Source organism: Orcinus orca, chromosome 16, assembly GCF_937001465.1.
Source record: "Orcinus orca chromosome 16, mOrcOrc1.1, whole genome shotgun sequence".
Taxonomy (NCBI): Eukaryota; Metazoa; Chordata; class Mammalia; order Artiodactyla; family Delphinidae; genus Orcinus; species Orcinus orca.
The window spans coordinates 83,776,171-83,830,205 of NC_064574.1; the positions used below are offsets into that span (position 1 = coordinate 83,776,171).

Sequence of the window (54,035 nt, forward strand, 5' to 3'; positions counted from 1 at the left end):
GCTCAGCGGCCATGGCTCACGGGCCCAGCCGCTCCGCGGCATGTGGGAGCTTCCCGGACCAGGGCACGAACCCGTGTCCCCTGCATCGGCAGACGGACTCTCAACCACTGCGCCACCAGGGAAGCCCAACAGTTTGGAGGTTTTTGTTTTTTGGTTTTTTTAAAGAAAATGGGAATACAGATTTTATAGAATTAGTCAAAGAAAGTCAGCAAATAACAAACAGCACAACAAAGGACAAAAACAAACTGAGGAGGGAAAAGGGAATCTGATTACTAGAGGTGTATATTATTTAAAATGTTCAGTTTTATGAAAAAAGAGCGGGGGCGGGGAGACATGCAAAGAAACAGAAAAGTGTGGCTCATACACAGAAAATAAAAAAGCAGTTCATGGAAATTGGTCCCGAGAAAGCCCAGATGTTGGATTTTCTAGACAAAGAGTTTAAGCCATTAAAAATATGTTCAAATAAGGAAATTACAAAACCTGTGTTGATGGGCTCATAAGATGTAATTTGTATGACAAAAATAGCACAAAGGAGGGGAAGGTGTATTGTAGGAGTGTTTTTGTGTACTGTCGAATTAGGTTGGTAGTAATTCAAGCTAGACTGTTTCAAATTAAGATTTTTTAAAATATTTATTTATTTATTTTTGGCTGTGTTGGGTCTCTTGCTGTGCACGGGCTTTCTCTAGTTGGAGCGAGCGGGGACTACTCTTTGTTGCGGTGCTCAGGCTTCTCACTGCGGTGGCTTCTCTTTGTTGCGGAGTGCAGGCTCTAGGTGCACAGGCTTCAATAGTTGTGGCACTCGGGCTCAGTAGTTGTGGCTCGCGGGCTCTAGAGTGCAGGCTCAGTAGTTGTGGTGCACGGGCTTAGTTGCTCCGTGGCATGTGGGATCTTCTCGGACTAGGGATCAAACCTGTGTCCCCTGCGTTGGCAGGCAGATTCTTAACTGCTGCACCACCAGGGAAGTCCCTAAATTAAGATGTTATTTGTAAGTTACAAATGGTCCCTGACGTACTATGGTTTGACTTACAATTTTCTGATTTTACGATGGTGTGAAATCAATACACGTTCAGCAGAATTTTGAATTTTGATCTTCTCCCTGTGTAGCAACATGTAGCATGAGACTGGGCTGTGGTGGCGAGCCACAGCTCCAGTCAGCCACACAATTGCAGTCATGATGGTAAGCAACCAATATACACTTACAACCATTCTGGACACATACAACCCTTCTGTTTTTCACTTCCAGAATAGTATTCAATCAATTACATGAGATATTCAGCACTTTATTATAAAAGAGGCTTTGTGTTAGATGATTTTGCCCAACTGTAGGCTAATGTAAGTGTTCTGAGCCCGTTTAAGGTAGGCTAGACTAAGCTATGATGTTCAGTAGGTTGGGCGTATTAAACACATTTTCGATTTGCAATAATTTCAATTTAGGATGGGTTTATCAGGAATAACCCCATCAAAAAACATCTGTATAACTCAATAGCATTTTGAGTGCCATATGTATCACTGTACTGCAACATTTTTTTAAAAAACAGCTCAGGATATAGTCGTGTTTCCTATTTCCCAAGCGGCTCCAGGGACCTAGTCCTGTTTCCTATATCGCTGGTGGCTCTGGGGATGTGGTCATGCTTACTATATCCCAGTGGCTCCTGTGATATAGATCCAGTCTGTAAAACAAGAAAAGTATATTTTAAATACTTTTAAGACTTAGTGGAGCAAAGATTATTTTGTTATTGATTTAGGTGTCAAAGTATTGTGTTTATTATGTAATGACACCATGGCTATGCTAAATACAATATCATCGACCTTACTGGACTAAACACTCATTGCAGTGTTCCCAATTCACAGGAAGCATAAGTAAGAAAAATTAGAAAGTTTTAAAGAGAATAACTTAACACCAGAATTTCTTCACAAAAATAAAAAGTTAAAATGAGGCTGCAGCTAAACTAAGTTTCTGAGTGGCCGATTTATTCGCCAGGCAAGGAAAACCACTTACTAATGGTGAGTGAATTAAATCCTAATAGAGGCAGCTGAAAAAATATGTACAGAGAAAATAAACACGTTCTAAAACTTTTAGTTTTTTTGGTCTTTGAAAAATTGAGGACATTGATAGCAACATCAATAGTCAATTTTAAAACAAGACAAGTGATTTTGAGTGATTTTCCTTGTCTTTTGATGAGTTGACAGTTGTTGCTAATATTGCTCAGTTCATTGATTTGTTTGAAAAGTCAGTGCCAAGTTTGAAATGATTGAAGAATTAGCCTCTATGAATAGCAAGGAGCAACTACAGGTTAGAATATTTTCAAAGAACATGAAGTTCAGAAGAGCCAATGAAGTTCACAGTTGACACTACTGTTTTATAACATATGATAGGTTGAAATATTTTTCAAAAAGTACCTGCTGATAAATAATGCAATTAATAACCGTAGACTTTAATTGGATTATTTGTTTGCTTGTTTTTGATATTGAGTTGTATGAGCTGTCAGTATATTTTGGAAAGTAACTTTTTTTTTTTTTTTCTGGTACGCGGGCCTCTCACCGTTGTGGCCTTTCCCGTTACGGAGCACAGGCTCCAGACGCGCAGGCTCAGTGGCCATGGCTCACGGGCGTAGCCGCTCCGACGCATGTGGGATCTTCCCAGACCGGGGCACGAACCCGTGTCCCCTGCATCGGCAGGCGGACTCTCAACCACTGCGCCACCAGGGAAGCCCGGAAAGTAACTTCTTGATGGTTGTATCTTTTGTAGATATTTTCTCCCAGTCCATGGGTTGTCTTTTCATTTTGTTTATGATGTCCTTTACTGTGCAAAAACTTTCAAGTTTGATTGTGTCCCATTTGTTGATTTTTGTTTTTGTTTCTTTTGTCTTGGGAGACTTGCTACGATTTATGTCAGAGACTGTTTTGCCTGTGTTCTCCTCTAGGAGTTTTATCGTGTCATGTCTTATTTTTAGGTCTTTAAACCATTTTGAGTTTATTTTTGTTTATGGTGTGAGGGAGTATTCCGACTTCATTGATTTACGTGAGGCTGTCCAGCTTTCCCAATACCACTTGCTGAGGAGAGTCTTTCCTCTATTGTATATTCTTGCCTCTTTTGTTGAAGATTACTTGACCATAGATGTGTGGGTTCATTTCTGGGCTCTCTAGTCTGTTCCATTGATCTATATGTCTGTTTTATGTCAATACCATGCTGTTTTGATTACTGTAGTCTTGTAGTACTGTCTGAAGTCTGGGAGGGTTATGCCTCCAGCTTTGTTCTTTTTCCTCAAGGTTACTTTGGAAATTCTGAGTCTTTTGTGGTTCCATATAAATTTTAGCAATATTTGTTCTAGTTCTGTAAAAAATGTAATGGGTATTTTGATAGCGATTGCATTAAATCTGTAGGTTGCTTTCAGTAGTATGGCCATTTAACAAGAATTAATTAATATTAATTCTTTCAATCCAAGAGATATCTTTCCATTTGTTTGAATCATCTTTAATTTCCTTTATTAATGTTTTATAGTTCTCAGCATATAAATCTTTTACCTCCTTGGTCAGGTTTATTCCTAGGTGTTCTTTGATGCAATTTTAAATGGGATTGTTTTTTACTTTCTCTTTCTGAGATCTCATTGTTAGTATCAAGAAATGCAACAGATTTCTGTGTAATAATCTTGTATCCTGCTACCTTGTGAATTCATTTATTGGTTCTAATAGTTTTTGTGTGGAGTCTTTAGGGTTTTCTATATAGAGTATCATGTCATCTTCATAAAATGGCAATTTTACCTCTTCCCTTCAAGCTCGGATACCTTTTATTTCTTTTTCTTTTCTGATTGTTGTGGCTAAGACTTCCAATACAATGTTGAATAGAAGTGGTAAGAGAGGATATCCTTGTATTGTTCCAGAATTTAGTGGGAAGGCTTTCAGCTTTTCACTGTTGAGTATTTATTGGCTCTGGGTTTGACTTATATTTTCACAAGCTTTGTACATTTGTCAGGCTAAGCCTTTTTCTGCTCTACAAATATTTTTGCCAACATCAATTGCAACACATCTTAGAAGATTTACTGCAGGTAATGAATTCTTTCAGCTTTTTTACATCCATAAATTTTTAAAAATTTGTCATCTTTTTTGAAAGGTATTTTCACTGGGTACAGATTTTTGTGTGTGTGCTTTAAAGATGTTGCTCCACTGTCTTCGGCCTTGCATTGTGTATGACAAGAAGTTGGCTGTCACTCCTATATTTATTACTCTGTGTATCATGTATCTTTTCATTTAGATATTTTTATATTTTCTTTTTGTCACTGATTTAAAGCTGTTTCATTGTTTTCTTCATATTTCTTGTGCTTGGGGTTTGTTGAGATTCTTGGATCTGTGGATTTAATTTTTATTACATTTCAAAATTTATTTAGTTCTTTTCTTTTTCTTTTCATTTTGGATAGTTTCTATGGCAGTATCTTCAAGTTCACGAGTCTCTTCTGCATTGTTTAATCTGTTAACATTGTACTTGTTACTAGGACATGGGTGTTTTCTCCTATACAATTTTCATTTTTCATCTTTTTTTATATATGCCATGTTCCTCCTAAACATGTCCTATCTTTCCTCTAGCTTCATGAACATATGGAATACAGTTACAATAACTGTTGTAACGTCCTTGTCTACTAAATCTATCATCTGTGTTGTTTCTGGATTGGTTCTGATTGATTTTTCACCTCATTATGGATCACATTTTCCTGCTTCTTTGCATACCAGGTAATTTTTTATTGCAGGTAAGGTGTTACAGAAAGATAGCTTGTCCTTATTCTCCACAGCTAAACTCTCAAGTTTTCTGGTGAATCTACAAACCACTGAAATTGTTTTCTCTGATACCACTCATCAATCCAGCTAAAGACAGATTGTTCTGACTTCCTTGCTAATTTACAGCTAATCAGTGTACCTGAAACACAAAAGTGCAAACAAGAATCACTGTTCCAAGACTGACTGTAGCATTTATTCTTTCCTTTCTGTCTCTATTTTATTTTTCAGGCCATGCCATCTGGCTTGCAGGATCTTAGTTTCCTGACCAAGGATCAAACCCAGGCCCCCAGTGGTGGAAGCTCAGAGTCCTAACCACTGGACCACTAGGGAATTCCCCTTTCTCTCTCTTTTATTAAAATTTTGGTAGGTTTTTTTTAGTTACTTAGAAGTCAACCCATGGTTTTGGTCTCCATTGTATACAAGTAAACAGCATGCAGATAGTTAACTATTTGTCTTTAAGTTTTTCTTTGATGTCAGACACAAAAGAATATGTACTTTAGAGTTCAAAGACAAGCAAAACTAATATAACGTGCTAAAAAACAGAATACTGTTTTCCTTTAGGGAAGAGGGAGGGCAGTGGTAGGCAGGGGAATGAGGAGGGTTCTTGGAATTCTGGTAATGTTCTATTTTATCACTTTGTAAAAGTTCACTCAACTCTACCATTATTATTATTTTTTTTTTTTTTGCGGTACGCGGGCCTCTCACTGTTGTGGCCTCTCCCGTCACGGAGCACAGGCTCCGGACGCGCAGGCTCAGCGGCCATGGCTCGCGGGCCCAGCCGCTCCGCGGCATGCGGGATCTTCCCGGACCAGGGCACGAACCCGTGTCCCCTGCATCGGCAGGCGGACTCTCAACCACTGCGCCACCAGGGAAGCGCTGTCTAGCACTTTTGATGCTGAACATGTGGTGATGATGGTGGTGATGGTGATGTGAGGATGAGGGTGTTTACCCCCACCAACTACACCAGTCAGTCCTTCCTGAGATCTTCAGTCTCCTGGCCACCCCTTGGTTCAAACTTTGGGGAAACGTGGAGAGAGCAGGAACTTTCCTCTCTTCTCTCCAGGGAGCTGTCTCCCAACCTGCTTTGTGCTGTTCATTCCCCCGGGTTGAAGTTTACCCCCAGCTCTTGCTGCAGACCGTCTCTTTCTCACTTGAGAGCAGTGGCTTCCTATCCCCGTTGCCCAGAAGTTTCAGAATCTCCCAGGATATCCCAGTTCAGGGTCCCAAGTTCCCCTCCAGCCCCCAGCCTTCTGAGACCATCAAGTTCCTTAGGTACCACCGTGTGGGGAGAAGATTACTAATGAGGCCGTGGGGCCTCGGATCCTGCCCAACCCTTAAGTGGGCTCTGGGAAACCTATTAAGTGACCCTTTTCTTACTGAGAGTCTCTGGGAACAGAAGCTAGAAGGTGATGGGAGAAGAGGGGGAATGAGGTGGTGGAGTCCGTGGGCTTCCACAGACTACGCTTCTACGGTCTACACTGCTACTTTATTATTTTTATTCACAGAGAAGCTGGTGTTTGATCTCTGCCTTGAAGAATGAGTAGACTTCCAGGTGGGGAAAGGACATTCTGACATGGAGAAGGATGCGTGAGGTCAGGGAGAAAGGAGTGACCGGGGCACATGCAGGTTGCTCTGAGGCTTGCCAGTAAGGTGGGGGTGAGGCCCGAAAGGTAAGCTGGGTCCATGTTGTGATGGTTGGAACTTGCACTTCTTCCAACCAGAATTCAAGCCACCTTCTCCTCCACCCAGACTGGATCTCTCCCTTCTCAGGAGTCATTGCTAAGACTCTGTTCCCTCCAGGATTGGAGGGTGGGTAAATGCACCGAGCCAACCGAGGAGCTAAGGATTGAATCCAGCTGGAATTGGGGGTCTGGATGTCTCCCCTAAATGAATCTCCACATTCTGGTCTCCTTTCTCCTGGGACGCCATAGAAGACGGCGCCTTGTGGGTGTGGGTAGCGGGGGCTGAGTGCAGAGCTCATGCTAGAATTCACCAACTCAAATCCACGTTTGCAGTAGAGAGGAAACCTGGGAGGAGGGAGTCTGAGGTCCAGAAGGTTCGGGGGACGTAGGAGATTCTCTGTCTCTCTTTGTCTCTGTCTCTCTCCATCCCTACCTCTGTTTCTCTGTTTCTCTGTGTGTGTGTGTCTGTGTCTATCTCTGACTCTCTCCATCTTTCCCTCTCTTTCTTTCTGTCTCTCTGTCATCCCAGAGCCTGGTGAACCACCTGGGCTGGGGACACTGCCGAGCAACAGGTGTCTTCACCGCCAACCCATCTGCTGCCTCAGCAGGTGCAGCCCTTCCCGTTTCTGGTCGTGCATCTCATTCTGTTCCTGCCTCTTTGCCTCTGAGTCTGCTGCTTCCTTTCTCTTCAGTCCCTTTCTGTTTCCCCTCATTTTGGGGTGGGGGGGACCGACAGGTGAGAGAGACCCAGAGAAGAGCAGGCTCCCTCACTTAAGAGCACAGACTTTGGAACCAGCCAGATCTGGGGACAAACCCTGATTCAGGGGGATGCTGGGTGATGCCTTCCGCGGGTCAGTCTCTCCAAGTCTTGGCTTCCTCACCTGTAAATGAACCGTGATGATGACGCGTACAACTCCATAGTGGGATCACAAAGATTAAATAAACTGTGCAGGCAGAGCACTGGGGACACGCCTGCCACTCGTGAGGACTTGACAAATAGCAGTGATAGCGGCCCCGCAGTGGTGGTGGTTTCGATGCGGTTCCTTGGCTCCCATCGGTGTGTAGAGGGAATGGTGTGGAGGCCTGTGGGGCAGTGCCGGTGAAGAGCGAGAGACAGAGGCAGCGTCTCTGGACCGCTTTCCAGGAGCCGGTGGTGGGAGAGCCGGGGCGAGGGGCTGGGGAATAGAGGCACAGGCGCCAGCTTGCCGGCATTCTGGGTCTTGGAATCAGAGCAGACAGGAGAGGTGCTGCTGACCTGTGGCAAGTGCCGCTGCACTGGTCCACACATGGCCTCTCCTCGCTCCACTGCTTATTCGATCTCTCCAGGTGACTCTCCATCCAGCGCAGAAGGTACCAAATACACAGGCAGCAGGAAACAAGCGAAAGGACTAAGCATGTCTTGATATTTTGGTATTTTTTCATTCAGTAACACCTTCTATAGCAGGGGGTGCTGGGCCAGACACCTGCCCCACATTATTTCTCTCCATCATTAAAACCATCCTCTGGGGTCGGGGAGGCTGCCGATGCTCTCAAAGGTTAAAAACTCTCTCCGAGCTCTCTCCGCCGGCCAGTGAAAGAGCTGAGACGAGAAGCCAGGTGTGTGCCCCTGAGCCATCCTGGCTGCACGAGGACGGAGGAACTAGACCGTTGTATCTTGGGGTGCTCTTGGGAGCCACAGAGAAAAGAGGTGACTCGGGCAGTATCACAGACAGGACCAGAAACCAAACCTCCTTACCCAGCCCCCCAACATCCCTATTATCTGAGCACTGCCCCCCAAAATTGAATGATGAGGCAGAACACATCCAAAAATGCACTGCGCACTCGTGTGAAAATAGACGCACAAACCCACGGGTGTAGCTAGAAAGGGCTGTGCTGATACGTGCACTGGCCTGAGGCCCTTCTAGGATCCGTAAATCGTCATCTGTTTCCTTTACTGATTGTAAATTAAACTGACCTCTTGCAGCTTCCTTATGGACCCCTAAAACATCAAAATATCCTTTGAAATGGCTTAGCTTGGGAGTAAAAGCATAAGCACAAACACAACTTTTGATAGAATCCTAAAATAGCAGAACTGGAAGAAACTCTCAAGGTCACCTGGCCCAACTCTCTTACGTTACAGGTAAGGAAACAGGCAGTGGTGCCTCGTGACCGGCTAGCGGATGGTCAAGGGTTTCGTGGTTCACGGCTCAGCGGCTGTTGGTGCACATTCTATAAGATGACCTCAGCGCAGGAGGAGAGGAACCATCGGGTAACTATGAAGGGACAGCTCGAGGGATGCTGGAATGTCCGCATCAGCATCGGCACCGGCTTGATCCGGCAGCTTGACGTGTGTCATGGATGTCCGCTCTGTTGTTATGCGTGTAAGTGCCTTGAAACGGTGATTGGCCCCAGCTGGATAGGGCTCCTTAGGAAAGCTCAGCTTGCATTAGCTTTCGAAGGAGTGACATTTTAAGGATCAGAGTGTACGGAGAGAGAGAAGAATGTGTCTCTTGTTAAGTGAATTAAGGGGATGGCAGGACAATTGACCTTTGATGGCTGGATGGGGAGATGAACATGATTCCAGTAGGGTGTCTTTGGGGGGGACATTGACCCTGAAGATGATTGACTGTGTGTACCCCATCTGAGACTGACGGCAACGTGGAGTTTAAATGGCCAGGAGCATTTTAGGGAAGGAGCCCACAGAAGTTGGGGCAATTGGCTGTTGTGAAGGGGTGGGGCCTCTGAGGTTCCAGGGCCAGAAACCCAGATTAGGGACATAATAGGGACACTGAGAGGAGGCATATATGTGGGAGAAATGAGGAGTGAGTAACTCCTTCACTTACAGTCGTTCTGCGAACGACAATGGCGTTGCCATAATAACCGTGGAATGAGAGGATGACACGAAGCCTGCCTGGGGGACAGGAGTCTTTCCCCGGGATGCGGGTGGCTTGTAAGTTCCGCCTTGGAGGAGGAACAGAATTTCCCATTTTTTTAGGTAGATAACGCCCGGGACTCCAGGGGATCGGACCAGCAGGATGTGAAGCTGGGCATCGTGCTGTGCTGAGGACTTTGGACTTAAGCCTGAAGGTAAGGAAGGGAGAGTTAAGCAAAGAATTGGTATCCATCCTTTGGAAGGGCTGTTCCTGTTGGTGGCATGAAAAAGTGTTTGGACGGAAGCAGCTGGGAGCAGGAGGCCCGGTAGGATCCGCTGTGCTCATTCAGGAAAGAGAAAGCAGGAGTCGTGGGAGAAACGAGCCTCTGGAGGCTGTAGGTGTGCCCAGCAGGACGTGGTGCCCTGTTGTACTTGAAGGAGCAGGAGAGGGAACTCACCTGCCCTGCCTTCCTGGTTTCCAATTTTGGCACTAGGCAAGCTCCTCCCACAGAAGGAGGGGAAGTTTGGGGTGGAAAGAACGGATTTAGTTCAAGACTGGTTGGATTGGAAGTGTTGGTGGAAATGCAGCTACGAGAAGGGAGTGGGTGTGAGAGAGATGTAGGGCATAAGTCACGGAAGAGGGTGCTGTCATTCAGGAAGGTGGCTGCTCGTCGTAACATGGAGGGGGTGGACCATCTTCCCTGGTCATTTTTTCCCCTGTAACTGAGCCCAAGAGGCACAGGCCCTGGAGTACCGTGGGTTTGTCCTGAATCCAGCCAAGAGGAAGAAATGGCAAATAAATATGACAGGAAGCAAAGGCTGGGGAGATAAGAGAGGAGCACACGAATCTATCTGCAAAGAGCTGGGAGCTGTGATCTCCCCGAGGGGTGCCAAGTGCAGGGGGAGAAGGCGGGGCCTCTGTGAGCCAGAGATGCTAGTGCTATTCTGGGTTGGCCGGCAAAAATGGGGACCCCTTCAGCCCTCTTCCGGGGTTCAGCCCCCCGCCCCGCCGTTGTCATCACTATAGGCTGGAACCCAGGAGGCCGGGCTCCTTGGTGCGGCCAGTGTGAAGGCTGGCCAGAACTTCGGGGCGGTGGACAGGCATGACGGAGACACCTGGGTCCCTGGAATGCACGGGGCACAGGAGGCTGGAAGGGAGAGTGGACAGTGGCTCCGAACATCTCAGTTCCCTGAAAGATGTTGGGCTGCAGGAGATGAGGAGTAGAAGATACTGGACTGGGGAGAAAGCGCTGAAGCCCTGGGAAGGGTGGTGGGAGGGGAAGCTACGGGTGGGCCAGGGAAGGCTGGGCGCAGGGCTCCGGGCCAAGGAGAGGCAGAGGCCCTGACGCTCCTCTCTAGGCTGTGCGTCCATCCTCCCCCAGGCCCCGACACGAGCCACTGGCCCACGTCAAACTGGACCGCCCCACAGGAGTTTGTAATCCTGGGTTTCTCCGGGCAGCCCCTGGGGCCCCGGGTGCTGCCCTTTGCCCTCCTCCTGCCACTCTGTTTGCCACGCTGGCAGGAAGCCTGCTGATCCAGGGGCTGGCCGTGGTGGACGCCGCCCTGCACCCACCACACCCACCACCTTCCTGGGGGATCTGTCTGCCAAGGAGGTGGCCTACGCGCCGGTGCTGACTCCGCGCGTGCTGGCCGGCCTCCTCCTGCCGCCTGGGGGCCGCCCCGATGGGCCTCTTTGTGGCTCCGGCTGCCTGCTGCTGGCGGCCGTGGCCCTGGGCCACTACCCGGCTGTCTGCCGCCCTCAGCTCATGACTGTGGGGCTCTGCTGGTGCCTTCTCGCCGCCTGTTGCGTTGGGGGCTCTCTCCTGGCCTTGGGCCTCACCACGGCCATCTTCCAGCTGCCCTTCCGCCGTGGGGGCTTAGTCAACCACGTCTTCCGCGACCTCCCGGCCGTGTTGGTGTTGGCCTGCGGGAACCGGGACCTGCAGGAGCACGTCCTGCTGGCAGCCTGCGTGCTGCTGGCGGCCTGCGTGCTGCTGGCGGTGCTGCCTCTGGCCCTGATCCTTTCTCCTACGCCAGGGCGGTGCTGGTCATCCTGGGGGGTTGCTGGGGCTGCGGGCCACCGCAAGGCCTTCAACACGGTGGCGTCCCATCTCACGGTGGCCTGGCCATGCTCCACGACGGCTGCGCCACGGCCATGTACGCCAGGCCACCAAGCAGCCACTCCCTGGAGGAGGACAGGCTGGTCTCATTCATCTACATCAACCTCACTTCCCCGCTCTACCCGGCCATCTACACGCTGCGGAACCGGGACGTGCAGGGGGCACTGCAGCGGGTGGTTGGCCCCAGGACACCAGGCGCCGTCCACCAGGCTGATGTCACCGAATGCTGGATGCCAGGTGGAGTCTGTTCTGAAATCTCTCCACCACCCCCAGATGGAAACCTCACATTCCAGAACCATCTGTGACTCCCCGAAGCCTACTGGACACAACCTGGGTGCAGCAGACAAGGACTCCAAAATCAGACTCCAGCCTGCTGCTTCTGCATCTAGTGACTTTTTTTTTTTTTTATGTGGACCGTTTTTAAAGTCTTTATTGAGTTTGTTACAGTATTGCTTCTGTTTTATGTTTTTGGCTTTTTGGCCGTGAGCTATGTGGGATCTTAGCTCCCCGACCAGGGATCGAACCCACACCCCCTGCACTGGAAGGTGAAGTCTTAACCACTGGACCACAAGGAAGTTCCTCTATTGACATTTTGAGCTGGAGAGTTCTCTCTGGTGGCAGGGGGATTGTCCCCGTGCATTGTAGGGCGCTTAGCTGCACCCCTTGTCTCCACCCAGAAGATGCCAGTAGCACACACCACTCCCCCATCCAAGTTGTGATGATCAAAAATGTCACCAGACATTGCCAAACATCCCCTGGGGACAGGATCACCCCTGGTTGAGAACCACTGCTCTGAATCGTAGCCACACAGAATCTTTTGAAGAGGAGTGAGTAAGGAGTCTATGGCAGCACTGTTTATAATAGACAAAAACTGGAAATTATCCAAACATTCATGAACATAGAATAGATACAAACAGCTTGTGGCATATGCATGCGATGGAATACTACACAGCAATGAAAAAGAATGAACTACTGCTACTGGCAAAAAAATAAGGACCACCCAGACGTACTACTGAGTGTGAGAAGCAAGACACAAAGAACACTTCTGGATGCTTCCATTGAAATAAAGGCTAATGACAAACTCATCTGTGGCAGTTGATGTCATCATAGTAGTTAACTGGGGGAAGGGTTTAAATTGGCAGAGGGCACAGGGAGGTTGCCTGGGTACTGGAAACGTTCTATATCTTGACTTGCGTGGTGGTTACGTGGGTGTTTGTGCAGAACTTCACAGAGATGCATCCTTAAGATCCATGTAGTTTGTTGTACATGAAATGAACTGTGGCTGGTTCAAGCTATTCACAAAGACAAGCCTTCAAGTCATCATGCCTTCACTCATGCTGCTTTTTGCCCCTGGTACACTCTGTTTCCACTTATGAAAATCTCTTGTCTTATTCAGTGATCAGTCCAGATACTGTACCTGTTGTAGACTGAAGGTGTCCCCACCCAAATTCACATGTTGAAATCTAATCACCATTATTAGTTTGTTATTAGGGGGTGGGGTCTCTAGAAGTGATTCGGTCATGAAGGTGGAGCCCTCCTGAATGGAATTAGTGCCCTTATGAAAGAGGCCTGGAAGAGCTCCCTCACCCCTTCTGCCCTGTGAGGACCCAACAAGAAAGCAGTCTGTCTACGAGCCCGGAAGAAAGTTGTCACCACACTGAAGCTGCCGGCACCTTGATCTTGGACTTCCAGCCTCCAGAACCGTGAGAGATACATTTCTGTTGTCTATAAGCCTCCAGCTCTATGGTATTCTGTTGTAGTCGCCCGAACGGGCTAAAACGGCACCCTTTCCTTCCTCCTCTCAGTTACAACAGTTGTCACTCTAAAATGTAATTTCAGCATCTGCTTCACTTCCCAATCACCTACCCACTCCCCCACTTCCCCACTCACAATTAGGCTGTGAGCCCCATAATATAGCCAGATTGCAGATCCTGTTCTTACATTTTAAGATCCATGACCCTGGCAGTTCTTAATAAACGTTTGTTGGAGGAATAAGCCCTAGACAAGCTCTGAGTTCTTTGGGGTCTCACACACTGGCTGTAGGGAGGGGACATGGCTCTCGAGTCCTGCCAAGGACAAGAATCTCTAAGACTGACTCCTCTTTGGGGTCTTAGAGCATCAGAGCTGGCTGTGAAAACCCAGCTGGACAGCTTGGACCCAACTTTCCAATGCAGGGAGGCTTAGAAGCAACGCGTTTGTGTCTTGACATAATAAACTGCATTCGGAAAACTTGATAGCTCTGCTTGAACCCCCAAGGCCACGGTCCCAGATTCCATGAGGGGGAACTTTTCCTAAAAATGCCTCCTGAAGGGTCGGTCAGAAACTAGAAGTCTTAGAGCCAGATCAGTGCTGGTAAATACCGCCTACCTAACCTCCTGGCTGGAGAAACCACACGTCTATGAAAACTGATTCGAAGGCTGGGGAGAACTGATCTGTGCAGGCAACGTGGGACACCAGAATGACTATCAGCTGCCTCAGAAATCTCGTGAGTCTGTTTCTGTTTTGCAGATAAGTTCATTTGCATTATTTTTTAGATTCCACATATAAGCGATATCACATGGTATTTGTCTTTCTCTGTCTGGCTTACTTCACTTAGTATGATAATCTCTAGATTATAGAAAACAAACTTAGGGTTACCAATGGGGAAAGCGAGGGAGGGATAAATTAGGAGTTTGGGATTAACAGATACACACTACAATATAAAATAGGCAACGAACAAGGACCTACCGTATCGCACAAGGAACTATTCTCAGTTTTTTTTTAATTTATTTTTGGCTGCGTTGGGTCTTCGTTGCTGCGCACGGGCTTTCTCTAGGTATGCGGGCTTAGTTGCTCCGCGGCATGTGGGATCTTCCCTGTCCAGGGCTTGAACCCGTGTCCCCTGCATTGACAGGCGGACTGTTAACCACTGCACCACCAGGAAAGTCCCTATACTCAATATTTTATAATAACCTATAAGGGAAAAGAATCTGAAAAAGGATAGATTCATAAGTATAACTGAATCACTTTGCTGTACACCTGAAACTAACAACATTGTAAACCAACTATACTTCAATTTAAAAAAGAAAGACAGGAGGAAGAGACCAAAAAAAAGAAAGAAATCTCATGAAAGGGGGTCTCTGTCCATCTGTCCGTGCCGTCTTAGTTCTTACCTTCTGCTTCTCCCTGAGGCCAGTGCTCGGGACCCTGAGGCACACAGGAAGCCCCCTGTCAATTCCTTCCCAAATCCTACGGCTATGAGGAAGTCCTCACTCAAGAGACACTTAGGGCTGGCAGTCTAACAGGCCTGGTAGCTGTGGTTGATTTGTTCCAGCGCATCTCCCGAGACCGGGTGAGGCCTGAGGGCCACCAGCAGTCCTGTTATCCGCACTGTACATGATTGAGAGTGATGACCACAACCAAAGAAACCTTTGCATTTGACCGCCTGGTGGGGAGCCTTGGTGGGAGCTGTCAGGTTGCTGAGCACAGGTGGCTGCACCTGCTTTGGCGTTGAGGTAAGTCAGGGTAGAGGCCCAGCCTGCGTCTGCTGATGGTGGCCCTTCATCCCCAGGTTCCTTTAAAAGGTTATGCAGGGAATTCCCTGGCAGTGGTTAGGACTCCACGCTTCCACTGCAGGGGGCACGGGTTTGATCCCTGGTCGGGGAACTAGGATCCTGCACGGCGTGGCATTTTGGGTCTTCAGCCGAATTCTGTGGTGGGAAGTAGCAGCTCCGGGCCAGATTTAGATACTTTCAAAGGCCGACTGGCCCCTTTTCTCTCCCTCCTGCTGTACAAAGTCTTTCAAAATATTTTGAGTCTTGAGACGCATCAAGTTTCAAGTTTCAGTTTATTTATGTATTGAGAGATAATTGACACATAACATCCTATTGGTTTCAGGTAGTACAACACAATGATTCGCGACCTGTGTACATTGCGAAATGATCACGGTCATGACTGTAGTGAACATCACTTCATGTAATTGCCAAATTTTATTTTCTTGTGATAAGAACTTTCAAGATTCACTCACTCAGCAACTTTCGAAGATGCAATACAGTTCCAAGTTTCAGCTTCTAATTCTCTATTACCCGCCACGCTGACAACTGACTTGGCCTTGGGGATGTTACCATAAAGGTCTGCAGTGGAATCCCGGGCAGCCGGACTCATAGGCAGCTGCTTCCCCTCAGGGTGTCCCAATCAGCCTCACTGGGATCGGGCTCACCCCCACCAGCGCAGAGGCAGCAGGATCACCGGAGCTGGGACCTCAGAGCCTAGAACCAGTGCTTTGGTGAGTCGGTGGTGGCTGAGTGCTCATGGCAGGGTGCATCTCAGCCCTCACCTGCCCCGACAGGACCTTTTGGAAACCGGGGCCAAGTCTCCTAACAGTCAGCAGCTGGGTCTGTGCCTGGAGTGGGGAAGTACACCCAAAGTCTAACACCCACTGGGGGAGTTCACCCTCCACGGGGCAGCAACCTGTGGGAGACACAGCCACAGCCCGTTTGCCAGCCAAAGGCATTTCTCCACCAGCCAATTGCAAGACTCTACCATCCTGTTCCCAACTGTGAAGACTTCGTGAAATTAACACTTGTTAAGTGGAGCACAGGGTGCAGGACGATGAGTGGGTTCAGCAACAGACCACGGAGAAATCGAAATCAGCAAGTTTATTACTCACAGGGCCTGGACCAAGCACACAGCACACTGGGAGGGGCCCCAGGGGGGGGTCAAGGCGGAGTGCAGACAGGGACTGGACTTGGCACACATCCCTTTATTAGGGTCCACGGGGGAGTGCTCTGGGGTTTCTAGGTTAGGACCAGATTGATCAATCCAAACCCAAAGAGCAGGGTTTTGGTAAGCTCACGGGGGTCCTGGCTAAGGGGTGCGTAAAGCTTACAGGCACTGGGAGGCAGGTGAGCTACTGATCACAAGGGCTGCGGGGCAGTCACTCCAGGGACTTACATCTGCTTGTGGCCGAGCGGCTGCTATAGGGCATGTCCTTGCACGAGGGGCTTGTGTCAGCTTAAGGTTCCTGCAGCCATCTGACCAAACACGATGGATGAGGCAGCAATACTAGAGAGCAGCTTAGCTAGACTCTGGACGGATATACATCGAGTACATCTAGATGTGAACTTATTTTTAGTTATTCAGCTAGGCATATATTGCATGTCTATATATGCATATATATACACATATATATTTCACACACATATGCATGTTAATGCACATCTTTTGTTAAATCTGAGCCAATACATCTTTGAATATTTACTTTTCTTCCGTTTTTTTCATTTTGTCTTTAAGGAGCTCCTGTTTGCTCTTCTGTTTTTTTGTTTTGTTTTTAGTATTTTTGGCCGTGCTTTGCAGCGTGCAGGATCTTAGTTCCCTGACCAGGGATCGAACCCGTGCCCCCTGCGGTGGAAGCTTGGAGTCTTAACCACTGGACGCCAGGGAAGTGCCTGCTCTTCTCATTTGTATGGCTCTTCCCCCATTCTTTCACATTTTCCACCTCTCTATATACTGAATTCTGTGAATTGGCTTATGGCTCTGCCTTCCTGTTCCCATTTTCTTCAGCTGAGTATAATCTGTTTGACATGTAGAATATTTTAACGTTGAGTTTTAAATTTCAGTGACTATATTTTTCATTTTTAGACACGCTATGTGGTTCTTTTTCCAAATAAGCCAGTTATCTTTCTTTGTGTCTGCTTTCATGCAGTTTTGATTTTTTTCATTTTTTCAAGACAGTCATTTTTATAGAATTTCAGATTTTTCTATCACCTTAAAAGACTTGAGGTTTTTATTTTGTTAAAATGTCTGTTGACTTTCTTCACATTTTATAATTCTAGATTATGACCTCATCTTGGGTTTGTATGTCAGAACCCTGGGAAACACAGGTTGAGGGTGTCTTTCTCCAAGAATAGTTTGTGTTTGCTTCTGTAAAGTTGCTTCAAAGACCAGGACAAATTTCTATGTTAATTGTTCAGTTTTTCAACTGGGGCACGAGTAGAGCAAATTCACAATTCTAACTCGTAAGAGGTGCAGGTCACAGCTTGTGAATCATCAGGGTAAATTCTTTCCCTACCAGAGTCCAGGGAAAGACAGGCAAGCTTCCTGAGCAAATGAGCAGGTTTTTCTCTGGTCCATCCTTTCCCTATATGTACAGGCTTTTGAAATTTCTCAATTTATGAGGTATTTCAGTGCCAAGCCTTCTGCCTATAGCTTTTAACACCCAAGCTTCTGGGTAAACAAACCTACAGGGAAGCTTACAGCATCAACTCACACACTTTTCAGTTCCCTCTGGAACTGGCACCTGGAAACCTCACTGATTTTCTTGCAAGCTGAATTATGCATTTAAAAGAATGTCACCTGTTATTGTCCATAATTTCAAGTGGTTTACAGTGGAACATTTTTCACTTTAGGTGGTCCACTATACTGCCAGAAAAGGGAGTCCCAACCTTACTCATTTAACATGACTTATAAACTAGTTGATGGAGAGAGATCAGGGGATGTCATGAAATTGCTGGTTTCCAGATCCAGGGGGGCTCTGTAATACTTGCCAGCAAACAAAAAACCAAATGGTGTGTGGTACGGTGTATGGACTTCCGGTTGAGTAGTAAATCCCAGTTATAACGTATATTAAAGACAAAAGGGTGTAATTTAGTGTGGAAACTCTTGATAGATGTCATCCTACATATTATGGTATCTGTGTCTACAAGTTCACAATTATGTTCAACTACAAATGCAGTTCAAAAATAAGTAAAATAAAATTCTGTTTATGTAGCATCTCCAGGAACATAGTCCCCGCATACCCCTGGCATTGTTCTGTGGCTTATTCAGTCTGTTACATTAATGGTTTAAATTATTCACTTACAGCTCAATAGCCACAGTTAATGTAGACACAGATACACTTCATAGTTAAGTTTAAGTTTATCCTATAAAAATAGATCTCTCTAGAGCATCATTACCCTTCTATCCTTAGTTTTAAGAGAATAAGCATTTCCTAGTTCTCCAAGTTGGTAGGAAGGTCTGCCCACAGTGGCATTGGACTTCTTGCTGAAGGATTTTCCATGTTCACAAAATCCACAGGGTTTTCATTCCTAGATGTGTTGGGAATTCCTGATGAAAACTTCTCTCTCACTTTATCCATACAGTTTCTCCCTGGTGTGAATTCTGTGGTGTCTGATGAGGTTCGCCTTCTGGGAGAACGTTTTCCCACAGTCAGAGCATTCATAGGGCTTCTTGCCCATATGGGTTCTCTTGTGTATGATGAGGCAGGAGTTTTGGGAGAAAGCCTTCCCGCATTCGCTGCACTCGTAGGGTTTCTCTCCAGTGTGAGTCCTCTGGTGAAGGATGAGGTGTGACTTCTGGAAGAAGGCTTTCCCACACTGGCTGCAGCCATAGGGCTTCTCTCCTGTGTGGATTCTGTAGTGGATAATGAGGCATGACTTCCGGGAGAAAGATTTCCCACATTCTTCGCAGCCATAGGGTTTCTCTCCCGTGTGGGATCTGTGGTGTTCGATGAGACGTGACTTGTGGGAGAAGATTTTCTCACAGTCTGAACACTTATAAGGCTTCTCTCCAGCCAGAATGGCCTCGGGTATGGAGAGGCTTGTTTCTGGGGAGAGCCTTTTACCGCATTTGCCATTTCCGCCGGGTTTCTCGTCTGTGTGGTTTCCCGGACGTTTTTTGCTGAGGCAAACCTTCTCCTCCCTCAGGCCATCCCCCTGGTCATTGCATCCAGAGGACTTCTCATCCCTGTGGACACTCTGATGGGTGATGATTTCTGATTTATGGGAGAAGCCTTTCCCACATTTGGTACATTTGTGGGGTTTCTCGTTACTGTCGGTTCTCTGATCAGCATTAAGGGCTTGGTCATGGCTTAAAGCATTTCTACATTGGTTACATTCACGTGGGTGTGCCCCAGAATGTGGAGTTTCCAGCTTAGAATAGAGAAATAAGTTCCCCTGTGCATCATATTCAAATCTCCTTCTTGCAAGGTACGCGTTAGGAGTAACGCCTGCATTACCCGGCAAGGCTGCTCCACATGACTTGCACTTAGGGACCTGTTGTCCTGAAGAAACGACGTTTGTGTTCTGACAGGTGTTTTTTTCGACTGTGTTACATGCGTTTTGCCCTTCTGTGGTCAATTTTTTCTTGTCTAGGAGTGCAGCTTGCTTCAAAAGTTTGTTTTGGTGTTCCCGTTGTCTCTCTACTTGGGTATCAACTTGCAAAACTTCTAGGGAAAAAAATAAATAAGGACACAAACGTGTTATCTTTCCAGGAGCACATCACAGAACTAAACTATTTCAGAAATGTTTGGAAGGAGGATTAACTTCGTGGTTTCAAACCTGATTGCCCAGATTAAATAATCATAATCATAATCCTACTACAAACACTTCCTACTCCCTTGGCTTCTGAAAAGAAAAAAAAAAAATGAGAACTGATAACAGATAAAACCCTGACGGTGAATATATGTAAGCTCTGCTATTATCAAGTCCGCACATTAAATTGGGAAGAAGGTGAAAACACACACAAGAGAAAAACTAGAGGATAGTGGACTCAAGGCATTGATGTGCTGATGAACCAGGTCACCAAGAGAAAAAGAAAACCCGATCTGTGTCAATTACCAATCTCCATGGTGAAAGCATTCCCCAATGTGACCAATTTGAGGATGACGTCACAGAATGCAGAGCCAGAGGATTCTGCCACCATTGGCCATCACAGGCCGGTACTAGCTCCAGCATCCCTAGGTAAGGGGAAGGCATAATAAGGAGGCCCCATCAGGAGATAAGGGTATTTAGGAATTATGAACGAAGACTAAAGACAGACCAGCGTTTTCAGGGGACTCTAGGGAGAAGGGTGTTTAGGAAATAGGAGCAAAGGACTTGGGCTGAATGAAGTGTGAGTTCCCCTCACTTTATTCCTAGGTTGCAAATAGGCTTTTCTCTCACCTGCACTTCCTGTGCCCTTCCCACCTTAACTTCCCCTCCATTCTGTATATCAAATTAATTTTCTCAAAGCATCAAGTTCTTTAACTGTTACAGGAATTCTCCTAGAGTCAGAGGTCCATTCTGCAGCGGTTTATTCTCACATGGATCTACGTGGTCTTTACGATGTCCAGTACATCGACACAAGAACCGCAGAACCGAATGCAAGCCATCCTTGCCCTGGGAAGATTCCCTGTTGTGTTCTGATTGCTCAGATGACCGTTTTTTTCATTTGGTTCCCTTAAAACCAAATCTGGCCAACAACCCAACCCTACGTGTCCCCTTCCCATAGGCCTGCAGATCAGCCCCTCCACTAAACCCATACTGACATTCCTTGGGCAAGTTGGTTTCCACAGCACTGTGGAATCTACTTGGAGAATCTTAACTGTCGAATTCTTCATCCTATGCTTAGATATTTATTTGCTTTTCCTTTACTTACATTTTAAACCACAAATACCCCGCTATTTCACCTTGGGCACTAATACCCAGTGGAACCATGAAAATTCCTGTGTTTAGAAATATTTATGTTCCCTGAGCCCCACTGCTGAATTCCTAAGAGACAAAATCAGTGCCTCGTGATCTTCCCCAGCAGAATTTTCTGGGTTGGGACCCAGCCAGGGGGCATTTTTAAAGCTCCCCCAGTGAGTCTGGGGTACCCCCCTGATTAATAACAACTGCCCTGGGCTTCCCTGGTGGCGCAGTGGTTGAGAATCCGCCTGCCAATGCAGGGGACGCGGGTTCGAGCCCTGGCCCGGGAGGATCCCACATGCTGTGGAGCAATTAAGCCTGTGAGCCACAACTACTGAGCCCACGTGCCGCAACTAATGAAGCCCACGCGCTTAGAGCTCCACAACAAGAGAGGCCACCGCAATGAGAAGCCCACACACCTCAATGAAGAGCAGCCCCTGCTCGCCGCAACTACAGAAAGGCCGCGCGTGCCAACGAAGACCCAACACAGCCAAAAATAAATAAATAAAATAATTTAAAAAAATAAAAAATAAAAAAAATAACAACTGCCCTGAACAGATGCTTGATAAAGGATCCTTGTCCTAGACAGTAGAGGGGGTTAGTCGATATATACTATGTGTGTCGTGCAGAAATAAAGATGAATAAAACAAAGGCTCAGCTCCCTGTGGGATCACACTGAGATGGGGGAAAAGCTTCAGTTATAACGTATCAGACAAAATGGGGACATGTTACATGGTCTTGAAAGAAGATGAATTTAAAGTCATATAAAAGGTAGAAAATAACTGTTTAAGGCATTGAAAGAAAAGACAACTAAAATAAAAATGAGTGACACAAAATAACACAGTTATTTTAAAATAGGACAAATCTATGAACCCCTGAAAGCATGAGAAAGCCTGTTTTATAACCATGGGGACAAGCGTAAGCCTGAAGATTCTAGAGAAAGACTGAGAAAGCAAGGTCTTAGAAGGGGGCAGTGGAATAGAATGAACGGATAAACTTTAAAAGAATATGTCTTTCTCTAAAATCCAGGGAAAGGAGAGTAATCATGCAGTGATGTGTGATGTATGCAGGTAGCAGGAATCATTTGGGCATTTCAAGGTCTTGAGTCAGATGTCCATAGCTGCTTGCAAAGATCCAAGGCTTTTAACACAGATGTGTGAAACAAAAATAATCTGAGGTTCTGCTTTGTGACCTCCTGGAATCTCATGTCCATTGTCCCCCTCCAGGCTGGTTCTCTCTCACCTGGAAAGCTCCATCTGAGGATCTCTTCCTCCTTCATCCACGGTTCTTGCCCCTGCTCCAACCTGGAGATCACAGCTGGTTTGGTGACTTGACACCCTATTCATAAGAAATAGTTACAAGGTTTATGCTGAGCCACCTCGGCCATCCAAGGAAGCAGAAGGCTCAGACTGCCTAATGAACATTTACATCTCAGCCAAAGAATAGCTGTTTCACTTGGGAGGAAAATTCACAAATAATCCAGGTGAGATGAGAACAAGGCTTACTGATGGTTGAAACCCAAGGCCAAACATTTTTAGTACTTAACAGGGTCTTACGTAACAGAGAAAAGAAAGGAGCTCAGACATAAGCGGCGGGCAGGGGGGACACAGGAAGCCTTCCTCACCCACGGAGACCAGGTGGCTGTAGTTCTCCAGCATCACATCCCGGTACAGGGTCCTCTGCGTAGGGTCCAGCTGCTGCCACTCCTTACGGGTGAAGCCCACAGCCACGTCTCTGAATGATAACGACCCCTGGAACAGCACACTCCTGATTAAACTGGAGTGCTCAGCACAGAGTATTATGGCAAAGGTGTAGAGGAGATGGATCTTACCACCTTCGGAGGTCAGGTTTCCCCATGTTAAGTTATATAGGAAGCTTAGCATGCCCCTAACTTTGTACGACATTTCGTGGGAGAGAAAAAAAAAGATCATTAGAAAATATCTCACTTCTGGATCTCTATTCACCCATTCATCCATCCATCCATTCAGTGAGCAAGCATCTACGGAAGACCAGGTACGTCACTGGTGTTCTGCATGGTCCTTGAGGTTGAAAGCTCAATGCCACATTGCTTCTGTTCTAGGGCATTTGTAGTCTGGTGGAGTGAGATGAATGTAAGAGACTGCTGTGTGGTAACAATACACTGAAGGCTATGACGGAAGTACATTTAAGTACAGAACAGACACAAAGAAGACAGCAGTCAAATTCAACATCCTGATGTCAAGTTAAGCCTCATTGGAGGTTACATGTCAGCAGAATCATGAAAAATAAATTTTTCTGATGTTTGAAGGATATTCCTATCAAGAGGCATGGCCTGAGCAAAGGCAAGGAAAATCTGGTAGGAACTGCAAATATATGACAGTAGGGAATGACAGTACAGAGTATAAGGGGAATGTGTGTATGTGTGTGTGTGTGTGTGTGTGTGTGTGTGAGAGAGAGAGAGAGAGAGAGAGAGGTCAGATCATAGGACAAACAAAGGGTTTTTCATACATGCAATGGGGACTCCATGACAGTATTTAAGAAGGGGAGTTACCAAAGACAAACTGATGTGGAAGATCACTGCATCACTGAGGTGGGAATCACTGGGAGGGAGAGAATGAATAAAATTCGGGTACAATTATAGGGAATTCTCTGGCATCCCAGTGGTTAGGACTCCGTGTTTCCACTGCAGGGGGCACGGGTTGGGGAACTAAGATCCTGCAAGTCACATGGCACAGCCAAAAAAATAATAAAAATAAAGTTCGGGTACAATTATAATCATCAACATGTGATATGGTCAAAATTAAGGTGGCAACAAGAGGAAAGCAGAGAAAGGATTCCATGTACACAGAACAGGGCTTGGCTCCCCTTCCCTTTCACCCTCCTTTTCTCTCTCTCTGAATGAATTAAGGACCAAAATTACAATTTTAATTTATACTGAGTATTATATATATATATATATAATGTTAGTGTGTAAATCATTTTAAATATTGGTTTAGAAGTTAAAAGGCTAAAGTGTAAGAATAATTATCTCAGATTTGTTAATGGAAACAATGTAAAAGGAAGTAAAATCTGTCATAACAAAGTGGAGGGGGGAGTAAAGTGCAGAGTTTCTATATGCGATTGAAGTTAAGTTGTTACCAGGTTAAAACAGACTGTTAACACTATTAAATATTCAATGCAAGCCTCATGGTAACCACAACAAAATCTACAGTAGGTACACAGAAATAAAGAGAAAAAAAAGTATATCACTACCAAAACTATCCTCAAACCACAACAAAGAGAGGAAGAGACGAACAAGAGAACTACAAAACAGAAAACAATTAGCAAAATGGCAATAGTAAGTCCTTACCTATCAATAATTACTTTAAATATAAGTGAACTAAACTCAAATTAAAACACATACTGTGGCCAAATGGATAAAAAAGCAAGACCCAACAATTTTCTGTCCACAGGAGACTCACTTTAGATATAAGGGCACATATTGGGTGAAGGGATGGAGAAAGATATTCCATGCAGATGGTAATCAAAAGAGAGCAGGTCTGGCTATACTTATATCAGACAAAATAGACTTTAAGTCAAAAACTATCACAAGAGACAAAGTCATATAATTATAAAAGGGTCCATTCAACAGGAAGATGTAACAATTATGTATGCACAGACCATCAAAGCACCTAAATATGTGAAGCAACATGGACAAATCAGAAGAGAGAAATAGACAGCAACACAATAATAGTAGCAGACTTAAATACTCCATTCTCATCCAGACAGAAAACCAACAAGGAAAGAGCAGAACTGAACAACACTATAGACCAAATAGCCCTAAAAGATATATACAGAACATTCTACCCAACAGCAGCATAATACTCATTCTTCTCAAGAGCACACAGAACGTTCTCCAGGATGGATCATATATTAGGACATAAAAGCAAATCTTAACAAATTTAAGAAGACTGAAATTATTCACAAAGCTAGAAATCAATAATAGTAATGAAAATGGGAAAAAAATTAATACATGGAAATTAAATAACCACACTCTTAAACACCATTGGGTCAAAGAAGAAATCAAAAAGGAAATTAGAAAATATCTCAAGACAAATGAAAATGAAAACATAACAAACCAAAACTTAGGAGACGTAGCAAAAGCAGCACTAAGAGGCAAGTTTACAGCAATAAACACCTACTTTTAAAAATAAGATACCAAATAAACAACCTAACTTTGCACCTTTAGAAAAAGAACAAACTAAGCCCAAATTAGCAGGGTTTTTTGAAAAGATAAAATTGAGAAACCCTTAGCTAGACTAAGGGGAAAAAAAGAGAAGACTGGAATATATAAGATCAGAAACGAAAGAGGAGACATTACAACTCATGCCACAGAAATAAAAAGGATCATAAGGACTATGATGAACAATTATACACCAACAAATTGGACAACCTAGGAGAAATGGATACATTTCTAATAAAAATACAACCTACTAATACTGAATCAAGAAGAAATAGAAGGCCTGAGCAGACCAGTAACAAATAAAGAGAATGAAGAAGTAACCAAAAAACTGTCAAACTGTCAAAAAAGAAAAGCCCAGGAACTTTATGAGTGAATTCTACCAAAAATTCAAAGAAGAATTTGTACCAATCTTTCTTAAACTCTTCCAAAAAACAGAAGAGGGAATCCTTCCAAACTCATTCTATGAGGCCAGCATCATCCTGATATCAAAACCAAAGATACCACAAGAAAACTCAGGCCAATATCCCTGATAAACACAGATGCAGAAATCCTCAACAAAAGACTAACACAGCAAATTCAACAGCACGTTCAAAGAATCATAAACCATGACCAAGTAGGATTTATCCCTGGGATGCAAGGATGGTTCAACATATGAAAACCAATCACTGTGTTTCACTACATTAACAGAATGAAGGATAAAAGTCACATAATCATCTCAACAGATGCATAAAAAGCATTTGACAAAATTCAACACCCTTTTATGATAAAAACTCTCAACAAATTAGGTATAGAAGGAACTTACCTCAACACAATAAAGGCCATTTATGAAAAGCCCACAGCTAACACCATACTCAATGGTGAAAAGCTGAAAGCTTTCCCCCTAAGTTCTGGAACAGGGCAAGGATGCCCACTCTTGCCTCTCCTATTCAACACAGTACTGGAAGTCCAGCCAGAGCAATTAGGCAAGAAAAAGAAATAAAAGGCATCCACATCAGAAATGAGGAAATAAAGGTATCTGTTTGCAGATGATGTTATCTTAGTGCAGGGTATCAGAGAGATGTCTATATTCCCATTTCATTGCAGCATTATTCACAATAACCCAAGAGATGGAAACAGCCCAAGTGTCCATCAGTGGGTGAATGGATAAAGAAAATGTGGTATATATATATATATATATATATATACATACAATGAAATATTATTCAGCCATGAGAAAGAAAATCCCACCATTTGTGACAACATAAATGGACCTGAAGGACATTATGCTAAGTGAAATAAGCCAGACAAATACCACAATGATCTCACTCTTATGAGGAATCCCAAATAGTGAAATTCATAGAATTAGAGAGTAGCATGGTGGTTACCAGGGGCTGGGAGGAGGGGGAAAATGGAAGGTTGGTCAAAGGATTCAAAGTTTCAGATATGGAAGATGAGAAACTTCTGGAGATCTACTGTGCAGCATCATGCCTGTGTTTAACAATACTGTATTGTATACCTAAAAATTTGCTAAGAGGATAGATCGTATGTTAAATGCTCCTACCTCAAAAGAAAAAAAGTTATAAAGGTGGGGGAGGGGAATTTTTGGAGGCGATGGATAAGTTTATGGCCTTAACCATGCTGATGGTTTCATGGGTGTACACTTATCTGTAAACTCATCAAATTGTGTACATTAAATATGTACAGATTGAATGTCAATCATACCACAAAGTGGTTTAAAAAAATAAAAATTTCTGGGCTTCCCTGGTGGCGCAGTGGTTGAGAGTCCGCCTGCCAATGCAGGGGACACGGGTTCGTGCCCCGGTCCGGGAGGATCCCACATGCCGCGGAGCGGCTGGGTCCGTGAGCCATGGCCACTGAGCCTGCGCGTCCAGAGCCTGTGCTCCGCAACGGGAGAGGCCACAGCAGTGGGAGGCCCGCGTACCGAAAAAAATAATAATAATTAAAAAAATAAATAAAAATTTCTAATAGTCACTTTTAAACAGTAAAAAAAAAAAAAAAGATTTTAATCTCTCTTTAACCTAATCTATCCAAAATATAATTTCAACATATCATAATTATTTTAAAATCACTGATATAGTTTTCATTCTTTTTTAATCATATCACATCTTCAAAACCTGGTGTGTATTTTCCATGTAAGGTACATCTCAATTCAGACACTATTTTCAGTTTCACTTTGCTGAAATGTAGTCCTATCAAAACAAAGTTGTGTTTCCTGAAAAAATATTTACTCTGATTCAGTTTTTAAATTGAAATGCAATTGAAAATTTCAGAACCACAGTCACATTAACCACACTTTGGATGCTCAGTATCTACCTGTGGCTACTGGCTACCGTGATGAACAATGCATGTCTAGAACACATCAATACTACTGGATTCCTTTGCTGGGAATTTGCTATTGGTAGATAAAACTACAGTTTAATCATTAAGGGCCCAGTTCTATGTCTGTCTGTCTGCCTGCATTCAGATCCCAGCTCCATCGCCTAATGGATTTTAACATCTCTAGCCTCAGTTTGTTCATCTGTAAAATGAGGGAAGGAGTTAATGGTAATATCTATCTCACAGGTTTATTCATGAAACAATATACGAAAAACACAGAGACCGGCACATAAGTGCTCAACAGATAGTTTTATAAGTTTTATTGTCATTATCTTTATCACACATAGCCATAACAGGGAGAAGCTCCCAGTGAGACTTGGTTTCCTACAAAACAAAAGTTTCCCCCAGAAGACACCAAATGAAACGTCCAGCTTCACATACAGGTCTGACAGCCTCATGTTGTGGTCAGCTCTCTCCTCTGAGGAGGCTGTGGTGTCACCACCTGGTTTTCAACCTCTCAGATTGGTCCTGTCCCAGATGTTCCTGGTATCAGATATCCAGATAGTCCTAGCTTTATTAAGCACAGACACTCCCATCAAGACAGGTCCCTACACCTGAAACTAACACAACACTGTAAGTCAACTATACTTCAATTAAAAAAAAAAAAGCGCCTGTAGATAGAGCATTCTGCAGCAAAAAAGACAGGTCCCTGAGCTCAAAACCAACACCCTGTGAATGCTTGCCTTCCTGGAGTGGACAGCTGCAACGTTTATCCACCAGGTTTCATCTTCCTCTGGGACTAACATCCTCCTTCCTCCCCACCCCAAGCACATGGTGCTCCTGGGAGCGCCCCTCTGCAGACCCAGCCCCTCAGCCCTCGAACTAAGCAGGACCAATCCCAGTCTTTCCCAAAGATCTTTCAAACTGGCCCTATGAAAGAAGACTTCGTCCCATTCTGCGGCAGAACTTGTCGATGTGAGAGCTGATGGCCACCCTATTTCCGGCCATACGGATGAAGTCGGCATGAGAAAAAGAGTCACAGAAACAGGGACAAGAGAACAAGAGAGACACCTGGTGAGATCTGGGTCCCTGGGCGGAACTCTCCCAGTCCCAGCTGCACGCCTGCTCTTCCCAGTTTGGGGTGCTGCCTAGATTTTTGTCTTTGTCCTCAACTAGCTCTAGCTGGGTTTCACGCTCTTGTAACTTCCAGGATTCTGACCAGTGCACTTCAAGTTCATGCAACCCTAGAGCCCGGGGTAAAGAGGGAGGCCCTTTAGGAACAGAGGCATGTGAGAATGACCGGCTGAGAGAACACAACGATATCATGATGTCTGAAGAAAGATAATGACGACCAGTGAGAAAGGACGCAAGGGAGGTCAAGGGCAATGGGTGAGGTCTAAGTCACGGAGAGAGAAGGGGGCAGGCGAGCTCGCACAATCTTCCCTCCTGCCCCTGCCGAAGACGGAAGCTTTGAGCTGTTTAAGCTCCATCTGTGTCAAAAATGATTATGAACAGCAGTTTGAAGAACATGCCACTCACTCATTCCTCTAGATCATTCAGTGTTTTATCTAGGTCAGTGTGAACCGTAACACAGGTGTTTATGCAGACCTGAGTGTTTGGATTCCTCCAACAACTGTAATCACAGATTTCTGCACTGGCACAACATCCATTCTTTATACTGGGAAAAAAAAAAGTCACAGGAGATCTGCTGTTGTGTTTATTTGAATGTTGCTATCATTGAGGAACCTGCCTGCTATCTCTCACGTATGAAGACCCATCACATAAATGTCTAAATATCCTAAAAAGCTTTATTCCCCCTGAGAAGGTGATATGCTTGTCCCAGACAACACAAGTCATATATGGGATGGAATCTGTCTTTTTAAAGTGCCGGGCATGTCAGGCATAAATTTAGAGAGCAGCTAATAAAACTGTGGCAGCCTCTGTACTGCCCCCACCCTGCCTTTCCCATGGCCTTGATCGTCCGCTCTCTTCCTATTTTCACGGATCCTGATTTCTGTTTGCATTGTGTTTGATTGGATTAATTCTTACAAGCATCCTGAAATCCACGGTAAAACAAGAAGCGCAGTTGAAAGCAATGCCACACTCACCTGGCACATGGTCCTTCCTTGCTGGTCTGGGAAAAGCAGACACCTGTGGAGGCAGAGATTGGGGTGGGGGGAGAAGAGGACATGAGAGGCCAAGCTTGCCTCCAGCCTCAGAGTCAACTGCTCTAACACCCCAGGCACGGGGTGGCATGGGGGCTCCTCCCAAGAACCCCGTTTATCAGGGCAAAGCCCTCACCTCGGAATGTGATGGGGACCCAACTTTGAGGCTTGAACCTGAATTATTTTTCTACTTAATGAATACACATCCCTGAGTCGCAGTAATCAATGTGCAATTTACTACCCTCCCCTGCCACTACCCAGAAATTTAATTAATAGAAATTTATTCTGAAGAAACAGTCATGAGTTCGGGCAAAGATTTAGCGGCCAAGATATTTATTACAATCTGGTAAAACTCTGAAAAAACAGAAATAACTAAATATCCAACTATAGAGGACGAGTTAAATGAATATACCACAACCAAAGAGAAATAAACATCATGTAGCTAATAAAAATAAAACCATAGAAGACAATTTATTGATCGTATACTGGCAACTGAAAAAGGTGGTTGAAAACTATTTGATCTCACACACACACACGCACACACACACACTCACACAGAATAGTCTCTGAAATGATGGAACACAAAATGCAAGTAGTAGTTAGCGTTGCACAGTTGGATAATGCCCAATTTTACATTTTTTTCTTTGTACTTAGATGAATCTTCTAAGCTCTTCTATGACAAATGGGCATTTCATATATGATCATGCCTTTAAAATTATCATTTTAAAAATATCTGTAGCCTACTAATCTTCTAACCCAAAGCTTCTATCACCATTCCTGCCCCTGCTGTTGAGGAAATTCACAGGAAAATATAAAAATGGGTTCTAGAAGGTGGAGTCCATTCAATGGCACTTAGCTAAGGCAACTGGAGGTCTATTAACCTGGGGCGCTCAGTTCTATCCGTGGATCCTGCTAAGTTTTGTTTGCTTCTCCTCTCGTAGTTGTAGTTTCTCGACAGTAAATTTTATTATTAAGACCTGTTCTGGGCTGAACTGTGCTCATCTCTGCCCAGGAAGTGGTCCCGTTCTGGCTCTGCCACTTACCAAATATGGGACAAGATCTGATGACTTCTCCTGAGCCCTCCTCCTTTCCTCATTTTCCCAGGGAACCGGAACACGAAGGTTCAGGAGCAAATTTACTGTGGCTGGAAGCATCAACTGGACCCCACACCTATCTCTCCTGAATAGACACGAGGTTGGTCCTAGGTAAGTTCCTACTCAGGACAGAGACACACTGGAGTTTGATCCAAGAATTCTGCAGAGACACTAAAACTCTAGAATTACAGAAACTCCATAAAGAATTCTGAGGGTGTCTTTTTTAAAAAAATTGGAGGCTACCTAAGTGCTTAAAAATAAGAGATTGGTTAATAAATTATGATACAATTAAAGCATGCCAAGCTATGAATCAACTTAAAATATTATAAATATTTGACATGGAATGATCTTCCAACAACACCAGCAGGTGAAAAAGGCAGGATACATAGCATATGACTCACAGATGCGTAACAGGAGGATGGATGGGATTTTTTCCCACGTGCCTGGAAATTTCAGCTAAATCCCAAACACCCCAAGTTCTAAGGAGGAGCTTCCAGACACACCCTAACAGATTCCTTCCTTTGGGGGAGGGAACTATCAAAGGAGAGCTGTCTGTTGAGCAAGTGTACCGTGGGCTTGCCTCCCGTCCTAGTCGGGGATTGCTCCCCTTGCAAGCCAAGAGGGGGTGTGCTCCAAGAAAGCTGTTCATGGGTGCTGGAGGGAGCCTGGAAAAAGGGAGAACTACAGCCCCAGGCTGGCGTATGTCCAGCTGCAGAAGCTCCCCAGAGGGGGGCTCCTTTGAATGTTTAGGGCATGCAGGAACCCAGAAACAGGAGTCAGCTCTCCAGCTGAAGAATTCAGAAGTCAGAGGCTCCCCACGGCAGCCAGGGGAGGGGAGGGCGCAGGAGCGGAAGCCAGCTGCACGTTTGCTGGATCAAGGATGGGAGGGTTCTCGGGGGAGCCAAGTGGATGGTGGGGAAGCTAAGTGGGCTTAAAGCCCTACTGCAGGGGTGCTGATGAAGCAGGCTGCTGGCAGGGTGAAGAGAGCTGGTCCTGAGGGGCAGGACCACTGAGCCAAGAGCATGGAGGTCTGCAGAGAGCCACTGCTGGTGTCCCAGGCTGGGCACCCCGACAAAGGGCCATCACATGGCCTCCTGCAGAGTTGAGGGCAGCCAGCACTAGGCAGGTGAGAGCTACAAATAACACCAAGCAGGGGAAAATCTGAGCTATTTTTTCCTCTACTCTCCCCTCCTCATACCCTGACCCTGGAGGAGAAAGGAGGGAATCCAGTGAGAAGGAAGAGTCAAGGAGCAGAGACAGAACAGATCACATGCCCTTCCCATGACGAGGCCCCAGACCTCTGGCTCCACATGGGGCAGGGAGAAGCTGGAGACTGGACATGAGAGTATGATGTTCACAGACAGCTGGCAACTGAGGGGGGCCTATTCTATTATAACCTGAAGTGACCCAACAGCTATGGGGTTCCCTGAGATAGCTTCCTGGAGGGGAAGTACAATGGGTTAATTGTGTTCCCCCAAAAGCTCTGTCGAAGGTTTAGCCCCCAGGACCTCAGAACATGACCTTACTTAGTAAGAGGGTCCTTGCAGACGATCAAGTGAAAATGAGGTCACTGGGGTGGATCTTAACGCAATATGGCTGCGTCCTTATGAAAAGGGGAAATTTAGACACAGAGACAGAGGTCAGGGTGATGCAGCAGAAACCACGGATTGCCAGCAGAGCTCCGGAAGCTCGGGGAGAGGCCTGGAGCAGGTCCTCCCTCGTGGCCTCAGAGGAACCAACCCTGCCCACACCCTGATCTCAGACTTCCAGCCTCCCGAACTGTGTGAGACTCATTTTCTGTTGTGTAAGCCACTCAGCCTGTGGTACTTGTGATGGCGGCCCCAAGAAGCTAATACAGGAAGGCGGGCCCAACAGCGTGGCTCAAAAACAGTGGTCTGTGACCCTCTACTCCATTTCCTGCTTCATCGTCATGGAATGGGTTTTCATAAACATGTAAAGAAAAAACTTCTATAGAAAACACGCAAAATGTTAGCAATGGTTACCTTCACACGGTAGGATTTGTTTTCCACATTTTCTAATTTTTTCCACAGTAAACGTGCTCATTGTTTAATACTTAAGTATGGCATAAAAATATACATATATCATCTTACTGGGTTCTCTCTCCATGACCTCCTATCAGAGTCCTGCCCCTGGAGGAGAGGAAATCCGTGAGAAGGTCTGAAGGGGTGGAGGGTGGGGAGGGGCGGGGCTTAGCGATGAGGGCCCCGCCCAGCCTCCTCCGGACAGGAGCCCTGGGGGCTAGTGCTGGCTCGGCCTCTAGTAAGCTGGGTGGCTCTGAACACCTCTCTCACGCCCATTTTCTTTCGTCTTTAACAGGAGAAGGAAAAACGAAATACTCTTAGGTTAAGGAAGCAACGTCTGGGCCTTGACTCAACTAGAAGGGGGGGTGGGGTTAGAGGTCACTAGAAGTCAGGTGCGGAGGTGACAGTGGGATGGGAGGAGCTACACATCTAGCTGGATGGACAGCAGAGAATGAGAGTAAACGTGAATGAGTGGAGAGGAATTGGTGGTTGGGGGGTTCACCCTCAGAGCCATGGGGGTCCCTTCCCTGCTAGTTCATGCTTCTCACGCCCTAAAGCAAGAGACCACCCCCTCTCCTCCTACCAAACCTTCCCCTAAATCAAGTCCTAGATGATCCCCTAAGGCAATGACATCACCCCAATTCTGCCTGCAAAGCGGGTCCCGGGCTGTTGTAGGGGCACTTTTCGGGGGCCTGCCCCAGATTGTGAGCCTCCAACTTCAGCCCTAAGCTACGGAGCAGGATGAGAGAGGGATCCCCCTTGCCAAGGAGATGGCTGCTCCCCGGGTCACCTTCCTTACGCCTGGGATTTGAGGACCGGGACCTATTCTGATCGACACAGCTCTGCTCTCCTGCTGAGGACTTACCGTCAGCTGGAGGCTCAGCTCCGGCCTCGGAGACTCTGCAGGTAGAAGCGGGTAGAAAGAAGCTTGAATATGCAGACAGGACAGAGCCGCCCTGGCTACAGTCCGATTCTAAGCCTTTGCAAAGACACTAAGAAAACCTGCAAATAAATAGACGACATAGTGAGACTCGGGTCAAAATATCGGCAGGACACTTTACCTCTGAGTTGGAAACGGATGGGGGTCAGAGGGGGAGTCTGGAAGAACGAAAGCCCAAGAAGGAGCCGGTGCATCGTCTCTGGCTTTGAAGACAGACGTGAGTGTGAGAAGATGCTGAGACAGGCCCTCAGCCGACAGTGGGCAGGGACGCAGGGGCCTCCGACCTAAACCGCCAGAAACTCACTTCCCCTGACCCCGAACTCCTGGAGCGGACTCTCCCCCGGAGCGCCGGAGAAGAGGCCGCCCCGTCCAGTGCCTTGATTTTGGCCTTAGAGACCCGAGCAGAGAGCGTGGCCATCCCACTGGGACGTCTGGCCTCCGAGCTGTGAGCTGCTTTAAACAACTAAATGTGTGGTGATTTGTTTGTTATACAGATATAGAGGAAGAACACAGACAGGGCGGAGCTGGAGACCACGTGGAGACTCCCTGGGTAGTGAAGGCCTACAGGAGGGGAGTGGCTGCCATTGCTGGAAACGCGAGAAGCCCCATCCTTCCCGAAATTTCTCTCCTGAGGAACAAAAGCCCTGTGTTGCTGGGGGAAGGTTAGCAAAACCCTGTTGCTCCCAGAGCACTGGTAAGACCCACGGCATGTGGCAGGAAAAAGAAACAAACACACACTATCCCCATCGGAGAGGGGCAGACATAGGTCCTGGGCTCAGACTTTTAGAGCCGCCAACCTCGCGGAGAGGGGCAGCATCCCCAAGACCCCAGGACCCTCCTGAGACTGAGACACAAAGAGCACCCTGCCCCTCCTCCAGCAGGCCAGCCAGCACCGAGGAGCAGGCGGGAGTGCCAGCAGGAGGAGAGTCAAGGGGCACCGGGGGGGGGGGGGGGCGGGGGGGGGCGGGGAGGGAAGCCGGCCACGAAGCGGGGACCAGCAACCAGCCGGCTCCAAGCACAGAGCCACGCCAGCCGAGGCTGACAGTAACCATAGCGACAACAAATGCCAGCCTTGCGCAGCTGGCAACTGCTGACCAGTCTTGTCGCAACCAAACTCCTGCACTCCCAGCTCCGCACGCTGAAACGGCCCAGCAGAAGTCTCCCACACACAATGCGTGGCATTCATTTTAAAAATTCGGAGACAGACAAAAAACAAGAAAGAACGACCCACTGGAAGGAGACAAAGCAATGACCAGAAATCAACTCGATCTTAGGTCCGTGTCCCCAGCAAATGTACACGATGCGTATGCAGCTCAAATGCACCTGAACACTGACGCGACGCAACAAGGGGAAACTGACAAATCGTCAATCACAGCAAAAAGAGTTTAGTATATACTTTTAGAAATGAAGATCTAAGATACAAAAAAAAACCCAGTAAGAATATATAAGATGTGAATAACAATTTAAAAGCTTGACCTATTGGATCAGACAGAAGAATGAACTCAATAGTTAGAGAAATATACATTTTTTAAAGTGCATCTGATACAGTTATAAAATTGACAAGCTAAAAAATAAACCTAAACCCATCTTTTAAAAATCAATACTGCATAGATGCCACTCTCTAAACCAAAAAGTAATAAAATCAGAAAATAAAAAGAATGCAAAAATATTTACAACGACTACAAAACTAGTACATACCAAAATTGGTAGATATTTACAAACACATACTTAAAGGAAAATTATAGCCCTAAGATAGGCATTAAATTAAAACTGGAAATTAATGACATTCAATGCAGGAGGCTAGCACAGAAAAAAAGAATAAACTCAAAAGATGTAAAAAAAAAGACAAGTATGAGAAGAAATTTTAAAAGAAATAATTAAGCAGATTTAAAAAAAAATTCTGCCACAAATATATTACCTGAATCTAATCATGATGTAACACCAGACAAACCTAAACTGAGGAATGTTCTATAATAACCGGCCTGTATTCTTCAATAACGTCAATGTTATTAAAGACAATGAAAGATTGGGAAACTGTTCCAGAGTAAAGGAAACTAAAGAGATGTGGGGGGGAATGCAATGCATGATCCTGGATTTTCTTTAGCTAGAAAAATTATTATTGAGACAGCTAGTAAAATGTGACTAAGATCTGTGGGTTAGACAATGGTATTGCATCGATGTTAATCTCCTGATTTTGATCATTATACTGTGGTTGTGTGACAGAATGCCATTGTTTTTGGGAAATGCACATTTAAGTATTTACACACACACACACACACACACACATACATATATATGTATAGCGGGGGGAGGAAAAGCAGGATAAAGCTAACTGTATTAGCAATGAGCCAAAGATGGCCCCTGGGTGGTTTATTTCTTCACGGCAGACTGAGACCAATAGCTCAAAAGACCAGCAGCCCCAAACTCAAATGTCAACACATGTGAATGTTTTAAACACAGTCCAACTATCAGCACATTTTTAGTCATTTAGAAGCTGCATGCTTTACCCACCCTGTGAAACCACACCCAGTTTCTGATAGCTATAAACCATGTGGCTATAAAGACCCCAAGTGGCTTTGACCCAGAGATACCCCCCGGGGTTCCCTCATCCTCCTCTCTTCTGGGAAGTGGCCCCTGGGCCCCAGCCTCTGGGTGGGCTCATGCTGCAAGAGGCCCCTTTCTCCCTCATGCACGCGTAAATAATCTTTGCATGTGTTCCTGCCACTTCATGTTTACATCTTTTTCCTTAACTGGCCCTGAAATCCATCCAGTTCCTGGAACCCCCTATACAAATGTGGTAAAATGTTAGCATTTGGGGAATGTAGATGAAAGGTATTTAGGAATTCTTTGCACCATTCTACTATTATGAGTTTTCTGTAATTCTGAAATTGTGCCCAAAATGAAAAATTAAAAAGAAAAAACTAAATTCAATTCTTGGAAAGGATTTATTACAACTAATAAAAGAGTTGTTTTGTATTTTAAACTAATGAAATAGACTAACTTCAGGCAGGACTGATCAAGAAAACAAGAAAAGGCAAAAAAGAAACAATTTTTGGACATGAAAAAGGAGACAATTACAGATATACTGGAGTTTTCTTTTAATTATGAGACTATTATAAATAATGCCATTACGTTGAAATTAAATTGGACAACTTTCCAGAAAAATATAAATTAATCAAATTAACAAAGCAACAGAAAACCAAATAAACTACAGAACATTAAGTGAAATGGATCCATACTCAAAAATATACCCATCAAAGAAACATTAGGTCCAATCAAATTCCATTCAAAATTTTTGCAATGTGCACAAGGCAAAACGGATTTGTATCTAGACAACACACTAAAAATAAATAAGAAAAAAATCCAAAAGAAATACAGGCGAAGGTGATGAATATACAACACAAGCGTATATATTGTTTATGGCTACATTCGTATTTGTAAGTAAAACAAACCATGAAAGGATACATAGCAATTTCAGAAGTTACCTCTGAGTGAGAAGAAGGAAAATCCAATAGGGAGGGTGCAAAAAGCCTTCAAGTATTTATGAGGTTTTAGTTCTTCAGAAAATCTGAAGCAAATAAACCTTTAACATTTGCTCAGTCTAGATGATAAGCACAAAGGTGTCTTTCTGTTTCTACTTTGCATGCTGCATTTGAGATATTTCCTAATATAACTTGTTATAAATAGTAGGAAAAAATATATATATAGAACTATGGATTGCAGTAGGGGAAACTCCTTCAATAAAACCCAAGTTCAAGGCATAATGGAAAAACCTGATACATTTGACCTTATCAAGATTTAAAACTACAGTACCAGTTTCAGTTTTTTCCCACAGCTCAAATCTGTCCCAACTTGAACAAAAAAGAATCAAAGACAGACAAATCCTCCATCATTTCTGCATCACTTCCCACCCTCACGTTGCTCTCTTTCTTCACCAACTGCCTTAAAAGAACAGACTACACTGAACTTTCTCTGTCTGCAAACAGATGCGCTCACACTACCCCACCTTCACTCCCGAGACCCGGCGCCGCTACGGCTTCACAAATCTGAGATACGACGCCTCTACTCTTCTCTCACTACCTTATTCAGCTGCTCATACATTCCGACCAAAAAACAAGTATAATCGCACCAATGCCTTGCTTAAAACACTTCAGGCACCAACAGGACCCAGTCCACACCCCCTAAGCTAGCTTGATCTGCTCCCTCACCACCTCAGGGCTACTCCAGAGCGCGGAATCCAGCCGTACCCCCTCGGTTTAAGCCTCTTACCTTTGCATATGCAGCTCCCTCCGCTTGGAATACCCTTTTGCCCCCTTCCACCTACGCAGACCCCATTTAAGTCGATCTTTAGCCCCGCCTCCCCCAGTAGGAACCGACCTCCCTCCCAGGATGTCCATTCATCCAGTAGAGATAACTACCAGGGCACGCATACCCTGAGGGCCCTCATCTGTTTACAGGACTGACATCTCCATAGGACCCCAGCCACGGATGCCACCCGGTGCTTCCCCAGGGGCTGACCCAGACACTCTAAAGGCTAGTCAGATGAATACTGACACTGTAGACCCCTGAAATAACAATCGTTTCACAAACTTCCTTAATTGCCCTCATAGCTCAGAGCCTACCCTTGGCTGGATGTAGGGTCCGCAGGAGGGAGGGAGGGTTGGAGAGAAGGGGGGCCTTTCCTCAGCAGTTCCCTCCTCACCCACAGGAGGTCTGGACGCCTGAGTGGAGTTCAGGGACCTGCGTGAGCAGAGAAGCTCCAGGTCAAAGGTCAGAAACAAATCCACCGTCGGGAAAAAGGGGTGACCATTCGCGGGAGAGCTAGTCCCCCGCTCCTTGAGGCCAAGGCTATCACTGGGTACCCTGCGATAGCCCCCTGTGGATGGTGGGCTCAGAAGAGGCTGAGCTGTGGGAGGTCAGAGAAGCAGTGAGACCCAGTCAGCCTGCGGCCCCCAGCCCACACCAGACAGAAACCCTGACCCTCCGCAGAAGACGTCAGACGGAGCCGCCCACCCAGACCCCCCCCCGGACCCCCCGCACAGAGCACCCCCCCTCCTAGCGCCCGCCTGGCTATGCAGCCGTGGATTCCGCCACACGTGCCCTCCCTACAGCCGGGAGCCGAGGGAACCACCAGTCCGAGGTGCCGCGGAGACCTCAGAACCGGCAAGGTCCGAGGTGCTGGACGCCGTAATACCAGACTGGGGTCCGGAAGTGCGCAGATCACACTCGGACACCCCTGCACTGCGTAGGCTCCCCTGGATTGGGGTGGAACTACAACTCCCGGCAGCCTCTGCGGCAAGGCACTTCCGGTCAGCCAGAGGCGCTTCCGGCCACGGGGGGCTGGCGTGGGCGGGCACGCGTGGCGACGTGGATTGGCAAGGAGGTGTCTCCTTTGGCAGCCCCGGTGGACCTGCAGGCTGGCCATGAACACACCATCTTCGTGGTGTTGCCGGGCCGGCAGTGGCCCTGGTGGTTTCCGGCCGCATCTGATCCGATCTGTTCCCATCCCGGCGCCATTTTGAGTGGCAGGTTATGGGCTCCCCAGTCTTGAAAGTCCAACCTGGTCTTAGCTGTAGGCCTTGTCCCAGAAAGTCTGCTCTCTGAGGGGCTCCATGTCGGACGCGTTATTTTGTAAAAAATGCCTGGCCTTCAGCCCTCATGACAATCCCCGAAATAGGTATTGTTAGCCCCGTTTTGGGGTAGAGGAATCAGAAGCAGCCTTTCTCAATATCTTTACTCTAGAGGCACCCTTGAAATAATTATCAGGTGTCAGGGAACACTTGCCTAAGTATTATGTCTGCAGCTCATGATAGAATATGGCAATATATATATATGCATACACACATATGAGATGCCGAATATATGAACTGGACAGTGGCCAGACCACATATAAAAGCAGAACTGTGGGGACTTCACTGGCGGTCCAGTGGTTAAGACTCCAAGCTTCCGATGCAGGAGGCGGGGGTTCCATCCCTGGTGGGGGAACTAAGATCCCACATACCGCGAGGCAAAAAAATAATAATAATAATTAACACCAGAACTCTGACCTACCACCTCTGTGAGCTACCCAAGAAACCAACCCCCTTACCTACAGTAAAAAGCCCAGGAAGCCAGACTGCTATCTCTAGTCACATTCCAGGAAGCTAAACAGTAACTTTTATAGCAGTTGGTTCCAAATGACGAGGACTGGATCAATAACTGACAGCTTCCCTGGTTTTTGTACCTGCTTCTAATTAGGACCAACCAACGAAAGTCAAACATGCTCCCCTCCAAAGAAGGCATACCAGATATCTTCCTTTTTCCACTGTAAAACTCTCGCATTCCTCTGCCTGTCTTTGAGTCTCTACTGAAACAAGTGACAGTGACTGTCTCATTTGCTCTAACAAGCTCTGAATAAATAGCCTTGCCTGTTTTCATTTGGTTGGTCTTCATTTAGTTTCAAAGATACAGTTAATGGTAAATATTTTTCTGTAGATTCTGCTTATTTTGACTAGCTACTGTATTGTGTGGCTTTCCTCTCATTATTTGCTATTAAAATGTATTATTCAAAATTCACTAAGTGAAGGTAACAGGAATTTAAACTTAAAATGATGCTTTTCAGATTATCAGTGCCACACGAAGAAGAACTTTCTGATTCCTAGAGCTGTTGAAAAGTGTAATGGGTTTCAGGTGGAGGGTCAGAGGGTATTGGAAGAAAATTCTCCTTTGTGATTGTATAGATCTGTGCTGTTCAGTACAGTAGCCACTAACTACATGTGACTACTGAGTACTTGAAAGGTGGCTAGTCCAAATGAATATGTGCATTACAGGGAGATCAGCTTGGTGCTTTGTGATGACCTAGAGGGATGGGATAGGGAGGCTCAAGAGGAAGGGGATATGGGGATATACGTATACATATAGCTGATTCACTTTGTTGAACAGCAGAAACTAACACAACATTGTAAAGCATTTATACTCCAGTAAAGATGTGGGGAAAAAAACCAACCCCGAATGAACTTTTTGGCCAACCCAATACATGTAATAGCAAAAATAAATAAATAAATAAGATGTGCTTTAATTGTAAAATACCCTGAACTTTGAAGATTTGGTATGAAAAAAGTGAATGTAAAATATGTCATTAATAACTTCATAATGATTATATGCTGAAGGAACAATGTTTAAGACACACTGAGTTAAATAAAACACTTAAAATTAAAAAATAAAATGATGCTTTTCATATGCTTCTAACATTTATACTCCTAAAGTTACTAAAGCTTAAAACTTTAGGATATCTTATATTACATAATAGTGTTAATAAATTTGACTTCTTATTTTACAATGTTGCTAGAGCTGCCTGCAGAGTTTAAACAACCAAATATGATATTAGTCTGAAATAGATATTCTCTGTGACATGTGTCTTGTGTGTGTGTGTGTGTGTGTGTGTGTGTGTGTGTGTGTGTGTGTGTTGGATGGGGATGTTAGGGGTAAGGAACGTCATTATGTGATTTTGAAAAACCTATAAAATGATCATTTAAGCTACTTACTAATATGTTCAAATAGTAAGTTTCATATTAATTAAGGTTTTGCATTATTGGAAGCAACCTGTAAGAACTTTTAAAATATGCTGTTAGGTTCAGCTCATGCTCTTTTTGAAAAAAAGGAAAAAATAATCTTACTTTTTTGTAACATGGGATTGCTTTTCCTTTTGTTTCTAATTCCTGTATTAGGTTTGGACATCAGGGATTTGAGTCCTTTGCAGATTCATCTACATAGTTTTCTACCTTTTGGTTTGTTCTAGAGAGAATTATAAACAATAGAAATCATCTCCTTAAGAAAGTTTAGAAAGATTCATTTGTGAACCTTTTGAGTACAGAACCTTTTACAGGATAATTGTTCGAGGGTTTTATGTCTTTTTATTGTTGTTGTTCTTTTCCTGTTTAATCAACTTTGGTAATATATTATTTTTCTTCCAAATTGTCTTTTAATTCAGTACTTTCAAGTTTTTTACTATGTTATTTATCATGTCTGTTACTTTGAATTATTTAAAATTGCCAGATGTATTTTTAGAGAGTTTTCCAATAACTGGTATCTCTTTTGTACTGATTAGCACAACCAGAGATTTATCGCTTATTTTTTTCCCAAAGAGAAAGCTTTAGATTTATTCTTTCTCTTCTTCTCTGATGAGAGAGAAAATAAAACTCTTACAGGTATCATCTTCTAACATCAAGATTACATGGAAACTGGGCTTCTCTGGTGGCGCAGTGGTTAAGAACCTGCCTGCCAACGCAGGGGACACGGGTTCGAGCCCTGGTCTGGGAAGGTCCCACACGCCGTGGAGCAACTAAGCCCATGCGCCACAACTACTGAGCCTGCGCTCTAGAGCCTGCGAGCCACAACTACTGAGCCCACGTGCCATAACTACTGAAGCCCATGCGCCTAGAGCCCATGCTCCACAACAAGAGAAGCCACCGCAATGAGAAGCCCACACGCTGCAACCAAGAGTAGACCCCACTCGCCACAACTAGAGAAAGCCCGCGCGCAGCAACAAAGACCCAATGCAGCCAAAAATAAATAAATAAAATAAATAAATTTATTTTTAAAAAAAAGAACCAATGCTCAAAAAAAAAAAAGATTACATGGAAACTACTTTAAAATAAATGGGGTAGGGGATCATTCCAATCCTAATTATAAAATGAGAACTAAAAATGGATGGAGCTATATTGCTTAGGAGATGGATGAAACTGCTGTAATAGAGACACTAAAACAATAGTGCCTTAAAAAAATCATAGACAATTATTTCTCATAAGCCCTTCTAAGAAACTTAGAAAACTAGGCTTCTTCTAAATGACTACTCTACCATCTCTAGGGCATTTTCCTCCTCTCCATGATTTAAGATGGCCATCAACCACATCTGTATGTCAAACAGCAGTAAGAAGGGAAAAGTGTATAAAATGTCCTTTCTTTTAAGGGCACAATCCAGAAGAGGCATGAGTCACTTCTGCTCATATCCCACTGGACAGGTCTTAGTCATATGACCACTGCTATCTACAAGGAAGACTGGGAAAAAAACGTCTTTATGCTGGGAGGGCAATATTCCCAGCCCAAAATCAGGGATTCTGTTACTACAGAAGCAAAGAATAGATATAGGGAGGTAACTAGCAGTCTCTGCCATAGGAGATAAGAGAGGATTCGCAATGTCACGGAGAATGCCAGCCAAACAGGTGAAGCAGATTGTGACATGAACAATGAACCTCCCCCCACCTCGCTGAGTTGGACTATAGACAGCAATGAATTTTATCCATTTACCCCATTTCACTACAGGACAAAATTTAATCTTGGGGGTGGAAATGATAAGCAGTAATAGCTTACCTGGATATGCTGGATAGAGCTGGAGACAAGGGAATCTAACTGCTCTGATTATAGGTTTTTATGTTTTCAATTTCTTTGAAGAACATAATAAACATACAGTATAACAAATCAAACAATACAAATATAAAGAGAAAGCTAATTCCTCAGCCCCTACATTCCAAAGTAACAAATATAAATAGGCTAGTATCTATTCTTCCATATAATTCCCCTGCCTCCATGTAATCATATATAAAATCATACAAGGACCATACACATTTAATATGATTATTAATATAGCTGGGTTTAAGTCTCTCATCTTGCTATTTGTTTTCTGTTCATCCCACTTGTTCTTTCTTCTTTTCATCTTTTCCTGCCTTCTTGTGGATTAATTGAATATATACATATTTTTAATAATTTTATTTATTTATTTATGGCTGTGTTGGGTCTTTGTTGCTGCACGCGGGCTTTCTCTAGCTGCAGCCAGTGGGGGCTACTCTTCCTTGTGGTGCGTGGGTTTCTCATTGCAGTGGCTTCTCTAGTTGAGGAGCACAGGCTCTAGGCATGCAGTCTTCAGTAGTTGTGGCCCACAGGCTCAGTAGTTGTGGCTCAAGGGCTCTAGAGCACAGGCTCAGTAGTTGTGGCACCTGGGCTTAGTTGCTTTGCAGCATGTGGGATCTTCCTGGACCAGGCTCGAACCCGTGTCCCCTGCATTGGCAGGTGGATTCTTAACCACTGCGCCACCAGGGAAGCCCTATTTATTTTCTACTTTATCAATTTATCCTCCAAACTTATCATTTTCTTTCTATCCTTTTTCTTTCTATTAATTTCTTTGGGTTTAGTTTGATGTTCTTTTTCTAAAATTCCTAATATGGATGCACAAAAATAAACAGAGTAAAATAATAAAGGCAACTTCTATGTTGAAGAAGAAGAAATTCTGCAAGTCAGAAGAAAATGAAATGCTTCTTTTTAAGTGCTGAAAGAAATAAACAAAACAAAATAAAATCCTGTTGATGTAGAATTCTCCAGTGGACTCCCTGAGTTGAAGGACTGAACCTGAGAGTCCAGGGAGACCAAAGTAGTTAGAGTTCTCAGGACAGAGTGCCAGAGAGGGCTATAATAATAATGATGTCATATAATATCATTTGAAGATAGATTATGATAAATTAAAATGGATGCTGTGAATCTAAAAGAACGACTAAAGTAAGAAAACAACGAGTTATCGTTAATAAGCTGACGAAAGAGATAAAATGGAATTGCTATAGACTGAATATTTGTTTCCCCAAAATTCAAGTGTTGAAACCTAACCCCCAAAGTGATGGTATTAGGAGGTGGGGGCTTTGGGAGGTGACTAGCTCATGAGGGTAGAGTCCTCGTGAATGGGATTAGTGCCTTATAAAAGAGACCGGAGAGTCTGAGCCTGCATGCCACAACTACTGAATCCTGTGTGCCACAACTACTGAAGCCCGTGCGCCTAGAGCCCACACTCCGCAACAAGTGAAGCCACTGCAATGAGAAGCCTGTGCACCGCAATGAAGAGTAGCCCCCGCTCACCACAACTAGAGAAAGCCCATGCGCCGCAATGAAGCCCCAACGCAGCCAAAAGTAAATAAATAAATAATATGTTTATAAAAAAGAAAAAGAAAATAAAAGTAGAGAAGGTCAAAAATCCAAAAGACCTAGTTGAGAATGACAAAATTATATTACTTTTTGAAGATATAGGAGAATATCTTCATGATTTTAGAATGTGGAAGAGAATTTCCTAAGAAGAACAGAAAAACCATTAACTAATGATTGATAAGACTGTATCAAAAGTAAGGACATGGTCAGAGGATGAATGAACTAACCATAAAATGGGAGAAGATATCAATAATATACATAACTTCAAAGCACATCTGCAGAATTAAGAATGCCTACAAATCAGTAAGAAAGAAGCAGATGATGCAACAGAAAAAAGAAGAGGCCAAAAACACTCGAGAAGGCACTTTCAGGAAGAGAAAACCCAGATGGACAATTAAGGACACAAAAAGGTGCTCGACTTCAGTAATGATCAAGGAAATGCAAATTATAAACACCAGACTGGCACTGGCAATTCCAAGGATGAGCAGGGCTGTAAAATCACTGGAACCCTAATTACCGGAGGAAATTAATACAACCGCATGGGGCAACATTTTGGTATTCTCTAGTGAAGTTGGACGTGCATATACCCCGTGCCCCAGCAATTCCACTTTCAGATATATACCACTAAGCAGGAGTTTACAACCTCAGCACCATTGACTTTTGGGGCCAGATAATTCTTTGTTGGGGGCTGGGGGCTGTCCTGTGCATTGCAGAACGCTTAGGAACATCCAGATGCACGTGCACCCTCCACAATTTTACTACCAAAAATTTCTCCAGACGTTGTCAACTATCCTCGGGGGAGGGAGAAGAAGCAAAATTGCCCCCAGTTAAGAACCTCTGGTTTAATCCAATCCGGTAGCTTATGTAAATTGGGCAAGGAATTACAGCCTCATCAGACTAGAGACTTAGATAACAGGCAACTTGAATCCTGAATACATAGCTTGCAAGGTAGCGTTTGCTTTCCTTTACCCATAGCCAAAAACGGGGCCATCTTCCACGGGAACTGATGGGGTTCCTTCAGCATCTCCATTTGGAGAGCTGACCTTGGAATCCCTAAAGCAACTATTAAACGGGGTTTCTCCAAACTAGTGGTTACCAGTGGGAAGAGAGAAGGGGGGAGGGGCAAGATAGGGGTAGGGAGTTCAGAGGTATAAATTATTCAGTAAAAAATAAGCCACAAGGATATAATGTACAACATGAGGAAGATAGCAAATATTTAATAATAATGATAAATGAAGTATAACCTTTAAAATTTTTGAATCACTGTATTGTACACCTGTAACTTGTATAATATTATACACCAACTATACTTCTATCAAATATAGTAATAATTATAATACAAAACAAGCAAATAAACCAACAGGGTTTCTCACTCATTTCTTTGAGAAATATTGCCCAGGAGAGCAGCTCCAAATCTCACATTCTGTCTCAAATCTCTTTGCAAACATGGAAACTCACCCACATGATACGGTAGCCCCATACTTTCTTGAGACAATAACAATTTAATGATTAACCAATGCCAGCACAGTTAAAATAACACAGTGCCAACACTACTAAGCCCCAGATTTCAGTTATATGAGCCCCTGTTATCATTAAGCTTCAACTGAGAAATCAGTGTCCCATAATGAAATCTCCTCTTAGAAAAATTTAAATAACTAAATCTCTTATCCTTAACTTGAAAAAACTCTGCATAACCGAACTCATGTGGATCTCAGGCGCCTAGATAAAAATCTGCCTTCCTTCTTTTAAAACCTGCACTGTCTTCCATTAAAACTAATGTTTCCTTCAACATCTCCAGAGGTGGATTAATCCTCCCCCAAGGCTATTGTGTTCCCACTTTTCCAAAACCCCAACAAGTCAACTGTTTATCTGAAAAACACATGGCAGCTGTGAGGAGCTTAGAAGTCTCCACTCTATCCACACAGCAAGTCAAAAGCTGAACTGAAAATTCAGCAACTCTTCTTAGATCTGTCAAAGAAGTGAGGTCACAGGGCAAGCCACTGCCCCCCAAATTAGAAAAACAGTCGGGTGAATACAAAGAAACACAACTTACCAGAGCAGAAACCCACAAGCAGAAACCTCCAAGGGAGCCAGTTCCGGGGCAGGAAAACCTGGACTGTAATTGATGAATTGCTGGAAGCTCCAGTGTGGATGAGTCTGAGAATCAAAAACTCCAGGGACACCCCATCGTGGCGGGGGGAGGGGTCCCCACGCTCTTGTGAGTTTCCCTCCAGGAGCCTGACCAGGTTCTCACAGTGAATACAGGAGAAAAATCGCCTCATACTTCCTGCAGGGGAAGGGGAGAGGTAACCATTTTTAAATACACCAGAGCATTCTGGTTTCCTTAACAAGGTCTGCCCTCAGGAGAAACTAGTTAACCACAGCCTAAGCTGCTTGGGTCTTATCAGAACCTAACTGACCCAAGGGAGGGAAATACCCAACTCCAGCCCCTCCAACTGTATTAACCCACTGAAGGAGGTGAAGCGGGTTAAAAACCACTTGTGAGGCTCACAGTCCAGAGGCACAGACTCATCAAAAGACTGAATCCTAATCATTGTACTATAAGCATTTCTCCTTCCTCCACACGTTACCATTACATTACTAAAGGCCAATTTACAACAGGTTTTTGTTTGTTTGGTTGGTTTTTCATTTGGTTGGGGTTTTTTTTCGGCCATGCTGTAGGGCTTGTGGGATCTTAGCTTCCCAGGATCAAATGCAGGCCCTTCAAAGTGCAAGTGCAGAGTCCTAATGGCTGGACCACCAGGGAATTCCCTACAGCAGGTTTTTTAACCCAGTACATCATATGCACCTTTCAACAAGAAATTACAAGGCATACTAAAAGGCAAAAAAAAACACCCAAAACAAAAAAACCCCAAACCAAAAACTAACCAACCAAACAAAAAAGACAACAAACCACTTTGAGAAGACTGAGCAGGCATCAGAAGGAGAGTCAGATATGGCAGGAATGTTGGAATTATCAGACAAGGAATTTTTTTTTTAATATGGGGTGGTTAGTTGTGTTTCTATAATTAATTTATTTTATTTATTATTTATTTTTGGCTGCGTTGGGTCTTTGTTGCTGCGGGCAGGTTTTCTCTAGTTGTGGCGAGCGGGGGCTACTCTTCATTGTGGTACACGGGACTCTTACTGCGGTGGCTTCGCTTGTTGCCAAGCACGGGCTCTAGGACTGCCGGCTTCAGTAGTTGTGGCTCACGGGCTCCAGAGTACAGGCTCAGTAGTTGTGGCACACGGGCTTAGTTGCTCCGCGGCATGTGGGATCCTCCAGGACCAGGGTTCAAACCTGTGTCCCCTGCATTGGTGGGCAGATTCTTAACCACTGTGCCACCCGGGAGGTCCCGACAAGGAATTTTTTTAACCTACGATTGGACATGTATACACTACCAAACGTAAAATAGATAGCTAGTGGGAAGCAGCCACATAGCACAGGGAGATCAGCTCTGTGCTTTGTGACCACCTAGAGGGGTGGGATGGGGAGGGTGGGAGGGAGGGAGACACAAGAGGGAATAGATATGGGGATATATGTATATGTATAGCTGATTCACTTTGTTATAAAGCAGAAACTAACATACCATTGTAAAGCAATTATACTCCAATATAGATGTTAAAAAAAATAAAAAATAATGACTAGATACAAAATATATATATATATTCTAAAGGTTTTAATGGGAAAAGTAGTCAACATGTAAGAACAGATGAATAATGTAAGCAGAGGGATGGAAATTCTAAGAAAGAATCAAAAAAGGAATACTAGAGATCAAAACACTAACAGAAATAAAGAACACCTTTGATGTACTCATTAATAGACTGGACATGGCTGAGGAAAGAATCTCTGAGCTTGAGGATATCTCAACAGAAACCTTAAAAACTAAAAAGCAAAGAGAAAAAAAAGAATTAAAAAGCAGAATAAAATAGCCAAGAACCGAGACAATTTCAAAAGGCATAACACATGAATAATGGAAATACCAGAAGGAGAAGAGAGAAAGAAGGAGAAATATTTGAAGGAATAATTACTGAGAATTTCCCCCAAATTTATGTCAGACTCCAAACCACAGATCCAGGAAGCTGAGAGAACATGAATCAGGATAAATGACAAAAAACAAAGAAAATCCTGCACCTAGGCATATTATATTCAAACATCAGAAAATCAAAGATAAAAGAACAAAATCCTGAAAGAAACCAGAGGAAAAAATCAGCTTACCTATAGGGAAACAAAGCCAAGAATTACATCTGACTTCTCAGAAACCGTGCAAGCAAGAGTAAGTATTTGAAGTGTCAAGAGAAAAAACCCCACCAACTTCGAATCCTGTACCCTGAAAAATTATGTTTCACAGGTGAAGGAGAAATAAAGACTTTCTCAGACAAAAATTGAGGGAATTTGTTGTGATTAGACCTGCCCTGCAACCATATGCCATTAGCAAATTGCAAATTGGGACTTCCCTGGTGGTGCAGTGGTTAAGAATCTGCCTGCCAACACAGGGGACACAGGTTCGATCCCTGGTCCGGGAAGAACCCACATGCCACGGAGCAACTAAGCCCATGTGCCACAACTACTGAGCCTGCGCTCTAGAGCCCGCGAGCCACAGCTACTGAGCCCATGAGCCACAACTACTGAAAGCCTGCACGCCTAGAGCCCGTGCTCCACAACAAGAGAAGCCACCGCAATGAGAAGCACACGCACTGCAACGGAGAGTAGCCCCTGCTCGCAGCAACTAGAAAAAGCCCGCGCGCAGCAATGAAAACCCAACGCAGCCAAAAAAAAAAACAAAATTGCAAGTTAAAACAACAATGAGACACCACTACACATCTCAGGATGGTCAAAATCTTGACCACTGACAACCCCAAATGCTGGCAAAGATGTGGAGCAACAAGAACTCTCACTTATTGCTGGTGGGAATGCAAAGTGGTGCAGCCACTTTGGAAGAGAGTCTGGCAGTTTCTTATAAAACTAAACATATTCTTACCATATGATCCAGCAGTCACACTCCTTGGTATTCACCCAATGGAGCTGAAAACTTACGTCTGCACAAAAATGTGCACACAGATGTTTATAGCAGCTTTATTCATAACTGCCCAAACCTGGAAGCAACCAAGATGTCCTTCAGTAGGTGAATGGATAACTAAACTGTGGTCGATCCAGACAACGGAATATTACTCAGCACTAAAAACAAATGAGCTATTAAGCCATGAAAAGACGTGGAGGAAACTTAAATGCATATTACTAAGAGAAAGAAGCCAATCTGAAAAGGCTATGGTATGATGTGATTGCAACTATATGACATTCTGGAAAAGGCAGAGACGGTAAAAGGATCACTGGTTTCCAGGGGTTAGGGAAGAGGGAGGGATGATTAGACTGAACACAGCAGAATTTTAGGGCAGTGAAGGCATTCCATATGATGCTACAATGGTGGATACATGTCCTTACAGATACATAAAACCCAGCAGGATATACGATTGTCCACTAGTACAAAAGTTTCCCTCAGCCCGGTTTTACTCAATCTTCACCCGCCTTCGCACCACAAGTCTGACATCTTCTGGAGCACTCAAGCCTTCTGGGTCCCTACTTGCCGGTGGCCCTGAGCAAGGCATTTAATCACCATACCACCAGGCACCTGGGAAATGGCAATCACAGTCTCCTACCCTGGAACTAGCTTTCTGAAGGCAGTAGTAACCATGCAATCCATGTTGCTGGTTGTCACCAAGAGGCCAGCCAAGTCAACCAGCGAATGGAATTTTCCACTTCCTCTAAAACCTTCCACAGAGCTGATTTTCACTTCTCGCTCGTGGCACTCGAGGCCGCAAGCTCATTTTATCCCATAGCTAATATCGGTGACAAAGCAGGCCCTGATAAAGAGGGTGAAGATGCCCATAATTACCTTAGCAACGGAACATGCTGTGCATTTGAGTCATATAATCCCATCCCCATAGCAACACAGAATCACAGAATCATGATCCTTTGGAGCCCCGTGGCAACAGCGCTCACTAATCTAACCCCTTAGATTAAAACAGAAATGAAAACAAAACCTTAAAAAATGTCATTTACCGCTCAGATAGCCTTCATATCCTTGTACCCATCATTTGTTTATATCGTTTATAATGGAGTGTTGATACAAGTAGGATAAGCCTGGGAGTGTCCATTGTGACTGCTGATTCTGAAGCTGATTTCAATGAATCTTTGTTCTGCAGGATTAGGAACACAGGGGGGTTGTTTGATGGATGGAAGCAGAGTCGGCCAGAGACGTGTAGACATGTTGATACAAGCACCCTTCATTCATTTATCACTTACGTGTCTCCATAAGTGAGATTATATCATCTGTCTACTTCTGAGGTTGGCACACAAGGAATGAACTTCTCTTTTATCACCTGGAGCTGCAGATTCTAACAGGAATGTATTTTCTCTTCAGTCAAAACACCTTCAGCTCCTGGCCTCACAGCAGCTCTCCCGGTCACAGGGTAATTTAATATGACATGCAAAGATGGGAGTGACACCTCTTTTTGGTATTTGCTCTACCTTTTTTAAAAAACTAATTTATTTACTTATTTATTATTTTTGGCTGCATTGGGTTTTGTCGCTGCGTGAGGGCTTTTCTCTAGTCGTGGCGAGCAGGGGCTGCTCTTTGTTGCGGTGCTCGGGCTTCTCATCGCGGTGGCTTCTTTTGTTGTGGAACACTGGCTCTAGAGCGCAGGCTCAGTAGTTGTGGTGCACAGGCTTAGTTGCTCCGCGGCATGTGGAATCTTCCTGGACCAGGGCTTGAACCCGTGTCTCCTGCATTGGCAGGCGGGTTCTTAATCACTGTGCCACCAGGGAAGTCCTGCTCTACCTTTTGGATGCACCTTGGTATAATTCAGAACCAAGAACTCTGCAGCAGGGTGGTGTCTCCCCATCAAAGCATATGATCAGCTGGGATTTACAGAGCAAGCAAGGAACATCTGAGGTTGGCACTTAATGAATGGATTTCCTCCAGCTGGGCAGGCAAGTGCAAGGAGGGAGGGATAGGGTCTTTCTTATCTGCTGCTGCATCACCAGTGGCTAGCCCAATTCCTGGCATACATTAGACACTGAAATATATATATTTTGTAATGTGGTGGGAGCAGGGTGACAGGTTGGTTTTCAATCTTCCCACTTCTAAAGAACCAAACAAAGCCAACAAGGATAATGAGGAAACAATCCACCAACTATACTCCATCAGATCTCCACAAACTTCCAGATTCACATAAAGGTGGACAAACTGCCTAAAACAACAGATGGACAGGACTTCTGGTTTCAGTCCAACATGTAAGGAGCCTGGGAGTTGCCACTCTGTCCTAACAAGCAAAAAACTGAACAAACTGAAAATTCAGCAACTCTTCTTAGATCTGTCAAAGAAGTGAGGTCACAGGGCAAGCCACTGCCCCCCAAATTAGAAAAACAGTCGGGTGAATACAAAGAAACACAACTTACCAGAGCAGAAACCCACAAGCAGAAACCTCCAAGGGAGCCAGTTCCGGGGCAGGAAAACCTGGACTATAATTGATGAATTGCTGGAAGCTCCAGTGTGGATGAGTCTGAGAATCAAAAACTCCAGGGACACCCCATCGTGGGGGGGTGGGAGGGGTCCCCACGCTCTTGTGAGTTTCCCTCCAGGAGCCTGACCAGGTTCTCACAGTGAATATAGAAGAGACCCCCACCCCACCCCCATGCTTCCTGCAGGGGGAGAGGAAAAGTAACCCTTTTAAAAGACACCAGACAGTTCTGTTCTTAACAAGACCTGCTCTCAGGAGAAACTGCTTAACCAGAGCCTAAGCGGCTGGGGTTTTATCAGGGTCTAAGTGACCTGGGGAAGGAGAAATACCAGCTCCAGCTGGCTCTAGCCTTCTACATGGAGGAAGGGAGATACCCAATTCCCTCTGTGTTTTAATCTCCTCTTTAGTCATATTGGACTGTGGCCCACCTGAATGACCTCATTTTAATTTAATTACTTCTTTAAAGACCCTATCTCCAAATACGGTCACATTCTGAGGTACTAAGGATTAAGATTTCACCATACGGATATTTGGGGAACACAACTCTGCCTATAACATCACCCTACTAAGAATCTGACACTAAGCTTATTATTAGAGATGATGTACATTGTTCTGTGCCTCCTTTTTAAAGGCTAATCAAGAACATTAGACACCTGTGTTAAATTTTTTTTTTTTTGCGGTACGCGGGCCTCTCACTGCTGTGGCCTTTCCCGCTGCGGAGCACAGGCTCTGGACGTGCAGGCTCAGCGGCCATGGCTCACGGGCCCAGCTGTTCTGCGGCATGTAGGGATCTTCCCGGACCGGGGCACGAGCCCGTGTCCCCTGCATCGGCAGGTGGACTCTCAACCGCTGCGCCACCAGGGAAGCCCACCTGTGTTAAATTTAAGCAAAAGCATGAAGGAAATCATTTCAGCACCTCTGAGGTGACTTGTTGGCTCTAAAGGTGAATAAGGTGATGGCAACGGTTCTTCAGAGTTTCTCATGGGCAGGTAGATCATTGGGAATCACAGGAGTACAACTGTTCTCTTGAAAAGGCAGTTTGCTGTCCTGGTGGGCAAGCCCATCATGTGGGCTTCTTCCTGTCAAGGTACTTTGAGTACCAGCAAGAAGGCTTTTGTCCTTCAAGGTTCTTTATCCACTACATCTTCTACAATACCAACAGCAGATGAGCAGAAAAATTCCCGGGATTGCTATCAGGATGCCAATCCCTGTGGCCCTTCTTTGATGAGACTGTCCCTCCAACTGCTGGTTAGCAGTATGTGTAAAGATTGCTTCTTTTGTTCTTAATCTTTTTTCCCCCTCACCTTGAGTCCCATGATACTCACAAGTTTAGATTTCTGATGGATCATCTGTGATGGTTGGATCTCAGGTATGTGTATGTATGTATGTATATATATATATATATATATGTTTGGCCTTGCCACGCAACAGCATGTAGGATCTTAGTTCCCCGACCAGGGATCAAACCCGCGCCCACAGCTTTGGAAGCACAGAGTCTTAACCACTGGACCGCCAGGGGAGTCCTCAGGTCAATATTGAAGCTCAGGTACCCTGGTGATGTTGGCTAATTAGGTGTCCTTGAGGATGCCCTGGCATTCTTCCAAGGTGGGGACTGAAAGGCAGCTGGCAACAACTCCATGGGAGGGGCCTGCGGGACAAAACCCCACATAGGGGGGCCACTTCAACCAATCTGGGGACATGCTCTCCAGCTCTTTTGCTTTCTGGAGCCCAAGCAGGAAGTCCGGATCAGATCTTATACAGGCTCTTCTTTTAGTCTTTGAGTGGTTTACAGCTTCTTTATTGATGTTCTTTTTTACTATATGTAATATAGTAAGTGCCTTCTACATTCTAGGCATTGAGCGCTAGAGGAAGAGTGGTGAGCAAAAAAAAAAGAAAGAAAAGAAAGGACTTCCCTGGTGGTCCAGTGGTTAAGAATCCACCTTCCAATGCAGGGGATGTGGGTTTGA

General features: G+C 44.8%; 1 protein-coding gene across 5 annotated transcripts; it reads right to left on the reverse strand.

The window, feature by feature from the left end:
• Window positions 1-15,230: 15,230 nt before the first annotated feature.
• On the reverse strand, window positions 15,231-38,606 carry LOC101285340 (zinc finger protein 300-like). Of its 5 annotated transcripts, none has more exons than XM_033426847.2 (7): window positions 38,226-38,606; window positions 33,529-33,665; window positions 30,571-32,949; window positions 29,471-29,513; window positions 22,470-22,596; window positions 22,088-22,183; window positions 15,231-19,626 (listed from the first exon to the last, which is right to left on the reverse strand). In XM_033426847.2, exons 3-7 carry the CDS (start codon window positions 30,621-30,623, stop codon window positions 18,530-18,532), a joined length of 1,416 nt encoding a protein of 471 aa, XP_033282738.1. In that variant the 5' UTR covers window positions 30,624-32,949; window positions 33,529-33,665; window positions 38,226-38,606; the 3' UTR covers window positions 15,231-18,529. The 5 variants fall into 5 exon arrangements, with proteins under 5 accessions (XP_033282738.1, XP_049554941.1, XP_033282737.1 ...); XM_049698984.1 differs by having other exon boundaries at window positions 30,571-30,740; window positions 32,733-32,949; window positions 33,529-38,606; XM_033426846.2 differs by having other exon boundaries at window positions 33,529-38,606.
• Window positions 38,607-54,035: the final 15,429 nt, after the last annotated feature.

What these genes read in the sequence shown, in the direction of transcription:
- LOC101285340 (XM_004269048.4), bottom strand. Translation starts at nt 22,821, where the DNA reads ATGGATGAATGGGTGAATAGAGATCCAGAAGTGAGATATTTTCTAATG. An exon ending in CAGCCACCTGGTCTCCGTGG is followed by an intron (nt 22,184 to 22,469) that starts GTGAGGAAGGCT and finishes TCTTATGAATAG; the next exon opens with GGTGTCAAGTCACCAAACCA. An exon ending in CCTCAGATGGAGCTTTCCAG is followed by an intron (nt 19,627 to 22,087) that starts GTGAGAGAGAAC and finishes TTTTTTCCCTAG; the next exon opens with AAGTTTTGCAAGTTGATACC.